The 62,665-nt window shown below is 38.7% G+C and overlaps 1 pseudogene; it reads right to left on the reverse strand.

The window, feature by feature from the left end:
- Positions 1-36,774: 36,774 nt before the first annotated feature.
- Positions 36,775-51,024, reverse strand: LOC126930033 (cyclin-T2-like; annotated as a pseudogene).
- Positions 51,025-62,665: the final 11,641 nt, after the last annotated feature.

The following is a 62,665-nucleotide window of genomic DNA, read 5'->3' on the forward strand; positions in this document are numbered from 1 at the left end:
AAGAAAAAATATGTAGCACATATTCAGTCTGGTACTATTCATGGTTTTAAGCATTCACTGGGAGTCTTGAAACATATCCCCCACAGATATACTTCTGTATATCAGTGAAAATTGGAAAAAAATGAACATATTTGGGGGATGAGAGTGAAACCAAATATGAACCAAAATAAGCACACTAGATGAGATAAATAGTTGAATGCATGCAGCTGAATAAAGAATTAGGAGACTGACAGAAGAGAGTAAAGAAAATGTTGGAAGGCAGTAGGAAAGGATAAAAAGAGAGCAAATATAAAAATAAAAGTTACAATTTGTGTAATATAAAAGTAGAAGTTTCAATATCTGGAAAATAGGATTGCAGAAGGACAGAAATTAAAACAAATATTTTTTAAATCTGAAAGCTCTTTTTCCCAGAATTAAAGAAAACAGAAAGATGTCAGTTAAAGCATGTCCTAAGGGACCAAGTAAGAGAAATAAGAAAAAAAAACCATGCCTTAAGAAATTAAAACTAGAATATCAAAAAGAAAAAAAATAAAGCTTTCAGGGAGGAAAAATGTATTATTTTCTGCATAGCAAATAACCATATATTTCTGCATGAAAAATAACCATAAATTCAGCAGCTAGAAATAACAAATGTCACTTAGGAATCTAGGCACAGCTTAGTCAGGTCCTCTGCTATAGAGTCATTTACAAGGCTGCAATCAAGGTGTTGGTCAGGGCTACTGTCTCATCTGAAGGCTCAACTAGAGAAGGAGCCAATTTCAAGTTCTTTTATTGTTGGAGGGATTCAGTTCTTTGCAGCAGTTGGACTGAGGGCCTATGTTTCTTGCTGGTTGTTGGCCAAAGGCTGCTGCCCTCAGTTCCTTGTCACATGGGCTGCCAAAGATAAACCCAACAGGACATTAGTTAAAACATTGAAAACAGATTTTATTCAGTAATTACTGATAGTAAGAGAAACAGCTGAGTTCCACTTTTATTTGTGCACAGGTGATCGGGTGTTTTAAAGGGAAAATGAGGGACCCATGAGCAGAGGGTCAAGAAAAGTCAGAGAAGTAAAAAATTACAAAAGATTGGTCAACATAAATGCATCTAGGCCAGCTGTGTCTGCTATCTGGCAGTTACTGAAGTTATGACTCTCTTTTCTTAGAAACTGAGAGACAGGGGTCTTATCCTTCCTGATGATTACATTTCAAAGAAATGTCCTTCAGTTTCTTCAGAAAGACACTTCTGAGTTGTGGGAGTTACATATACATTTCAAAGGAAAATGAAAAGGATGCATAATTATAAGCCCTTTTTAGTAAATGTTCTAAGAAAGAACTTATACATGCAACAAACAAGCATATTTCAATAAAATTCAATACTCCTTTATGTCAAAAACTCTCAGCAAATGAGGTATTGAAGGAACATACCTCAAAATAATAAGAGCTACATACGACAAAGCCAGAGACAACATCATACTATTTGGGCAAAAGCTGGAAGCATTCCCTGTGAAAACCAGCATAAAACAAGGATACCCTCTCTCACCACTCCTGTTCAACATAGTATTGAAAGTCCTGGCCAGTGCAGTCATGCAAGAGAAAGAAAGAAAGGCCATCCAAACAGGAAGAGAGGAAGTCAAACTATCTCTGTCAGCCGATGGCACAATGCTATATTTAGAAAACTCCATAGCCTCAGCCCAAAAGCTCCTTCAGCTGATAAACAACTTCAGCAAAGTCTTAGGATACAAAATTAATGTACAGAAATCATTAGCATTTCTATACACCAACAACAGTGATGCGGAGAGCCAAATTAGGAATGCAATCCCATTCACAATTGCCACAAAAAGAAAAAAGTGTCTAGGAATACAGCAAGCCAGAGAGGTGAACGATCTCTACAAGGGGAATTACAAAACACTGCTCAAAGAAATCAGAGATGACACAAACAAATGGAAAAACATTCCATATTCATGGATAGGAAGAATCAATATAGTTAAAATGGCTGTACTGCTCAAAGAAATTTATAGATTCAAGGATATTCCTATTAAACAACAATGATGTTCTTCAAGGAGCTAGAAAAAACTATTTAAAAATTCGTATGAAACCAAAAAAGAGCCTGAATAGCCAAGGCAAGCCTAAGCAAAAAGAACAAAGCTGGGGGTATCATACTAACAGACTTCAAACTATACTACAGGTTACAGTCACCAAAACAGCATGGTGTTGGTATAAAAACAGACACATATATCAATGGGATAGAATAGAGAGTCCTGAAATAAGGCTGTACACCTACAGTTATCTGATCTTCGACAAAGCTGACACAAACAAGCCATGGGGAAAAAACTCCCTTATTAATAAATGGTGCTGGGATAATAGGCTAGCCATATGCAGAAGATTGAAGCTAGGTGCCTTCCTTACGCCATATACAAAAATCAACGCAAGATGGATTAAGGACTTTCATGTAAAACTCAAAACTTTAAAAATCCTGGAAGACAACCTAGGCAATACCATCCGAGACATAGGAATGGGCAAAGACACAAAAAGCAATCACAACAACAGCAAACATTGACAAATGGGATCTAACTAAACTGTAGAACTTCTGCACAGCAAAAGAACTATCAACAGTGTAACTAGACAATCTACAGAATGAGAGATAATATTTCCAAACTATGCAGTTGACAAAGGTCTAATATCCAGCATCTATAGGGATTTTAAACACATTTACAAGAGAAAAACAAGCCCATTAAAAAGTTGGCAGAGGACATGAACAGACACTCTTCAAAAGAAGACATACATGCGACAAACAAGCATATGAAAAAAAGCTCAACATTGCTAAGCAGTAGAGAAATGCAAATCAAACCCACTATGAGATACCATTTTGCACCAGTCAGAATGGCTATAAAAAGTCAAAAAATAACAGATGCTGGTGAAGATGTGGAGAAGAAGAAACACTTACACACTGTGGTGGGAGTGTAAATTAAATCAACCAGTGTGGAGAACAGTGTGGTGATTCCTCAGAGACCCAAAACCAGAGCTACTTCTTGACCCAGCAATCCCATTACTTGGTATGTGCCCAGAGGAATATAAATTATTCTACCATAAAGACACATGCACACAGATATTCACTGCAACACTATTCATAATAGCAAAGACATGGAATCAACCTAAATGCCCATCAATGGTAGACTGGATAAAGAAAATGTGGTACATATGCACCATAGAATACTATGCAGCCATAAAAAAGGGTGAGATCATGTACTTTGCAGCAACATAGATGGGGCTAGAGGCCATTATCCTTAGCAATCTAACACAGGAACAGAAAATCAAATACCAAATGTTCCCATTTTTAAGTGGGAGTTAAATGATGAGAACACACGGCCCCGTAGAGAACAAGAGACATGAGGCCTATTGTAGGGTTGGGGGAGTGAGAAGGAAGAACATCAGGAAAACTAACTAATGGAGACTGGGATTACTACCTGGGCGATGAAATAAACTGTACAACAAATTCCTGTGACACAAGTTTACCTATATAATAAACCTGCACATGTACCCTTTAACTTAAAACTTACATTAAAAAAAACAAAAACACTCCCACACATTTCAAAAGGACAATGAGCCACACTCATCCACATAAGGCATTGCAACTTTTCACGTTAATTCAGTTAAACCCCCCGCCTACTAGTTAATAATTCACAAGCTGCAGCTCTTCAAATTGTCGTCTTGGCTACTCAGTCCTCTGTATCCTCTCCCTTTAATTTTCCCCTCTCTCCTCTTTGCTTATTTGTATTTGCCTCCATGTTCTTCCTTTTTATCTCTTATTTCTTTCACCTTTTCTATCTCTCTTTTGTTTCTTCCTTACACAGGCTAGGTGGTAGGTGTAGGAGCTGGGTGCAGTGCAAGAGCATGGGCATACACTTCCAAAAGCAAATTTGAGGTCTTTTACAATGTAAAGTGTCCTGTCCACGTATTATTTATGTATTTACTAATCATTTAACATGTTAAAAACTGTACTTCCATTTTTTTGGCAGTTGCTGTATTTTTGTTTAATGTATCAGTATTTTATATTGTTTCCCTAACTTCAGTTTCCCATGAACCCTGGGGTTTTTATTGTATGATTCTGCATAATGTGGTGATGTTAGGAATGGATATGTCATGTTATATCAGAACTACCTACAAAGATAATTTTAAAACCTTTGTAAAGCCACTTTGGGTGAGATGAGCAACAGGGGCTGGATTTACTCTCCTACTTGAAGCAATGTCTATAGCAAAAACAACAGCAACAAAACAGACAAAAATGTGCGAAACAGTACCTTTTAAGATACTGGAATGAGGCAATGATAGACAGTGATTTTGAAATATGGGAAAAAATGCATTGCCATTGCCTCATTTTACCATCTTGAGAGATTTTCAGCCTACAGCTCAAGGAAGAGGAACTGAGGCAGAGCCTGTCAGACTAGCTGTGTTGAGGAAATGGAGCTGAGTCCTGGGAAACCAAGGAAGCCAAAGTTGATAGGACAGACTATCAAAGAGAAGAGATAATTGCATGGAAGGAGATATATGTGTGTGTGTGTGTGTGTGTGGTAGTGGTGAGTTGGTGGTGTGAAGAGAGAGGGGGGGGGAAGGAGAGATTTATTATGGAAATTGTTTCATGTGATTATAGTGGTCAAGAAGTTCCACCATCTGCCATTTGGAAGTTGGATAACCAGGAAAGCCAGTGGTGTAATTCAGTCTGGATCTAAGGATTGAAGAGCCAGAGGAGCCAATGGTATAACTCTCAGTTTGACTCCAAGGCCTAAGAACCCGGGAGTGGGAAGGGGAGTGCAGGTGTAAGTCTCAAAGTCGTAGGGCCCAAAAACCAGGAGTGCTGATGTCTGATGGCAGAAGTAGATGAGCCTATCTCAAGAAAAGAAGGAATTCATCCTTCTTCCACATTTTTGTTCTATTCAGACCCTCAACTGATGGGATGATGCCTTGGTGAGGGTAGATCTTTTTATTTAGACTACTGGTTCAAATGCTAATCTACTCCAAAGACACCCTTACAGGCACACATAGTAATAACGTGTTGCCAGTTATCTGGGCATCCCTTAGCCAAGACAAACTGATACATAAAATTAACCAGTACAGTTCATGTGGAATATTCAGTAGAGTACTGACAAGCGTTTGTCTGTAATGAAACTCAATGCTAGGGAATGAACTATCAAAAAGGATAAGAAGGAATAGTACCTAACACACATGGCTGGAAACAGTGCCTTTTCCCACCACGGACAGGAAAAATTCATATTTCATGTGTGTGGAATAGAGTACTGCTACACTCCAGATGTACCTAACAAATCACAAAAACAAGATCTGAAAGTATCAAACTTTTTCCAAATAAAATAACTGTATCTCAAAACAAAACTCAAGAGAATGTATAGCAATACAAAAATATCCAGCACCCAACAAGGTAATATTTACAATGTTAGAGCCTAATCAAAGATTACCAGGCATACAGAGGCAATACAACATCCACAATGAAAATAATCAGTCAAAACAGACCAAGATATTGGAATTAGCAAATAGGGATATTAATACAAATATTACAACTGTATACTCTATGTTCAAAAAGTTAAGTAAACATATAGAGGATATTTTTAAAATTCAAATAAAATTTCCAAAGAGGAAAGCTATCGTGATGAAATAGGAAAATACACTTTACCTCATTTCTATGATGATTTTGACCTCATTTACTTTATTGAATTCAGCCAACTCTTCTTTTATTTTACGGTTTTTTGTTTGTTGGTTGGTTTTTTGTTTTGTTTTTTAGACAGAATTTCACTCTCATCGCCCAGGCTGGAGTGCAGTGGCACGATCTCTGCTCACTGCAACCACTACCTCCTGGTTTCAAGGGATTCTCCTGCCTCAGCCTCCCAAGTAGCTGTAATGACAGGCCTGTGCCACCACACCCAGCTAATTTTTTTATTTTTAGTAGAGATGGAGTTTCACCATGTTGGCCAGGCTGGTCTCGAACTGCTGACCTCATGTGATCCACCTGCCTCGGCCTCCCAAAGTGCTGGGATTACAGGTGTGAGTCACTGCGCCCAGCCATATTTGTTTTTATGTCCACTTCTGCTATGAGCTTTGAATTTCTCAAGTATTTTTACTGTTTTATGAGGTCTTACATTTTTCTTTTGCCTCATGCTTGATTTGGGAAGAAGCTTTTATCACCAAAGTGTTTTGATTCTAATTTTATGATTGTGTTCACAGTACCTATATATGAATATTGACAGGCACTTTCAGTTCATTTTTAAATAAAATACTTTCCTGCACAGCAGTTAAAAAAAGAAAAATACACTTTATTGCGTTAATGGAAGATTATATCTTACAGAAGAAATAATAACTGAGCATTAAGCTTAGTCCCTGATGTGGTTCTCTTTGTATTTATCTTGTTTGGTGTTTATAGGGAATTTTGAACCTATATTTTGTAAACTTAAAAAAAATTGGCCAGGCGTGGTGGCTCACACCTGTAATCCCAGCACTTTGGGAGGCCAAGGCGGGTGGATCATGAGGTCAGGAGATTAAGACCATCCTGGCTAACACGGTGAAACTCCATCTCTACTAAAAATACAAAAAATTAGCTGGGCGTGGTGGTGGGTGCCTGTAGTCCCACCTACTCGGGAGGCTGAGGCAGGAGAATGGCGTGAACCCGGGAGGCAGAGCTTGCAGTGACCCGAGACGGCGCCACTGCACTCCAGCCTGGGCAACAGAGCGAGACTCCGTCTCAAAAAAAGTAAGAAAATAAATTTATATGACTGTTCTAGGATATAATTCCATAGTTTAGTTAAATCTTTACTCTTCTTTGCTAAAAATGCCTCAAAGAGTTTTTACACTCATTTCTTAAGCAATTTCTTTCCAATTTTCAAAAATTATTCACCAGTATTTCTTCAAATACTATACCTTTTTCTTACTCTCTCGCTTCTATCTTGACTCCAATTACCCATATGTTAGCCCTTTTATCAATGCCCCATGTGTCTCTTATGTTTTATTCAATATTTTATATCTCCTTTTATATTCTTGATTCTTTTATATTTCCCAGTTCACTAATCATCCGAAAAATCGTATCTAATGAACTATTTACTAATCTATTAAACTTCTTATTTTAATTATAGTAGTTTTCCATTTTAGAACTTTCATTTGACTCTTTTTTTATATTTCAAATCTCTGATCAAGTTTTACATTTTAAATCTATATTTATGTGTCAATTAATAATAATATAAAATATCTGTTAATGCCAAATCTTTTCTGAGTCTGTTTTTATTGTCTATTTTACTCTTTGTTTTTGTCTTTTTGCTTATGTTGTATAAGATGTCTCACAATTTGTACTGGGTGCTAAACATTCTCCATGAAAACTTTAAGGAATTAAGTCCTCTTCTAAGTACTAATGACCATATCAATCCTGCCGAGGGTTGAGTTGAGACTTTGTTAAGACTACTCCATTTCAATTTATTATTACTTATAGAGAATGGTCCATATTTCTAGAGTGTGATCATTCTGGGATCTCAATTGAAAACCCAGTTTTTACCAAAACCCCTTTACCTTGGCAAATTTTGAACTCCAATCTCTGTCTCATCAGTACAACATAATTGCTGAAACTTCTGCACAGTTTGTTAGCCTCCTAGCTGCTGTTTTCTGCTGGATTTATTGGATTCCTGGCCCTTAATGTGAAGCTCAGAATTTGGCCAGTGATTTGAGGTAAATTTGTAGTTGGCTTCTTTCTCTATGATTTATTCCCCTTTGGGAATTTGCTTAAGTCCCAGCCACTTGGCATCTCTGAATTCTGATCTCTGCTTCCTCTTTACAATATGACTATGCTGTATACTTTGACTATAGTCCTCATGTTAAATTTTTTTTCAAAAAACAGGTGAGGATAAATGTGAATCTTTTCTCTTATGCTTTCCTTCTCTCAAGGACCATGGTTCCTCAACTCCTGACATTATCGATTACTCCTCAATGCCTTAAACCATTGTCTTATATAGACTGTTCACATGCACACACACACACACACACACACGTATATGCTTGTATGTGTATATGTAAAAAGGGTTACTAAAATATAAGCTACTCCATCCTGGTCAGAACTAAAAGTTTTCTCAAGAAAATATATTGATTCTGTAATTTCAATATTTATAAATTTCCTTTCTACGATATCTAGTTCATTTTTGATTCTGTTAATTGTCTAAAGTTTTTGGTACATGTTTGTTTTCCAACTTTAATTTTATTCACTAAATATATTTTTTATAGTTTGACTGATTATTTCAGTATCTAATATCCTTGAGAAGCTTATTAGGCATCATTTCTGATTATAATTTCTGAATGCAAGATCAGGTTTTTTGGAAATTTATGTTAATTTTCTAGTCTTTTTATAAGTTTTTCATTATAGATTTATAAAAATTAAAAGTCTAGCCTTTCATTCCTCCATAGATAATTTGCATTTTCTTTTAAAAATAAGATTTTAAACATTAAAGTATTATTTACATACAATAAACTAGAGAAATCTTAGGTACACAGCTCAGCAAATTTTCACTTATGAACACATCCATGTAGAGTATTTTCTTTTCTTTTTTTTTTTTTTTTTTTTTTTTTTTTTTTGAGATGCAGTTTCACTCTGTTGCCCAGGCTGGATTGCAGTCACATGATCTAGGCTCACTACAACCTCTGCCTCCTGGGTTCAAGTGATTCTTCTGCTTCAGCCTCCCGAGTAGCTGGGATTACAGGCATGCGCCACCACACGCGGCTAATTTTTCTAGTTTTAGTAGAGATGGGGTTTCGCCATGTTGGTCAGGCTGGTCTTGAAGTCCTGACCTCAAGCGATCCGCCCACCTTGGCATCCCAAAGCACTGGGATTACAGGTGTGAGCCAATGTGCCTGGCCCATGTAGAACAGTTTTTGGACTGCAAAAGGCTCCATGTTGTATGTTGCCACTCAACACTCCATCAGTAAGGAAAAGCACTATTCACACTACTATCACATGGGTTAACTTTGCCTCTTCTTATAAGGACACCATTAAGATAGGATTAGGGCCTATAAAAGTAATTGGCTTTTATATAGAAAAAATTTATAGCATATCATGGATTCTTTTGCTCAACATTACATCTGTGATATTTGTCTGTGTTGTTACATTTAGCAGCAGTTTGTTTCTTCTTTGGTATGTAATATTCCATTATATAAGGCCATAAGTTATTTATTCTTCCTAATAATGATGGACATTTGTGTTCTTTCTAGCTTTTGGCTATTTGCATTTTCTTTTGCCAGTCTTTGTAGGAAGATGCCCATATCAGAGTACTTTAAATGATACACTTGATTTTTTTAGGACCACATAGGTAACTTTAAGTTTCCCTTCACTGGTGACAAAGGTAAAACAAGCATTATCTCTTACCAAATCCTTCACACAGATCCCTGAGTTGTTTACACTTACACTGAGGGTTTGCCACTTTGGGATCCAAGCATTGTAGAGGGAAGGAGCCTCCTTTTAGATTCCTACCTTGGATAGGATCTATATTTTATCTGCTTTTCCCTATTCCCTGAATTACTTCTATGGGCTGAATTGGATTCCACCAAAATTCATATGCTGAAGCCCTAACTGATCTTTGTGGAAGATCAGTTGGCTGTAAATATGTGGCATTATTTCTGAGTTCTCTATTCTGTTCTAATCTGACACATTGATCTATGTGTCTATTTTTATACCAGTACCATGCCGTTTGGGTTATTATAGCCTTGGAATATAATTTGAAGTCAAGTAATGTGATACCTCCAGCTTTGTTCCTTTTTGGTTAGAATTGGTTTGGATAATCAGGCTGTTTTTTGGTTCCAAATGAATTTTAGGATTGTTTTTTCAAATTCTTTGAAAAATGACATTGATATTTTGATAGTGCATTGAATCTACAGATTTCTTTGGGCAGTATGGTCATTTTAATTATATTAATTCTTCTGATCCATGAGCATGTTTTTCTATTTATTTGTGTTATCAACAATTTATTTCATTAGTGTTTTGTAGTTTTTCTTATGGCAATCTTTCACTTCCTTGGTTAAATTTGTTCCTAGATATTTCATTTTATTTTTTTGTAGCTATTGTAAATGAGATTGATTTCCTGATTTTATTCTCAGCTAGTTATTGGTGCATGGAAACACCACTGATTTTGTATGCTGATTTTATATCCTGCAACTTTACCCAATTCATTTATCAAATCTGAGAGTTTTTTGGTGGAGCACATGTTTTTGGAAAAATTGCACTGATAGACTTGCTTGATGCCGTGTTGGCACAAACCTGCAATTTGTAAATTTAAAAAAAATGCGGATATCTGCAAAGTGCAATAAAATGAAGCACACTAACATGAGGTATGCCTGTAAATGACTTTCTGGGAAAGGCAAAACTCTGGAGACAGTGTAAAGATCAGTGGTTGCTGGGGCTAGGGAGAAGAAAGGGGAATTTAAGTATAGCACCAATTTCTAAGGCAGTGAAATAATTATTCTGTGAATCTATAATGCTGGATACATGTCATCATACATTTGTCAAAATCTATAGAATGTACAACACCATGAGTGAATCCTAATGTAAGCTATGGACTTTAGTTAATAATAATGTATTATTGGCTCATCAATTGTAAAAAATATACCACAATAATGCAAAATGTTAATAACAGGGAATTAAAAGTGAGTGATAAAGGGTATATGGGAACTTTGTACGTTCAGCTCAATTTTTTTCCATTTATCTAAAGCTGCTGAGAAAGAAAGCCTATTGATCAAAAACATTAATGGAATACCTCTCAAGCTGTATTTAAAGGAAAACTTATGGCTGTAAATTTCTATATTAGAAAAAGGAAAAAAGTATCAAATCAATGACATCAGTTTGCTTGTGTTAATCAGGATTCTCCAGAGAAATAGAATCAATAGAAGAATATATATGTATATGACAAGGTCTCACTCTGTTGCCCAGGCTGGAGTGCAGTGATATGATTATACCTCACTATAACCTTATAACCTCCAACTTCTGGGCTCAAGCAACCCTCCTGCCTAAGCCTTATGAGTAGCTAGGACTACAGATGTGTGTCACCACGCCTGAATAATTTTTTGTTTGTTTGTTTTTTATATAGATAGGGTCTCTCTATGTTGCCCAGGCTAGTCTCAAACTCCTGGCCTTAAGTGATATTCCTTCCTTGGCCTTCCAAAGTGCTAGGATAACAGGAATGAGTCACCATACCAGATCTGTATATATTTATTTATTCACAATGTCGTGCAAAACATTCTTTTTTTTTTTTTTTTTTTTTTTTGAGACAGAGTCTCGCACTGGCACCTGGGCTGGAGTGCAATGGTGCAATGTTGGCTGACTGCAACTTCTGCCTCCCAGGTTCAAGCGATTCTGCTGCCTTGGCCTCCTGAGTAGTTGGGATTACAGGTGCCTGCCACCACGCCTGGCTAATCTTTTGTATTTTTAGTAGAGATGGGATATTTCCATGTTGGCCAGGCTGATCTCAAACTCCTGACCTCAAGTGATCCACCTGCCTTGGCCTCCCAAAGTGCTGGGATTACAGGTGTGAGCCACCGCACCGGTCCTGCAAAGCATTTTTATCATCTCAAGGATATGTTATGTCTATTAGCAGTCAGCTTCCATTTCCCCCTCTCCTAAGCTCCTGAAAACCACTAATCTGCTTTTGCTCTCTACAGATTTACCTAATCTGGGTATTTCATATAAATGAAATCTTAGTATGTTACCATCTGTGTTTGGCTCCTATTACTTAGCATAATATTTTCTAGGCACATATCTGTTGTAGCATGTATCAATACTTCATTTTTATGGTTGAATAATATTCTATTGAATGGATATACCACACGCTCTTCATGCATTCACCTTTTGATGGCCATTTGCATTATTTCCACCTATTGGCCATTGTGAATAGTGCTGCTATAAACATTGATGTACAGTTTTTTGTTTGAACACCTATTTTTAATTCTCTGAAATTACTGGGTCATATGGTAATTTTTTGTTTAACTTTCTGAGAAACTGCTAACTTATTTTAGCAGTGGCTGCATCATTTTACATTCTCAGCAAACCATGTATGGGTGTTCAAGTTCCTCCATATGTTTGTCAACACTTGACATTTTTCTATTTTTAAAAATTGTAGTCATTCTAGTGGGTGAAGAAGTTTTGACTGGCATTTTCCCAGTGACTAATAATATTGAGCATCTTTTATGAGCTTATTGATCATTCGTATATCTTCTCTGGAGAAATGTCCATTCAAATCATTTGCCCATTTTTGAATTGATTTCTTAAAAAATGTTAAGTTGTAGGAGTTCTTTATATATTCTGGATATGAATCCCTTATCAGTCATATAATTTGCAAATATTTCTCCCATCCATTAGGTTGCCTTTTTGTTTTCTGTTCTGTTTTCTTTCAGGTGATGGTTGGTCAGGTATGGCCGCAAGATGGGGGAAAAGAAGAGGTTCAGGAAAACAAAGTTTATTACATCATGGACCCGAAAGAGTAACTGCCTGTCAAGAGGGGTTCACATAGGAAGAGCACCAAGGGAGTGGGCTCAACCATGCAGAAGGGAGTCAAAAAAGAGAGAAGACCCACGCATAAGTGCCTTTATTAAGGGCCACGGTGGAGTAAATAAGCAAAAGGCACAAAAGGATTTCATTGGTGCATTAGAAAGTTGGTAGATCACAGTCAGGGAGGACAAGAAAGGAAACTTGTGACAGAAGCCAACCTTACCACACAGGTACACCTGGTTACTTGGGCATGGTGTTCATAGCCTCTTTGTGGGGATGTTGAGGCAGCAAAATATAAAGTTTTTAAATTTACAATACTTTCAACCCTGTGGTGCCTCAACATCTTTAACAATACTAATTGGGAGGAAGACTGCTTGCCACCTGGATTGTGGAGATGTTAAAGGTGACTAGCTAGCCACTGAAGGCAAACTTTGATACAGATGACAACTAGGAGACGTTCTATTAGCCATATGGCAAGTGGTTGGAACTCAGTTCACAACCAGGCACATCGCCTTGTGCGAGAAAGCCAAGAGAACAGGTCAGATCCCTGTGTATTTAAGGAAATACATTGGTAGATTTTGGTTATATTATAAAAGTTCTTTACTTCTTAGCCTATTCCTCATAGCTTGGCCTGTACCTGTCCAGAGTTATTAATGTATATATGGCAGGAGGTGCCTTGCATGGCACAAACCCCTCTCTCCCCTGGCTAGTGAGTAGTCAAGAGCAGTGTGCTATCCATTATCACTCGGGCTAGAGACAAATGGGCTTGTTGTGTAAAGGATAACGGTTCATGTAGCCTTTGAATATGATCTGAAAGGGCCTATGATCTGAAAGGTTCTGGTTGCCAGCTAAGATTTTATTTTGTATGCAAAGGCTGCTGTTCTGGTGCCAACACTGGCAGCTCCTGTGGCTATGGTAAGCCCTATTAAGATGGGAATAAATATTATCTGTTTTGCCTGATGTTTTGGGGTTGATGGAAATGAGCAGTTAGCTGGTTGATAAAGAACTAGGAGAATCCTCAGTATAACCACTGTACATGGGGGTATGGTTTTATTCGGAAAAATTTGGGGGTTAAGCAAGGAAACTATATAAGGTGCTATGACTATGAGTTTGGGCCACAGTAGAGCCTGAAAGTGCTGTTATTTAGAGCATAATGTACCCATAAAGATATTATAAGGAGGTTGAAGGTCCCAATGTGAAGAACTGGCCAAGTTTAATGGGCTCCTGGGCACAAGTGGTAAGCCTATGGGGGTAACTTGATTATAATGTGCAGCTGTCCCTGGTGAGTATAGCTAGAAATGAAGGTAGCTGGTATATTTAAGCAGATGTGAAATTTAAGAATTTTATTGTAAGCTATGATAGAACTTGGCCTAATGTGGTGTCAGCAGGAAAGTCATTAAGGTGGGCCCATGCCCAATGGGACTTGGTGGTAGGCTCAACAGTTGTGAAGGGCTATGGCCATGGCTGAAACTTTGGCAGCTTGTACATATGTGTTGGAGATCTTGGTCTGTACCAGGTTAGTGTAGTGGTTGTTGTGACATAAGTGTGAAGAAGTCAGGAAGTAGAGGTATTTATGGGTCTGGTATCTGTGGGTGTAGTTTCCTGGGCACCAGCCTCAAGAGTGCTGGGGTACATGGCTGTTTTTGCCATGGTTGGCATTGCAGGCAAACAGAAATCGCAGAAAATCATTAGAAGTGCACATAGGAATAGAAAATCTGGAGGGTACGTGGCTAGGCATGGCACAGAAGACGTATTAGGAGAAACTCTACCCTGAGTGGCATTCAAGATGAAATGCTTTGCATCCCACAGAGGCTTAATGCACTCTAGGGCTGCTTTGCAATAGTAGGACTTTGAACTCATAGTTTCACAGGCAGGTGTCAGCAGGGCAGGATCCAGGGTCAAACAAGTAACAATCCCAACGAAATAGTCTTCCCAGCGTTCATATTCACATTGGGCAATATAAGGTTGCAGTATATTTGGATCAGCCATGGATAGCAGGGGAATCAAGACTGAGCACTGAGTGTGGGAGTTGTTTAAAGGGGATGTCTAAAACAGTCCAAGTCTGGAGCAGAAGCAGTTGTCTGAGGTGAAATCAATTCCACTGGCAAGCACTTGGGTTGGGATGACATTGTCTGAGATTATGTCATATCTATCAATGACCTCTTGGATTGGGTTGATGTCAGGAGCAATCCAGGAAAAGGGTGTCCCTACCATGTAGCAATCCATAGGGGATAAAAGGGAGCGTCTAAGGACTAAGAATTATGGTAACATGTGAAGGTCTTGCCCAAAATAGATTCACAGGTGACTCTGCAGCTGCTGGAGACACAGATTTCTTCTTCTTCTTCTTCTTCTTATTATTATTATTATTATTATTATGCTTTAAGTTCTAGGGTACAAGTGCATAATGTGCACGTTTGTTACATATGTATAAATGTGCCATGTTGGTGTGCTGCACCTGTTAACTCGTCATTTACATTAGGTATATCTCCTAATGCTATCCCTCCCCCCTCCCTCCTCCCCATGACAGGCCCCAGTGTGTGATGTTCCCCTTCCTGTGTCCAAGTGTTCTCATTGTTCAATTCTCACCTATGAGTGAGAACATATGGTGTTTGGTTTTCTGTTCTTGCTGAAATAGCAAGTTTGTTGAGAATGATAGTTTGCTGAGAATGATGGTTTCCAGCTGCATCCATGTCCCTACAAAGGACATGAACTCATCCTTTTTTATGGCTGCATAGTATTTCATGGTGTATATGTGCCACATTCTCTTAATCCAGTTTATCACTGATGCACATTTGGGTTGGTTCCAAGTCTTTGCTGTTGTGAATAGTGCCACAATAAACATATGTGTGCATGGGAGACACAGATTTCTTTCAAGTCTGCTGGGTCATCAGTGACACAACAGGCAAATGCTCAAGCCACTCTGATCTGGGACTGCCCTTCATAGTCTATCTATAAAGGATGTATTTTCTTGGAGCACTGATAGGCTGTGTTCAGAGAGACTCTATGCATGATTCTACATTCTGAGGCACAGCTTCCCGTAGAGATCTCAGGTACCATGGAGCAAAGAATTAACAGCCAGGGTTTAATCCACAGACATGAATTCAGTCAATCTACAGAGGCCATGCTCAAGAGAATGTCCACTAGCATATACTACTGCTCAAAATTGTTTAAACACCAATGTCATTTGAGCTATTCATAATGGAAGGCTGCCAGCTGGGGAGGGATTCAGTCATGAGCCAGGCTCAAAGACAGGCCGCTCTCATGGAGCTCAGGATAACCTCCAGGCAGGTCCAATTTCTCCAATTTGTGGTACACTACTGAAGGGGCTCTGTGGGGCTGTTGCGCATTCTAGGGGTCAGGTTGAAATATTATGGGTTGACCCATATCCCTAGTGCCCAAGTTAAGCACAAGCAAACTAACAAACACAGCCAAGGGAAGTAACAATATTTTATTAATTTGGCAGAGACTGTACCCTGGACATCGGGCAGTTGTAGTAACACCAGTGGGGAATCTTGGAGTCTTAAATACATCTGTAGCTCCTAGCTAAGTACAAACCTCCCAGTAGTGAGAGTTGGGAACTAGTATGGTGGTGGCTGTGGGTCACATTTGGAATCTGTCATTTCCAGAAGTGGCTCGCATTCTCCAGATATAACTTGCTGTCTCCACAAATAGCAACCCACACATTTCCACTACTCAACCCTGTATCTATAATTTCCGATTCCTGCCTCAGCGTGGAATGGGGATTAAGCAGGCACCCTTTATATCCTGAGTACAAAGGCAGGATCTCAGGCTCTGGCATCAGCTTGTCCAGGTACTCTTGTGCTCAAATTAAATGTCTACGGTGTTTCAATGGGCTTTCAGTCATTAAGGGGTCATATTTAGCAATCTGTTCCTTGATTAAGCATCCAAGTCAAAAAGGCTGGAGGAATAATTGAAAAGTCAAATTCATATGGAGAGAAATCATTGCCAGAGTAACAGGTACAATCCTCCTGGACAGCAAAATGAGCCAGATTGCCCTTGCAAGCAAACAGGAGCAGAGCGGAAGGCTATATAAAATTAGTGTAAGGGATATAGAATACTGTGGATAAAGAGTTGAGATAAATTATGGATTGTAGGAGAAAGGAGACCTACTTAAAGATCCATTCACCAAAGAGTAATTTTAGTAGCATGTCTTTCAACAGGCCATTGTTACATTAAGTGAGGCCTGAGGTTGTGGTTGGTATGGCAAATGAAAGTTCCATAAGATGCCCTGTTCTAGTGTCTGGTTCTGGGTAGCATGGTAGGGAAAATGAGTCCCTTGGTCAGAATTTATGATATCTGGAACAACAAAGGAAACTAAAATGGTCCTCGTTAGGCCAGAGGCAGTGAAAGGCCAGCATACCCCATAAAGGAGTCAATCATAGTAAGGGTACACTAGACAGCACCTGCAGTAGGGGGCAAGGGATCAATGTAATCAATACAACACCAGGAAAAGGGATAGAAATTCTGTGGAAAAGATCCCCATTGAGTTTCACACCAATATTTGGTCTTGAAGCATGTGTTTCAGTTGTCAGTCTCTGTCTTGGCCAGAGAGACTTGCAGGGGAATGCCTTGTCTATGGGTCCATTCAACAAACACATGCATTCCCCAATGCCCAGAGGGATTATGTGGCCAAGTTACCAGCAGGTATGGAAGTGAGGAGGGATCCAGGGAGGCAACAGAAGTGGCTAGAGAAAGTGTATTCATCCTAGAAATCAGCCTGCTGCGTTGTTGAAATGTGCCTCTGGAATGTCATGTTAAGTTTGTGCAAAAACGTGTAACAAAAATAGAAATAGGCCAAGTTGACAATACCTTACAAATTTAGGATCCCCAGAAGGGACAGCCTTGTATTAAGAAATCATCTCTCTGCCATTGGCCTTGCCAGATGTAAAGCTGTTAGCAATCAGTAAAGATCTAGAAGAAGATCTATGAAGAAGCTACCTAGTAAGGGCATTCTGTACAGCCAAGTGTACAGCTTCTAAGTTGGGCAGATCTGATGACTCTGAACCTGGTTAGAGAGGTACTCAAAGCTAAGTGATAGGCCATGGTTCTCCAGCAAGCTGCACTGCATACAATGGTGACAATATCATCAGTAAAGTACGTTGACTTTTTCATGTCAGACGGTTGGTCCCAAGGGGCACCTCATTTTCCAGAGGAGGAGGCAGTGGTAATGCCAGTACCAGTGTCCCTAGGTCCATGGGCAAGAGGCTGAGCATGGGGCAAGCTGCAACCTCCTAGAACTTGTAAAAGACCTGTGTCCAGTTTAACCCACTCCTGGAAGTACCATTTCCATTTAAGCAAGGAAACTTCCACAGCTGTGCTGAGCTGTTGCCGAGAGGAATCTATCCATCCAAGACAAGGTTAGGATCTGGGTGTAGAGTTTTACCTGCTGGTGGCCAAAATGAGCCTTGGTCTGTAGCAGTCATCAGTAAACATTTGATATTTGGCATGTATCAGGCAGCAGCTGATGGCAGCCTCTGGATCCAAAATCCCATCAGGAGCCATTTTTGACCATGCTTATTCCATATGCTCCAGAAAGCATTGTCAGGGTTGGCCAATACCTCAAATCTAAAACTGGCTTCTGGGGGAACCAACTGCCTTATATAGCCTGCTGAGTTTCTTCTAATGCTCATTGCTGGGGCTTCCCCCAGTGGAAGGTGGTAGACTTGCAAGTGATTTTGCAGAAAGGCTGAAGTAAAACGGAAAGAGGTGGAATGTGTTGTTGCCAGAACTTGTAGAGACTTAACAGATGTTGAGCCTGGCAAAATGTCTGGGTTGGGCTGAGCTATAAAAGCTAATGTCTAACAGTGTTAGAAATTCGTTGGCCATTGGAAGACCAGACTATGCCCAAGAATTTCACTGAGGTTGGCAGACCTAGGATTTTGTGTAGAGTCATTGCCTGCCCCTGTTCTTGGAGATGCTGCATGCAAATCCTCTTTGACTGCCTCCTCAGAGGGCCCTCATATCAGGACACCATCTATGTAGTGCTATTAGAAGCCTTATGGGGAACTCTGTCAGGGTCCTGAAGTACAAATTGTAAGCAACAGCTGAGCTATTTAGATAGCCTATGGGCTCAATCCTGCCAGAAAAATAGGGACACAGGAAGAGACATGTCCACCTGAGTCATTAGGGCAGGTTTTCTGGCCTCAACCATGGTTGTGGATGCTGAAATAGCTCTGAGACTTGGCTCCAGCCCCTCTCAGCAGTGGTCAGAGAAGAGTCCTGCCAGCAGCACAGGGACCCAAAAGAAGAAACATTTGCCAGGACATGCTTCTGACCCCAGGCCTATAGCAGATCCTGAAATGGTTCTGAGTCTCAGCCTCAGCCCCTCTCAGTAGTGGTCTGTGATCAGTGCTGCCAGCAGCACAGGGACACAGAGGACTACATGCAGCCTGAGTCCTCTGGGCAGGCCTGCTGACATTAGTCCCAGCTACAGACCCTAAAATAGCCCTGAAACTCAGTTCCAGATCCTCTCAGATACAGATTAAGGCAATACTGCCTGCCTAGGGATCCACCCAGTGACCCAGCAGGAGAACTCGTAGGGACCCAGAGAAAGTCACACCCATCCTCACACTTAGTAACAGGTTCACTGTTTGTGGCTCCTGAAGTGGATCCTCATCTCAGCACCAGCCCTATGGACCAAGGCTCTGGAAGCAGCCCACACTATCCAGGGGCCAGACAGGATCTAAACCCACTTCAGCCCCTGTTAACAGGCCCACCAAACACAAGTCATTTGAAATCAGACAATTAGAGGAACAAAAAGAAAAAAAAGAATGAGAAAGAGTGAAGAAATATCAAAGGACCTACAGGACACCATCAAACATGCAGATATTTGAATTATGGAAGTCCCAGAAGGAGAAGAGGAAGTAAAGGGGAAGAAAGCATATTTAATGAAATACTGTATAAATACTTTTGAAATTTGGTGAGGTATATCGACATCCAAATTTATGAATCTCGAAAGACTCCAAGCAAGATCAACCTAAAGAATTCTCTGAAGCATATTATAATTAAATTTTCAAAAGTTAAAGACAATGAGAATTCTGAAAGCAGTAAGAGAAAAGATAATCATTATATAGAAGGGAAATCCATAAGGATAACAAAGATTTCCCACCAGAAACTTTGCAAGCCAGGAAGCAGTGGGATGATGTATTCAAAGTGCTGAAGGGAAAACAAAACTTGCCAACTAATAGTACTAAAACCAGAAAAGATGTCCTTTAGAAATAAAGGAGAGAAAAAGACATTCACAGACAAACAAAAGCAGAGAGAGTTCATTACACTAGGCTTGAAAAAATGCTGAAGGGAGTTATTTGAATTGAAATAAAGGATGCTAAGCAGCAACATAAAAACATATGTAAGTGAAAGACTCAAAAATACAGTCAAATATGCAGTCAAATTCATAATACTTTAATACTGTATTGGTTGTGTATAAATCACTTATATCTATATGCCGATGTTAAAAGACAAAACTCTTAAAAATAACTATAGCTGCAATAATTTTTAAGGGATATATAACATAAAATATATAAGCTGTAACATCAAAAACAGAAAATGTATGAGAGTAAAACTAGAATTTTTTAATGCAATCAAAGTTAGGTTGTTATCAACTTTGTGTTGGAAGAATGAGTATTGTAAAAATGTCCACATTACCCAAAGTGATCTACAAATTCAGTGCAATCTCTATCAAAATTCCAATAATATTTCTGACAGAAATGGAAAAAACATTCTAAAATTCGTATGGAGCAACATAAGACCATAAATAGCCGAAGCATTCCTGAGCAAAAATAACAAAGTTGGATGTATCACACTACCTTATCTCAAAATCTACTAGAAAGCTGTAGTAATCATAGCAGTATGGCACTGACATGAAAGCAGACAGACAGACAAATGGAACAGAATACAGACTAGAAATAAACGCAAGCTTATGTGGCCAACTATTTTCAACAAGAACACCAAGAAGACATCATGGAGAAAAGACAGTCTCTTCCATAAACAGTGTTGGAAAAACTGGTGTTGGGGATATCTACATGCAAAAGACTAAAATTGAATCCCTATCACACCATATGCAAAAATCAACTAAAAAATACACCAAAGATCTGAGTGTAAGACCTAAAACCACAAAACTCCTAGAATAAAACATGAAGGGAAAGTTTCTTGACATTGGTCTTATCAGTGATTTTTGGATAATATACCAAAAGCACAAGCAACAAAAGCAGAAATAAATAAGTGGGACTGCATCAAACTAAAAAGCTCCTGCACAGCAAAGGATACAATCAAGAAAGTGAAAAGCAACCTATGGACTGATAAATGTTTGTAAACCAGTTAATTCTTAAGGGATTAATATCTAAAGTATGTAAGAAACTGACATAATTCAATAGCGAAACAATGAATAACCCAATTTAAAAATGAGCAAAGAGAGGTTCCATCAAGTAATGGTGAGCACTCTGGACTCTGAAAAAATGAGCAAAAAAGACATATAACAACAGATATATAAAAGGATGCTCAATATCAGTAATCAGGGAAATGCTAATCAAAACCACAGTGATATATCACTTCATATTGATCCATTTTGCATTGCTGTAACAGAATATCTGAGACTAGATAATTTATAAAGAAAAGAGGTTTATTTGGCTTATAATTCTGCAGGTTGTGCAAGAAGCATAGCACCAACATCTGCTTGGCTTCTGGTAGGTATCTCAGGAAGCTTTTACTCATTGTTCTTTGCTCATTTTTCAATTGGGCTATTCATTGTTTTGCTATTGTGTTAGGTCAGTTTCTCATATAATTTAGATATTAATCCTTTCAGAGTTAAATGGTTTGCAAACACTTATCAGTCTATAGGTTGTTTTTTCACTTTCTTGATTGTATCTTTTGCTGTGCAGAAGCCTTTTAGTTTGAAGGCAGAAAGCAAGGGGAGCCAGTGTGTCACATGGTGAAAGAGAAAGCAAGACAGAGAGGACAAGGTGTCAGGTTCTTTTTAATAACCAGATCTTGTGTGAACTAATAAAACAAGAGCTCACTCACTACTGTGAGAGAGGACACCAAACCATTCATCAGGGATCTGCCCCCATGATCCAAACACCTTCCATTAGGCCCCACCTCCAACACTGGGTGTCACATTTCTGCATGATATTTTAAGAGAACAAATATTCTAACTATATCACACCTCTCATCTCTTAGGATGGCTTTTGTCAAAAGGACAAGAGATAACAATTGTTAGCAAGGGAGTGGAAAAGAGGGAACTCTTGGACACCATTGGCAGGAATGTAGATTCGTGTAACCACTGTAGAAAACAGTACACAAGTTCCTAAGAAATACTCCATGGAAATGAAACCACCGCCCCTTGTAAATATATATGCATATACATGTTTATAGCAGCATTATTCACAATAGTCAAGATATGTAAACATCCAAAGTGTCCATTGATGGAAGAATAGATAAAGAAATTGCTACATGTATACACACACACACACACATGCATATATATGTATGTATAATGGTATATTATTCAGCCTTTAAAAAGTGGATCCTGCCATTTGTGACAACATGGATGAACCCAGAGGACATTATGTTAAGTGAAATAAGCCAGACATAGAAATAGAAATACTACATGATCTCACTTATATGTGAAATCATATACATATATATATACACACACACACACACACACAGGATACATATAGTAGAATAGTGGTTATGGGAGTGGTAAAGAAGGCAAGGCAGAGGAAATGGAAACATGTAGGTCAAAGTATACACAGTTGCAGTATGTAGGATGAATAAATCTAGAGACCTAATGTACAACATGAGCATAGTCAACAATAGTATATTGGTATTGGTGAGTATTGTATTATATTTCATTGTTAGCTAGTAGATTTTAGATATTTTTACAATGAAAAAAGGTAACTATATGAGATGATGGATATGGTGATTTGATTGATGTATTAAAACATCATGTTGTATACTTTAAATATAGACAATTAAAAATTAATAAGCCATAGGCAACTGGGTAAACACATGTTGGGTTCTTTGAATGGTAAAGGAGGCTGTGACTGATTGTTGATAGGTACTGAATAGAACATGGTGCCCAGATCCACACAGTCAACACATAAGATGATCATTGGAGATCTTCAACTAATTTCATTATGTTAAATATTGAAGCCTTGATGGTGGAAACTTGAGCAGTGAGATTTCGATAATTAATAGTTAAGTGCCATTCATTGGTGAAATCTTTTTAAGACTGGCCAAATAAAATTACTGGAATGAGAAGTTGTGATAACAATCACCTTTTCTTTGAGTAAATCTTGAATACCAGGTCAAAGGCCAGCAGTACCTTGTTTCAAGAGATATTGTGGTATGTTCACTACCTTTACTCACAGGGACAGCTCTACAGGTTTTCACTTTGTGCCTCTAACTGGGTCAGGGACTTAGGCTTATTCCAGTGTCACAGGCAGTAGGAAATGGCATCTTTTCTATGCCCATAATAGGAAAACTCAAAGCAAGAGGAGTCATCACAATGAACAGTTGTTATTTATTTATTTATTGTTGATTGAAATATTTATTCTATTTTTTTATTTTTGGGGGTATATACTAGGTATATATATTTATGGGACACATAACATATTTTGATACACACATGCAATGCGTAATAATCACTTCAAGGTAAATGCAATATCCATCGTCTCAAGCACTTAATCCTTCATGTTACAATCCAATTATACTATTGTAGTTATTTATTTTTTTAGCTTTCTTTTATTTATTTGTTTGTTTATTATTATACTTCAAGTTCTAGGGTACATGTGCACAACGTGCAGGTTTGTTACATATGTATACATGTGCCATGTTGGTGTGTTGTACCCATTAACTCATTATTTACATTACGTATATCTCCTAATGCTGTCTCTCCCCAATCCCTCCACTGCACAACAGGCCCCAGTGTGTGATGTTCCCCTTCCTGTGTCCAAGTGTTCTCATTGTTAACTTCCTACCTATTAGTGAGAACATGTGGTGTTTGGTTTTCTGTTCTTGCGATTGTTTGCTGAGAATGATGGCTTCCAGCTACATCCACGTCCCTACAAAGGACATGAACTCATCCTTTTTTATGGTTGCATAGTATTCCATGGTGTATATGTGCCACATTTTCTTAATCCAGTCTATCATTGATGGACATTTGGGTTGGTTCCAAGTCGTTGCTATTGTGAATAGTGCCGCAATAAACATATGTGTGCATGTGTATTTATAGCAGCATGATTTATAATCCTTTGGGTATATACCCAGTAATGGGATGGCTGGGTCAAATAGTATTTCTAGTTCTAGATCCTTGAGGAATTGCCACACTGTCTTCCACAATGGTTGAACTAGTTTACAGTCCCCCCAACAGTGTAAAAGTGTTCCTATTTCTCCACATCCTCTCCAGCACCTGCTGTTTCCTGACTTTTTAATGATCGCCTTCTAACTGGTATAAGATGGTATCTCACTGTGGTTTTGATTTGCATTTCTCTGATGGCCAGTGATGGTGACTGTTTTTTCATGTGTCTGTTGGCTGCATAAATGTCTTCCTTTGAGAAGTGTCTGTTCATATCCTTTGCCATTTTTTGATGGGGTTGCTTGTTTTTTTTCTCGTAAATTTGCTTAAGTTTTTTGTACATTCTGGATATTAGCCCTTTGTCAGATGAGTAGATTGCAAAACTTTTCTCACATTCCATAGATTGCCTGTTCACTCTGATGGTAGTTTCTTTTGCTGTGCAGAAGCTCTTTAGTTTAATTAGATCCCATTTGTCAATTTTGGCTATCATTGCCATTGCTTTTGGTGTTTTAGACATGAAGTCCTTGCCCATGCCTGTGTTCTGAATGGTATTGCCTAGGTTTTCTTCTAGGGTTTTTATGGTTTTAGGTCTAACATTTAAGTCTCTAATCCATCTTGAATTAATTTTTGTGTAAGGTGTAAGGAAGGGATACAGTTTCAGCTTTCTACATATGGCTAGCCAGCTTTCCCAGCACTATTTATTAAATAGGGAATCCTTTCCCCATTTCTTGTTTTTGTCAGGTTTGTCAAAAGTCAGATGGTTGTAGATGTGTGGTATTATTTCTGAGGGCTCTACAGCTCCAGGCTACAGCTCCCAGCATGAGCGACACAGAAGAAGGGTGATTTCTGTATTTCCAATGGAGGTACCAGGTTCATCTCACTGGGGCATGTCAGACAGTGGGTGCAGCCCACTGAGTGAGAGCCGAAGCAGGGCAAGGCAATGCTTTGCCCAGGAAGTACAAGGGGTAAGGGAATTCCCTTTCCTAGCCAAGCGAAACCATGACACACAGCACCTGGAAAATTGGGTCACTCCTACCCTAATACTGTGCTTTTCCAAGGGTCTCAGCAAACAGCACACCAGGAGATTATATCCTGTGCCTGGCTTGGAGGGTCCCACGACCACAGAGCCTCCCTCATTGCTAGCACAGCAGTCTGAGATCTAACTGCAAGGCGGCAGCAAGGCTGGGGGAGGGACGCCTGCCATTGCTGAGGCTTGAGTAGGTAAATGAAACAGCAGGAAGCTCGAGCTGGGTGGAGCCCACCACAGCTCAAAGAGGCCTGCCTGCCTCTGTACACTCCACCTCTGGGTACAGGGCATAGCCAAACAAAATGCAGCAGAAACCTCTGCAGATTTAAATGCCCCTGTCTGACAGCTTTGAAGAGAGTAGTGGTTCTCCCAGCATGGAGTTTGAGATTTGAGAACAGACAGACTGCCTCCTCAAGTGGGTACCTGACCCCAAGTAGTCTAACTGGGAGGCACCCGCCACTAGGGGCAGAATGACACCTCACATGGTCAGGTACCCCTCTGAGACAAAGCTTCCAGAGGAACAATCAGGCAACAACATTTGCTGTTCAGCAATATTCACTCTTCTGCAGCCTCCGCTGCTGATACTCAGGAAAACAGGATCTTGAGTGGACCTCCAGCAAACTCCAGCAGACCTGCAGCTGAGGGTCCTGACTGTTAGAAGGAAAACTAACAAACAGAAAGGACATCCACACCAAAACCCTATCTGTACATTACCATCATCAAATACCAAAAGTAGGTAAAACCACAAAGATGGGGAAAAAAACAGAGCAGAAAAGCTGAAAATTCTAAAAATCAGAGCACCTCCCCCCCTGCAAAGGAACACAGCTCCTCGCCAGCAATGGAACAAAGCTGGATGGAGAATGACTTTGGCGAGTTGAGAGAAGAAGGCTTCAGACGATCAAACTTCTCCAAGCTAAAGGAGGAAGTTTGAACCCATTGCAAAGAAGCTAAAAACCTTGAAAAAAGATTAGACAAATGGCTAACTAGAATAACCAATGGAGAGAAGTCCTTAAATGACCTGATGGAGCTGAAAACCATGGCACAAGAACTACGTGGTGAATGCACAAGCTTCGGTAACCAATTTGATCAACTGGAAGAAAGAGTATCAGTGATTGAAGATCAAATGAATGAAATGAAGCAAGAAGTTTAGAGAAAAAAGAGTAAAAACAAATGAACAAAGCCTCCAAGAAATATGGAACTATGTGAAAAAAGCAAATCTACATCTGATTGGTGTACCGGAAAGTGACAGGGAGAATGGAACCAAGTTCAAAAACACTCTGCGGGATATTATCCAGGAGAACTTCCCCAACCTAGCTAGGCAGGCCAACATTCAAATTCAGGAAATACAGAGAATGCCACAAAGATACTCCTCAAGAAGAGTGACTCCAAGACACATAATTGTCAGATTCACCAAAGTTGAAATGAAGGAAAAAATGTTACGGGCAGCCAGAGAGAAAGGTCAGGTTAACCATAAAGGGAAGCTTATCAGACTAACAGTGGATTTCTCAGTAGAAACTTGACAAGCCAGAAGAGAGTGGGAACTAATATTCAACATTTTTAAAGGAAAGAATTTTCAACCCAGAATTTCATATCCAGCCAAACTAAGTTTCATAAGTGAAGGAGAAATAAAATCCTTTACAGATAAGCAAATGCTTAGAGATTTTGTCACCACCAGGCCTGCCTTACAAGAGACCCTGAAGCACTAAACATGGAAAGGAACAACCGGTACCAGCCATTGCAAAAACATGCCAAAATGTGAAGACCATCGAGGCTAGGAAGAAACTGCATCAACTAACGAGCAAAATAGCCAGTTAATATCATAATGGCAGGATCAAGTTCACACATAACAATATTAACCTTAAATGTAAGTGGACTAAATGCTCCAATTAAAAGACACAGACTGGCAAACTGGATAAAGAGTCAAGACCCATCAGTTTGCTGTATTCAGGAGACCCATCTCACATGCAGAGACATATATAGGCTCAAAATAAAGGGATGGAGGAAGATCTACCAAGCAAACGGAGAACAAAAAAAAGCAGGGGGTGCAATCCTAGTCTCTGATAAAACAGACCTTAAACCATCAAAGATCAAAAAAGACAAAGAAGGCCATTACAAAATGGTAAAGGGATCAATTCAACCGGAAGAGCTAACTATCCTAAATATATATGCACCCAATACAGGAGCACCCAGATTCATAAAGCAAGTCCTTAGAGACTTACAAAGAGACTTAGACTCCCATACAATAATAATGGGAGACTTCAACACCCCACTGTCAACATTAGACAGATCAACGAGACAGAAAGTTAACAAGGATATCCAGGAATTGAACTCATCTCTGCACCAAGCAGACCTAATAGACATCTACAGAACTCTCCACCCCAAATCAACAGAATATACATTCTACTCAGCACCACATCACACTTATTCCAAAATTCACCACATATTGAAAGTAAAGCACTCCTCAGCAAATGTACAAGAACAGAAATTATAACAAACTGTCTCTCAGACTACAGTGCAATCAAACTAGAACTCAGGACTAAGAAACTCAATCAAAACCACTGAACTACATGGAAACTGAAAAACCTGCTCCTGAATGACTACTGGGTACATAACGAAATGAAGGCAGAAATAAAGATGTTCTTTGAAACCAATGAGAACAAAGATACAACATACCAGAATCTCTGGAACACATTTAAAGCAGTGTGTAGAGGGAAATTTATAGCACTAAATGTCCACAAGAGAAAGCTGGAAAGATCTAAAATTGACACCCTAACATCACAATTAAAAAAACTAGAGAGGCAAGAGGAAATACATTCAAAAGCTAGCAGAAGGCAAGAAATAACTAAGATCAGAGCAGAACTGAAGGAGATAGAGACACAAAAAACCCTCCAAAAAATCAATGAATCCAGGAGTTGGTTTTTTGAAAAGATCAACAAAATTGATAGACTGCTAGCAAGACTAATAAAGAAGAAAAGAGAGAAGAATCAAATAGACACAATAAAAAATGATAAAGGGGATATCACCACTGACCCCACAGAAATACAAACTACCATCAGAGAATACTATAAACACCTCTATGCAAATAAACTAGAAAATCTAGAAGAAATTAATAATTTCCTGGACACTTAAACTCTCCCAAGACTAAACCAGGAAGAAGCTGAATTCCTGAATAGACCAATAGCAGGCTCTGAAATTGAGGCAATAATTAATAGCCTACCAACCAAAAAAAGTCCAGGACCAGACGGATTCACAGCTGAATTCTACCAGAGGTACAAGGAGGAGCTGGTACCATTCCTTTTGAAACTATTCTAATCAATAGAAAAAGAGGGAATCCTCCCTAACTCATTTTATGAGGCCAACATCATCCTGATACCAAAGCCTGGCAGAGACACAACAAAAAAAGAGAATTTTAGACCAATATCCCTGAAGAACATCAATGCAAAAATTCTCAATAAAATACTGGCAAACCGGATCCAGCAGCACATCAAAAAGCTTATCCACCATGATCAAGTGGGCTTCATCCCTGGGATGCAAGGCTGGTTCAACATATGCAAATCAATAAACGTAATCCAGCATATAAACAGAATCAAAGACAAAAACGACATGATTATCTCAATAGATGCAGAAAAGGCCTTTGACAAAATTCAACAGCCCTTCATGCTAAAAACTCTCAATAAATTCGGTATTGATGGAACGTATCTCAAAATCATAAGAGCTATTTATCACAAACCCACAGCCAATATCATACTGAATGGGCAAAAACTGGAAGCATTCCCTTTGAAAACTGGCACAAGACAGGGATGCCCTCTCTCACCACTCCTATTCAACATAGTGTTGGAAGTTGTTCTGGCTAGGGCAATCAGGCAAGAGAAAGAAATAAATGGTATTCAGTTAGGAAAAGAAGAAGTCAAATTGTCCCTGTTTGCAGATGACATGATTGCTTATTTAGAAAACCCCATCGTCTCAGCCCAAAATCTCCTTAAGCTGATAAGAAACTTCGGCAAAGTCTCAGGATACAAAATCAATGTGCAAAAATCACAAGCATTCTTATACACGAGTAACAGACAAACAGAGAGCCAAATCATGAATGAACTCCCATTCACAATTGCTTCAAAGAGAATAAAATACCTAGGAATCCAACTTACAAGGGATGTAAAGGACCTCTTCAAGGAGAACTACAAACCACTGCTCAGTGAAATAAAAGAGGACACAAACAAATGGAAGAACATACCATGCTCATGGATAGGAAGAATCAATATCGTAAAAATGGCCATACTGCCCAAGGTAATTTATAGATTCGATGCCATCCCCATCAAGCTACAATTGAGTTTCTTCACAGAATTGGAAAAAACTGCTTTAAAGTTCATATGCAACCAAAAAAGAGCCCACATTTCCAAGACAATCCTAAGTCAAAAGAACAAAGCTGGAGGCATCACACTACCTGACTTCAAACTATACTACAAGGCTACAGTAACCAAAACAGCATGGTACTGGTACCAAAACAGAGATATAGACCAATGGAACAGAACAGAGTCCTCAGAAATAATACCACACATGTACAGCCATCTGATCTTTGACAAACCTGAGAAAAACAAGAAATAGGGAAAGGATTCCCTATTTAATAAATGGTGCTGGGAAAATTGGCTAGCCATAAATAGAAAGCTGAAACTGGATCCTTTCCTTACTCCTTATACAAAAATTAATTCAAGATGGATTAAAGACTTAAATGTTAGACCTAATACCATAAAAACCCTAGAAGAAAACCTAGGTAATACCATTCAGGACATAGGCATGGGCAAGGACTTCATGTCTAAAACACCAAAAGCAATGGCAACAAAAGCCAAAATTGACAAATGGGATCTGATTAAACTAAAGAGCTTCGGCACAGCAAAGGAAACTACCATTAGAGTGAATAGGCAACCTACAGAATGGGAGAAAATTTTTGCAATCTACTCATCTGACAAAGGGCTAATATCCAGAACCTACAAAGAACTCAAACAAATTTACAAGAAAAAAAAAAACAAACAACCCCATCAAAAAGGGGGCAAAGGAAATGAAGAGACATTTCTCAAAAGAAGACATTCATACAGCCAACAGACACATGAAAAAATGCTCATCATCACTGGCCATCAGAGAAATGCAAATCAAAACCACAATGAGATACCATCTCACACCAGTTAGAATGGCAATCATTAAAAAGTCAGGAAACAACAGGTGCTGGAGAGGATGTGGAGAAATAGGAACACTTTTACACTGTTGGTGGGATTGTAAACTAGTTCAACCATTATGGAAAACAGTATGGCAATTCCTCAAGGATCTAGAACTAGAAGTACCATATGACCCAGCCATCCCATTATTGGGCATATACTCAGAGGATTATAAATCATGCTGCTATAAAGACACATGCACACGTATGTTTATTGTGGCACTATTCACAATAACAAAGACTTGGAATCAACCCAAATGTCCATCAGTGACAGACTGGATTAAGAAAATGTGGCACATATACACCATGGAATACTATGCAGCCATAAAAAAGGATGAGTTTGTGTCCTTTGTAGGGACATGGATGCAGCTGGAAACCATCATTCTCAGCAAACAATCGCAAGAACAGAAAACCAAACACCGCATGTTCTCACTCATAGGTGGGAACTGAACAATGAGATCACTTGGATTCGGGAAGGGGAACATCACACACCGGGGCCTATCATGGGGAGGGGAGAGGGGGGAGTGATTGCACTGGGAGTTATACCTGATGTAAATGACGAGTTGATGGGTGCTGACGAGTTGATGGGTGCAGCACATCAACATGGCACAAGTATACATATGTAACAAACCTGCACGTTACGCACATGTACCCTAGACCTTAAAGTATAAAAAAAAAAAAAAAAAAAAAAAAAAGACTCTGATGGATTCTTCAATATGCCATTTGCTTTTCTTTTTTTTTTTTTCAGACAGAGTCTCACTCTGTCACCCAAGCTGGAGTGCAATGGCATGATCTCGGCTCACTGCAACCTCCGCCTCCTGGGTTGAAGCAATTCTCCTGCCTCAGCCTCCCAAGTAGCTGGGATTACAGGTGTTTGCTATCATGCCTGGCTAAATTTTGTAATTTTTAGTAGAGATGGGGTTTTGCCATGTTGGCCAGACTGGTCTCAAACTCTTGACCTCAGGTGATCTACCCGCCTTGGCCTCCCAAAGTGCTGGGATTACAGGTATGAGCCACCATGGCCAGCCTGCCATTTGCATTTTTTTTTTTTTTTTTTTTTTTTTTTTTTTGATGGGGCCTTGCTCTGTCGCCAGGCTGGAGTGCAGTGGCACGATCTTGGCTCACTGCAACCTCCGACTCCTGATTCAAGTGATTTTCTCCTGCCTTAGTCTCCTGAGTAACTGGGTTTACAGGCACATGCCATTACACCCAGCTAATTTTTGTATTTTTAGTAGAGATGGGGTTTCACCATGTTGGCCAGCATGGTGTCGATCTCCTGACCTCAGGTGATCCCCCCATCTCAGCCTCCCACAGTGCTGGGTTTACAGGCATGAGTCACTGTGTCTGGCAGCCATTTGTATTTTTTAGCTCCAGAATTTCTGCTAAAAAATGTGATCTAAGAAAATTATTTCAATCTCTTTGTTAAATTTATCTAATAAAATTCTGAATTCCTTCTCTGTATTATATTGAATTTCTTTGAGTTTCCTGAAAACAGTTATTTTGAATTCTGTCTGAAGGGTCACATATCTCTATTTCTTCAGGATTGGTCCTTGGTACCTTATTAAGTTAGTTTGGTGAGGTCATGTTTTCCTGGATATCTTTATGTTTGTAAATATTCATCAGTGTCTGGGCATTGAAGACTTAAATATTTATTGTAGTCTTTGCAGTCTGGGCAAGTTCATGCCCATCCTGTTTAAGAAAGTTTTCCAGGTATTCAAAGGGACTTGGGCCCTAAGTCCAGTAATACTCATTAATGAAGACTTGCAGAGGTATTGCCTTAGCGGTCTTGGATAATATCCAGAATAATTATCTATATTACCAGGCAGAGACTCTTGTTCTTTTCCCTTCCTTTCTCCCAAATAAACAGAATCTCTGTTGTGTACTGAGCTGCCTGAAACTAAGGTGGTGGTAATGTAAGCCCTCTGTGGCCACCCATCACTGGGGCTGTACTGGGTCAGACCTTGATATGGTTTAGGTGTGTCCCCAACCAAATCTTAAGTTGTAACTCCCATAATCGCCACATGTCATGGGAGGGATACATTGGGAGTTAATTGGATCCTGGGGGTGGGTTTTCCCACGCTGTTCTCATGATAGTGAATAAGTTTCATGAGATCTGATGGTTTTATAAATGGGAGGTCCCCTGTACATGCTCTCTTGCCTGTCACTATATAAGATGTGACTTTGCTCCTCTTTTGCCTTTCGACATGATTGTGAGGCCATTACTGGGTATATACCCAAAGAATTATAAGTCATTCTACTATAATGACACATGCACACATATGTTTATTGCAGCACTATTTACAATAGCAAAGACTTGGAACCAACCCAAATGCCCATCAATTATTGAATTTAAAAAATATGGCACATATACACCATGAAATACTATGCAGCCATAAAAAAGAATGAGTTCATGTTCTTTGCAGGGACACAGATGAAGCTGGAAGCCATCATTTTAGCAAACTAACACAGGAACAGAAAACCAAATCCTGCATGTTCTCACTCATAAGTGGGAGCTGGACAATGAGAACACACGGACACAGCGAGAAGAACATCACACCCTGGGACCTGTTGGGAGGTGGGGGGCAAGGGGAGGGAGAGCATTAGGACAAATACCTAATGCATGTGGGGCTTAAAACCTAGATAACAAGTTGATAAGTGCAGCAAATCACCATGGCACATGTATATCTTTGTAACAAACGTGCATGTTCTGCACATGTATCCCAGAACTTAAAGTAAAATAAAGAAAAATAATTAAAATAAATGTGGTGTTCCTGTGAGGGGAATTAATGATGTAAGATTCTATTCTGCCATCTTGCCCCACCCTCTTCCAAACTTTGTTTTAAGACAGCTTACATAAACTTTTACCTTTAGTAACTTCTCCCTTGCATAGCTAACCTCCTCACATATGCCTATGATCAATGATAGCATGCATATCCCACATTGTAACCTCCTGCTTATTCCCAAATAAATGTTTTCTTTGGAGAGCCACTCTCTCTGTTGTTACTTTAGGTTAACATAGTGGGGTGTCAGAAGTGAGATCCAAGCAAGCTCACCTTGCAAGATATAGGCAGCCCCCGGAATTGTGTACAGTATCCACCTGAGCTTCTTAGGCTCTCTGCATCTGTTGAGTTGCCGTCTCACCTTAGTGAATCTCCTCTTGGATTCTTGAACTTCCTCCTTTTGATTAAGTTTTTTTTCTTTATTTGGTATCTGATTGAGATAAGGCTGCTTTAGTAAAGGACCTTAAATCCCTCTTGGGACTATAAAGACTTTTATGTCTTTTCTGGTAAATCTTTTCTAGTATAAAGTTGGTTTATCTTTCTGGTAAGTACACTTGGTTTAAGTTTTGGTTACTTATGCATGTTTGTAAATTATTTTGTCCTTTTACTTTTCTTCTCTCTCTCCTCACATGTTTCTGAACATCTTTCAAAAGCAAAGATAAGCATATTAAGCTGATAAGATTTTCTTTTGGCACATGAGTGATTAATAAGAAATGAAATGCGATTCTTCAATTCTAAAGCATACAACACTTTCAGGAACTCCAACTGGTTATATGTTCAAACATTATGGCCCTTCTTAGTGCACATTTGTAAAGCAATGAACAAATTTCACCAAAAATAACTCAGAATTTCCATGTCCATATCATCCAATCATTCAAACTTTTCAAAATTGTTTTTCTTAGCGCTATATTAGAAAATTATGTCTATAAAGTTAAACAGTCCAAATGAGATGTACATTTTTAATTGTCATCCTGAGGCTTCAAAATGCATTTAGAACACAAGCATTACTTCACTGCAAAATACTGTTTCAAAGCTAACTGAGTCTCTTTCTTCTCCAAAGACTTCCTCTTCTCTTCCTACAGCTCCTCCTCTTCTTTATTCTTCTCTGGCAGAACGTTTATTTTTTTCAAAACTTTTCAGGTACTAACACAATTCTCTTCACAGACACCAACTCAGATTTTTATATGTGAAATTTCTAAGATGTTAAAATATGCTATTCTGGCATATTGACTATTTAAGTTAAAGACACTTGAGGGCTGGGTGTAGTGACTCATGCCTGTAATCCTAGTACTTGGGAAGTCAAGGTGGGAGGATCACTTGGACCCAGGAGTTCAAGACCAGCCAGGGCAACATGAAGAGACCATATCTCTATTTAAAAAAAAAAAAAAAGAGAGAGAGAGAGAGACTTGAAAAATAGCAGGTACACAAAGATCACTTTGACCTTCATTCTTTTTTTAAAAAAGCAGAAGATAAACTTCCCATGTGAAGGTCAGCCTCCCTATACTGGAAGAAAAGGCACATGCTTATCTTCAAGAACAACACATATACACCTTATTAGAATAACACAACTTTTAAGCCTCCTCATAATATTTAGTCACATTTTTAGAGTTTACTATTCTTTGTCCAATCCAGCATATTGGTAACTGACTCTAACTGCTTCTTTGGGGCCTTTACTTCCTTATGTGGGCTCCCATGCGACATAAAATTTGTATTGAGTTTTTCTCCTGTTAATGTATCCTATGTTAATTTAATTTTTGGACGTAATTGTGACCCTAAAGGCTGGGACATTTCACTCACTCTAGAGCCTTCAGATGAGACTCGGGAGCCAGTTACAGAGGCTCATACTTGGCTCACTCTTTCTAGACTTTCTCCAAGCTACTCAGAAGACTGAAGCAGGGGGATCACTTGAGGCCAGGAGTTCAAGATCAGCCTGAGCAACATAGTGAAACCCTATCTCTAAAAATACAAAAAAAAAAAAAAAAAAAAAAAAAAAAAAAAAAAAAAAAAAAAGATGTGATCCTGAGAAAAGCAAACAAAAAGTAAGAATTCAGCTTTCTTGAATCTTTATCCATAATGCCTGGTTGAGAGAAAAAAAATGTTTAAGATTTTGTCTTTATTTTTCTAAATTTGGACTAAGAATAAAGAAATACATTTGTATAATTTTTTAAATTTTGACTGTTGTTAATATGATTTCAGGTGCCCATTGGTTATTGATCCACAGCCTCCCAGACATAGTCTTTGTTTTCCTTGTCTCTATTTTTTGTGTGATGTTTTTCTAAAGAAAAATTATAGTATGCCTATTACCATATTGTAGCCCTGTTTATTGTCTTTGAGTTTTTGTTATTTTACAATCTGGACTAAATCCCAAACTCTTCTAGTTTTCTCTAATTTCTCACTACCATAGGTCTCCATGGCCATTCAATTTGTTTAGTTGGTTGCCTGTAAACCTAGATCCATAGCTCAGAACCATTATACAAACTTGAGTTATCATGCTGTGGTTGTATTATTCTTTTAAAACTTTGTACCTGTTGTTGGTCAAATTTCTACAGACATACAACACCTAACAGAATAATGTTGTCAAGCACTTCAAAAGAATACTTCTAACAACTATGGAATTGACAAAATTGAACTTGCCAGTGAACTCCAGGAAAACTTAGCCTGACAGCCACTCCTTATAGACCTCCTTGTTGCTCAAATGTGGCCAGAAGAATCTTGACATTGACTTGGAATTGTTAGCTATCATCTCTCACTTCCAATGTGGGACCAGACCAACCAGGACAGGCTGATTCCAGCACTGAAGGACAATTAAAACCTAACTACAGACTGATTTAGCAGCAACACTTTCAGAGAAAGGTTTTGATCAAAAGGGGAAAATATAAAAGCTGCCTATGGCAAAATTGAGTCACTTATGTCACACCCAAGGCTGCAGAGCTGGCAGATCATGAAGGAGGGACCTCATGCTTGTATGTCTGAGCTAAGAACTATTACCAAGACGCTCTGAAGGCCTTATGCAAATATGCCCATGGTAAGAACTATTATAAGAACTCTTTGAAAACAGAAAAAATTCCAGATAAATTGCTTCTATGAAGACATCTTCCCAACGGCAATTAGTGTTACCAATGAGTAATCACCAGTCCCTGCAATGGGCTTCTGTGACTGATCAACTTTGTTTTAAGACAGCTTGCATGAACTTCCTCTTTTTGCCTGAATAGCTTCTTCTTGTCCTAACATCTTTGAATATGCCTATGATCTGTTCTAGCAATCGTATCCCAGATTATAATTCCCTGCTCATTCCTGAATAAATGTATGTCTTTGAAGAGCCACTCTTTCTGTTGCTTTTAGGTAGACAAAACTTATAAATGAATTCAGTGAAGTTTCAGAATACAAAATTAATGTTAAAATATCACTTGCATTTCTTGCATCAATAACACACTATCTGAAAAAGAAATCAAGAAACAAACCTATTCATGAAAGCATCAAAAAGAATAAAATACCTAGGAATACATTTAACCAAGGAAGTGAAACACCTGCACATTGAAAAAATCCATAAACATCCAGTGTTTATGGATTAGGAGAATTAAAATTGTCAAAATGTCTATACTACCCAAAAAAGTCTACAGATTCAACACAATCTTTATCAAAATTCCAAATGCATTTTTTTGAAAAAAAAGTCTAAAATTTTTATGGAATCATAAGAGACCTAGAGTAGTCAAAATAATCAAGAGAAAGAAAAACATGGTTGGAGAAATCATACTTCTTGATTTCAAATTATATTATAAAGCAATAGTAATCAAAACAGTATGGTTCTGGCACAAAAACGGACATGTAGCCCAATGAAACAGAATAAACAGTGCAGATATAAATTCCAACCTTATAGGTCAACTAATTTTCAACAAGGGCAGCTCTTCTTTATTGGTGCTTTTATCAGTATGTGGTACTAAAATCCATAATTTCAGTCCTGCATATTAAGATCAAGAGTTTCTAGCTTTCATTTTTTTCTTTATTTATCTGAAGATATTTTCTGAGGAATTATTCCAAGTGTAGCAGAAATTGGCCCATGGTGTTTACTGCTGCCTGCTTTATGAGTATATTCTTGCTTAATAGAAGAATGATTAGAAATTTTGTCAGGTCTGTGATGTAATCCTGAATGCAGTAATATAGAAGTCCCTGTTGTAAATTGATGTAGTACTGGCTACTAGACAAAAATGTCTCCTACTCTGTGAATACATCTGTTCTGTCCTTGTTGATTCTTGATGTTGAGGCTGTTCCTTGTGTGATGGCAAATGCATGAGATATTTGACATTGCTATTGCTAACATTGACAAATTATCAGTATATGACTGTCTTTTACAGAAATATTGCCTGAATTTAGCAGTACTGGCCTAGCCTGACCCTGACCCATCCTTTCTCACTGGGCAGGGCCTCCCTGCAGGAACTCCACCAACTCCAGCCAGAGGCTCAGGAACAAAACCCTGATCTCCCAGGGCCTGAGTCCCTAAGGGGAGAGGTGGCCACAGTCTCTGCAGACTAGCAGACTTAGCCTTTCCTGCTGGTAGTTCTGAGGAATCCAGGCAGCCCCGATGAGTGGGTTTCCCCCCAGCAAACATGCCCCCTCCACCAAGGGACAGCCAAAGTGCTTCATTAAATGGGTCCTGTTCCCCCTGCCACCCAGCTGGGTGAGAACCTCCAACAGGGGTTATCAGACACCCTATACAGAAGCAATCCTACTGGCATCAGGTTGGTGCCCCTTGAGGTCAGAGATCCCAGAAGAAAGAGAGGCACCATTTTTGCTGTTATCCATCCTCCTTGAGTGACAACTCCAGGTGTGGGAGTGAACCAGATGAATAGGGCCTGAAGTGAGCCCCCAGCAAATTGCAGCAGCCCTACAGAAAAGGGACCTGACCATTGAAAGAAAAACAAACAGAAAGCAACAACAACAGCATCAGCAAAACAAGAAGTCTCCACAAAAACCCCATCCAATGGTCAGCAGCCTCAAAGATCAAAACTAGACAGACTTACGTAGGTGAGAAAAAATCAATGAAAAAATGCTGAAAACCCAAAGCCACAGTACCTCTTCTTCTCCAATCACCACACCTCTCCAGCAAGGGCACAGGACTGGATGGAGGATGAGATGGATGAATTGACAAAGGTAGGCTTCAGAAGACGGGTAATAAAAAAAACTTTGGTGAGCTAAAGGAGCATGTTCTAATCCAATGCAAAGAAGCTAAGAACCCTGATAAAAGGTTAGAGGAGCTGCTAGCTAGAATAACCAGCTGAGAGGGGGACATAAATGACCTGATAGAGCTGAAAAACACAGCATGAGAACTTCGTGAAGCATACACAAATATCAATAGCCAAATCGACCAAGCAGAAGAAAGTATATCAGAGTTGGAAGACCACTTTGAGTTTGAAACAAAATATACAGACAAGGTTAGAGAAAAAAGAATGACAAACAAACAAACAAACAAAGCCTCCAAGAAATATGCTACTATGTAGAAAGACCACATCTATGATTGATTAGAGTACCTGAAGAAGATGGGGAGAATGGGAACAAGCTGGAAAACACACTTCAGGATATTACCCGGGACAACTTCCCCAACCTAGCAAGATGGCCAACACGTAAATTCGTGAAATACAGAGGACACCACCACTAAGATACTCTATGAGAAGGACAACCCCAAGACATATAATCATCAGATTCTCCAAGGGCGAAATGAAGGAAAAGGTGTTAAGGGCAGCCAGAGAGAAAGGCCAGGTCACCTACGAAGGGAAGCCCATCAGACTAATAGTGGACCTCTCAGCGAAACTCTACAACCCAGAAGAGATTAAGGGTCAATATTCAACATTCTTAAAGAAAGAATTTTCAACACAGAATTTCATATCCTGCCAAACTAAGCTTCATAAGCAAAGGATAAGTAAAATCCCTTTCAGACAAGCAGATGTTGAGCAATTTTGTCACCACTAGACCTGTCTTGCAAGGGCTCTTGAAGGAAGCACTAAATATAGAAAGGAAAATCTGGTACCAGATGCTGCAAAAATACGCCAAAATATAGAGACCAATGACACTATGAAGAAACTGTATCAACTAGTGTGCAAAATAACAGATAGCATCATGATGACAGGATCAAACTCACACATAACAATACGTTAAATGTAAATGTGATAAATACCCCAGTTAAAAGACACAGACCGGCAAATTGGATAAAAAGTCAAGACCCATCAGTGTGCTGTATTCAGGAGATTCATCTCACGTGCAAAGACACACATAGGCTCAAAATAAAGGGATGAAGGAAAATTTAGCAAGCAAATAAAAAGCAAAAAACAAACAAACAAACAAAATCATGGGGTTCAATCCTAGCCCCTGACAAAACAGACTTTAAACCAACAAATTTCAAAAAAGACAAAGAAGGGCATTGCATAATGGCAAAGGGATCAATTCAATGAGAAGAGCTAACTATCCTAAATATACAGGCATCTGATACAGGAGGATCCAGATTCATAAAATAAGTTCCTAGAGACCTACAAAGACACGTAGACTCCCACACAATAGTAGTGAGACACTTTAGCACCCCACTGTCAATGTTAGACAGATCAAAGGACAGAAGATTAACAAGAATATTTAGGATTTGAACTCAGCTCTGGATCAAGTGGACCTAATAGACATCTACAGAACTCTCCATCCCAAATCAACAGAATACACATTCCTATCAGTGCCACATAGCACTTATTCTAAAATCGACCACATAATTGGAAGTGAAACACTCCTCAGCAAGTGCAAAAGAACTAAATCATAACAAAGAGTCTCTCAGACCACAGTGCAATCAAATTAGAACTCAGGATTAAGGAACTCACTCAAAACCACATGATTACATGCAAATTGAAAAACCTGCTCCTAAATGACTCCTGGGTAAATAATGAAATTAAGGCAGAAATCAAGAAGTTCTTTGAAACCAATGAGAACAAAGAGACAATGTACTGGAATCTCTGGGATACAGCTAAAACAGTGTGTAGAGAAAAATTTATAGCACTAAATACCCACATCAGAAAGCCAGAAATATCTCAAATTGACACCCTAACATCACTATTAAAAGAGTTAGAGAAACAAAAGCAAACTAATCCAAAAGCTAGCAAAAGACAAGAAATAACTAAGTGTAGAACAGAATTAAGGAGATAGAGACACAAAAAACTCTCCAAAAAATCACTGAATTCAGAAGCTGGTTTTTTGAAAAAATTAACAGAATAGATAGACTACTAGCTAGACTAATAAAGAAGAAAAGAGAGAAGAATTAAATGACACAATAAAAAATAATAAAGGGGATATCACCACTGACCCTAGAGAAATACAAACTACCATCAGAGAATACTATAAACATCTATATGCAAATAAACTAGAAAATCTAGGAAAAATTGATAAATTCCTGGACACATACAGCCTCCCAAGACTAAACCAGGAAGAAGTCAAATCCCTAAATAGATCAACAAAAAGTTCTGAAATTGAGGCAGCAATTAATAGCCTACCAACCAAAAAATAACCCAGGACCAGATGGATTCACAGCTGAATTCTACCAGAGGTACAAAGAGGTGATGATACCATTCCTTCTGAAACTATTCCAAACAATTGAAAAGGAGGGACTCCTCCCTAACTCATTTTATGAAACTAGAATCATCGTGATATCAAAATCTGCCAGAAACACAACAACAAAAAAAGAAAACTTTAGGCCAATATCCCTGATGAGCATCAATGTGAAAATTGTCAATAAAATACCTGCAGATCAAATCCAGCAGCATATCAAAGAACTTATCTACCATGATCAAGTAGGCTTCATCCCTGTGATGCAAGTCTGGGTCATCACATGCAAATAAATAAACGTAACCCATCACATAAACAGAACCAAAGACAAAACCACACGATTGTCTCAATAGATGCAGAAAAGGCCTTCAATAAAATTCAACATCCCTTTATGCTAAAAACTCTCAATAAACTAGGTATTGATGGAACATGTCTCAAAATAATAACAGCCATTTATGACAAACCCACAGCCAGTAGCATATTGAATGGGCAAAAGCTAGGAGCTTTCCCTTGGAAAACAACTACAAGACAAGGATGCCCTCTATCACCACTCCTATTCAACATATTATTGGAAGTTCTGGCCAGAGCAATCAGGCAAGAGAAATAAATAAAGGGTATTCAAACAGAAAGAGAGGAAGTCAAATTGTCTCTGTTTGCAGATGACATGATTATATATTTAGAAAACCCCATTATGTCAGCCCAAAACTCCTTAAGCTGATAAGAAACTTCAGTAAATTCTCAGGATACAAAATCAGTGTGCGAAAATCACAAGTATTCCTTGACACCAACAGTAGACAAGCAGAAAGACAAATCACGAATGAACTCCCATTCACAATTGCTACAAAGAGAAGTAAATACCTAGAAATACAGCTAACAAGGGATGTGAAGGACCTCTTCAAAGAGAACACAAACCACTGCTCAAGGAAACAAGAGAGGACACAAACAAATGGAAAAACATTCCATCCTCATGGATAGGAAGAATCAATATAATTAAAATGGCCATATTGCCCAAAGTAGTTTATAGATTCAATGGTATTGAATTGAGTGCATCAAACTACCATTGATATTCTTCACAGAATTAGAAAAAAAACTACTTTAAATTTCATATGGAATCAAAGAAGACCCCATATAACCAAGACAATCCTAAGCAAAAAGAACAAAGCTGGAAGTATCACACTACCTGACTTCAAACTATACTACAAGGCTACAATAACCAAAACAGCATGGTACTTGTACCAAAACTGACATATAGACCAATGGAACAAAACAGAGACCTCAGAAGTAATACCACACATCTAAAACCATCTGATCTTTGACAAATCTGACAAAAAAGAAGCAACAGGGAAAGAATCTCTTAGTCAATAAATGGGATAAATGGTGCTGGAAAAACTGGCTAGCCATCTACAGAAACTGGACCCCTTCCTTACACCTTATACAAAAATTAACTCGAGATGGATTAAAGATTTAAATATAAACCCAAAACCATAAAAAACCTAGAAGAAAACCTACGCAACACCATTCAGGACATAGGCATGGGCAAGACTTCATGAATAAAACACCTAAAGCAGTTGCAACAAAAGCAAAAATCAACAAATGGGATCTAATTAAAATAAAGAGCTTCTGCACAGCCAAAGGAAGTATCATACCTGCAGAATGGGAGAAAAATTTTGCCATCTACCCATCTGACAAAGGTCTAATGTCCAGAATTTACAAGGAACTTAAACAAACTTACAAGAAAAAAAACCAAACAATCCTATCAAAAAGTGGGCAAAGGATATGAAAAGACACTTCTCAAAAGAAGACATTTATGTGGCAAAAAAAAAAAAAAAAAAAAAAAACAGAAAAAAAAAAGCTCAATATCACTGATCACTAGAGAAATACAAATCAAAACCACAATGAGATACAATCTCACACCAATCAGAATGGTGATTATTAAAATGTCAAGAAACGGCTGGGTGCGGTGGCTCAAGCCTGTAATCCCAGCACTTTGGGAGGCCGAGACAGGCGGATCACAAGGTCAGGAGATCGAGACCATCCTGGCTAACACGGCGAAACCCCGTCTCTACTAAAAACACAAAAAATTAGCCAGGCGAGGTGGCGGCGCCTGTGGTCCCAGCTACTCGGGAGGCTGAGGCAGGAGAATGGCGGGAACCCGGGAGGCAGAGCTTGCAGTGAGCTGAGATCTGGCCACTGCACTCCAGCCTGGGCGACAGAGCGAGACTCCGTCTCAAAAAAAAAAAAAAAAAAAAAAAGTCAAGAAACAATAGATACTGGTGAAGATGTGGAGGGAATGTAAATTAGTTCAACCATTGTGGAAGACAGTATGGTGATTCCTCAAGGATCTAGAACCAGAAATACCATTTAACCCAACAATCCCATTACTGGGTATATAACCAAAGGAACATAAATCATTCTACCACAAAGATACATGCACACATATGTTTATTGCAGCACTATTTACAATAGAAAAGTCATGGAACCAACCCAAATGTCCATCAATGATAGACTGGATAAAGAAAATGTGGTACATACACACTGTGGAATACTATGCAGTCATAAAGAAGAATGAAATCACGTCCTTTGGAGTGACATAGATGAAACTGGAAGACATCATCCTCAGCAAAATAACACAGGAAGAGAAAATCAAACGCCACATGTTCTCACTCATAAGTGGGAGTTGAACAATGAGAACACATGGACACAGGGAGGGGAATAACACACCCCAGAGTCTGCTGAGGGATTGGGGGTGAGATGAGGGAATTTATAGGATGAATAAATAGACGCAGCAAATCATCATGGCACATGTATGCCTACGTAGAAAACTTGCATATTCTGCACGTGTATCCCGCAACTTAAAGTAAAATAAAATAAATTTACAAATTTTTAGAAAAGAAAATGTGTGATACCAGCTTGGGGGGGGCATGCCCAAGATGGCCGAATAGGAACAGCTCCAGCCTCCAGCTCCCAGCATGAGCAACAAAGAAGACGGGTGATTTCTGCATTTTCAACTGAGGTACTGGGTTCATCTCACTGGGGCGTGTCAGACAGTTGGTGCTGGTCTACGGGCACAGCCCGACCAGTGAGAGCTGAAGCAGGGTGAGGCATCACCTCACCTGGGAAGCACAACAGGGAAGGGAATTCCTTTTCCTAGCCAAAGGAAATTGAGACACACAGCACCTGGAAAATCAGGTAACTCCCACCCTAATACTGCGCATTACCAAGGGTCTTAGCAAATGGCACACCAGGAGATTATACCCCACACCTGGCCTAGAGGGTCCCACGCCCATGGAGCCTCCCTCCTTGCTAGCACAGCAGTTTGAGATCTAACTGCAAGGCAGCAGTGAGGCTGGGGGAGGGATGCCCGTCATTGCTGAGGCTTAAGTAGGTAAACAAAGCCACCTGGAAGCTCGAATTGAGTGGAGCCCACCGCAGCTCAAGAAGGCCTGCCTGCCTCTGTACACTCCACCTCTGGGGACAGGGTGTAGCTAAACAAAAAGCTGCAGAAACCTCTGCAGAGGCAAATGTCCCTGTCTGACAGCTTTGAAGAGAGGAGTGGTTCTCCCAGCACGGAGGTTGAGATCTGAGAATGGACAGACTGCCTGCTCAAGTGGGTCCCTGACCCCCAAGTAGCCAAACTGGGAGACATCCCCCACTAGGTGCAGACCAACACCTCACACCTCACCCTGAGACGAAGCTTCCAGAGCAAGAATGAGACAGCAACACTCACTGTTCAGCATTCTGCAGCCTCCACTGCTGATACCTAGGCAAACAGGGTCTGAAGTGGACCTCAAGCAAACTCCAACAGACCTGCAGCTGAGGGCCCTGACTGTTAGAAGGAAAACTAACAAATAGAAAGGACAACCACACCAAAACCCCATCAGTACATCACCATCATCAAAGACCAAAGGCAGATAAAACCACAGCGATGAGGAAAGAGCAATGCAGAAAAACAGGAAATTCAAAAAATCAGAGTGCATCTCCCCCTCCAAAGGAACGCAGCTCATCGTCAGCAACAGAACAAAGCTGGACAGAGAATGACTTTGACGAGTTGAGAGAAGAAGGCTTCAGTCGATCAAACTTCTCAGAGCTAAAGGAGGAACTATGTAACCAGTGCAAGAAACTAAAAACCTTGAAAAAAGAATGGCTGAATGGATAACTAGAATAATCAATGCAGAGAAGACCTTAAAAGAACTGATAGAGATGAAAACCATGACACAAGAACTACGTGACAAATGCACAAGCTTCAGTGACTGACTCAATCAACTGGAAGAAAGAGTATCAGAGATTGAAGATCAAATGAATGAAATGAAGCAAGAAGAGAAGTGTAGAAAAAAAGGGTAAAAAGAAATGAACAAAGCCTCCAAGAAATATGGGATTATGTGAAAATACCAAACCTACGTCTGATTGGTGTGCCTAAAAGTGATGGGGAAAATGGAACCAAGTTGGAAAACACTCTGCAGGATATCATCCAGGAGAACTTCCCCAACCTAGTAAGGCAGGTCAACATTCAAATTCAGGAAATACAGAGAACGCCACAAAGATACTCCTCGAGAAGAGCAACTCCAACACACATAATTCTCAGATTCACCAAAGTTGAAATGAAGGAAAAAATGTTAAGGGCAGCCAGAGAGAAACGTCGGGTTACCCACAAAGGGAAGCCCATCAGACTAACAGTAGACCTCTCAGCAGAAACTTGACAAGCCAGAAGAGAGTGGGGGCCAATATTCAACATTCTTAAAGAAAAGAATTTTAAACCCAGAATTTCATATCCAGCCAAACTAAGTTTCATAAGTGAAGGAGAAATAAAATCCTTTACAGACAAGCAAATGCTGAGAGATTTTATCACCACCAGGCCTGCCCTACAAGAGACCCTGAAGGAAGCATAAACATGGAAAGGAACAACCGGTACCAGCCATTGCAAAAACATGCCAAAATGTAAAGTCCATCGATGCTAGGAAGAAACTGCATCATCTAACGAGCAAAATAACCAGCTAATATCATAATGACAGGATCAAGTTCACACATAACAATATTAACCTTAAATGTAAATAGACTAAATAGTCCAATTAAAAGACAGACTGGCAAATTGGATAAAGAGTCAAGACCCATCAGTGTGCTGTGTTCAGGAGACCCATCTCACATGCAGAGACACACATAGGCTCAAAATAAAAGGATGGAGGAAGATCTACCAAGCACATGGAAAACAAAAAAAAGCAGGGGTTGCAATCCTAATCTCTGATAAAACAGATTTTAAACCATCAAAGGTCAAAAGAGACAAAGAGGGCCATTACATAATGGTAAAAGGATCAACTCATCAGGAAGAGCTAACTATCCTAAATATATATGCACCCAATACAGGAGCACCCAGATTCATAAAGCAAGTCCTTGGAAACTTACAAAGAGACTTAGACTCCCATACAATAATAATGGGAGACTTCAACACCCCACTGTCAACATTAGACAAATCAATGAGACAGAAAGTTAACAAGGATATCCAGGAATTGAACTCAACTCTGCACCAAGCGGACCTAATATACATCTACAGAACTCTCCACCCCAAATCAACAGAATATACATTCTTCTCAGCACCACATTACACTTATTCCAAAATTCACCACATAGTTGGAAGTAAAGCACTCCTCAGCAAATGTACAAGAACAGAAATTATAACAAACTGTCTCTCAGACTACAGTGCAATCAAACTAGAACTCAGGATTAAGAAACTCAATCAAAACCGCTCAACTACATGGAAACTGAACAACCTGCTCCGGAATGAATACGGGGTACATAACGAAATGAAGGCAGAAATAAAGATGTTCTTTGAAACCAATGAGAACAAAGATACAACATACCAGAATCTCTGGGACACATTTAAAGCAGTGTGTAGAGGGAAATTTATAGCACTAAATGTCCACAAGAGAAAGCTGGAATGATCTAAAATTGACACCCTATCATCACAATGAAAAGAACTAGAGAAGCAAGAGCAAACACATTCAAAAGCTGGCAGAAGGCAAGAAATAACTAAGATCAGAGCAGACCTGAAGGAGATAGAGACACAAAAAATCCTCCAAAAAAAATCAATGAATCCAGGAGTTGGTTTTTTGAAAAGATCAACAAAATTGATAGACTGCTAGCAATATTAATAAAGAAGAAAAGAGAGAAGAATCAAATAGATGCAATAAAAAATGATAAATGGGATATCACCACCGACCCTACAGAAATACAAACTATTATCAGAGAATACTATAAACACCTCTACACAAATAAACTAGAAAACCTAGAAGAAATTAATAATTTCCTGGACACTTACACTCTCCCAAGACTAAACCAGGAAGAAGTTGAATCCCTGAATAGACCAATAGCAGGCTCTGAAATTGAGGCAATAGTTAATAGCTTACCAACCAAAAAATGTCCAGGACCAGACAGATTCACAGTCAAATTCTACCAGAGGTACAAGGAGGAGCTGGTACCATTCCTTCTGAAACTATTCCAATCAATAGAAAAAGAGGGAACCCTCCCTAACTCATTTTATGAGGCCAACATCATCCTGATACCAAAGCCTGGCAGAGACACAACAAAAAAAGAGAATTTTAGAGCAATATCCCTGATGAACATTGATGCAAAAATCCTCAATAAAATACTGGCAAATCGAATCCAGCAGCACATCAAAAAGCTTATCCACCATGATCAAGTGGGCTTCATCCCTGTGATGCGAGGCTGGTTCAACATATGCAAATCAATAAACAGAACAGCACATAAACAGAACCAAAGACAAAAACCACATGATTATCTCAATAGATGCAAAAAAGGCCTTTGACGAAATTCAACAGCCCGTCATGCTAAAAACTCTCAATAAATTCAGTATTGATGGAATGTATCTCAAAGTAATAAGAGCTATTTATGACAAACCCACAGCCAATATCATACTGAATGGGCAAAAACTGGAAGCATTCCCTTTGAAAACTGGCACAAGACAGGGATGCCCTCTCTCACCACTCCTATTCAACATAGTGTTTGAAATTCTGACTAGGGCAATCAGGCAAGAGAAAGAAATAAAGCATAGTCAGTTAGGAAAAGAAGAAGTCAAATTGTCCCTCTTTGCAGATGACATGATTGTGTATTTAGAAAACCCCATTATCTCAGCCCGAAATCTCCTTAAGCTGATAAGAAACTTCAGCAAAGTCTCAGGATACAAAATCAATGTGCGAAAATCACAAGCATTCTTATACACCAGTAACAGACAGACAGAGAGCCAAATCATGAATGAACTCCCATTCACAATTGCTTCAAAGAGAATAAAATATCTAGAAATCTAACTTAGAAGGGATGTAAAGGACCTCTTCAAGGAGAACTACAAACCACTGCTCAGTGAAATAAAAGAGGACACAAACAAATGGAAGAACATACCATGCTCATGGATAGGAAGAATCAATATTGTGAAAAAGGCCATACTGCCCAAGGTAATTTATAGATTCGATGTCATCCCCAGTAAGCTACCAATGATTTTCTTCACAGAATTGGAAAAAACTGCTTTAAATCTTTTAAGATACTTCCTAGATGTGTATATATGATATATACATGTTTGTATGTGTATGTACATATACTCACATACATATATATGTGTATTTTGTTCATATATTTTATTTAAAAGTTCATAAAAAGGCTTTTGTCATTTGATGTACCTAAAAATTAATATTTGTGGCAAATTTTCTTATTAACAAACAACATGAATGGGCACTGCAGGTAGAAATAAGTTTTCTAGAGAAGAAAAAAAAAAAAAAAAAACTGCTTTAAAGTTCGTATGGAACCAAAAAAGTCCCCGCATTTCCAAGACAATCCTAAACCAAAAGAACAAAGCTGGAGGCATCACGCTACCTGACTTCAAACTATACTACAAGGCTACAGTAACCAAAACAGCACGGTACTAATACCAAAACAGAGATATAGACCAATGGAACAGAACAGAGTCCTCAGAAATAATACCACACATCTACAGCCATCTGATCTTTGACAAAGCTGACAAAAATAAGAAATAGGGAAAGGATTCCCTATTTAATAAATGGTGCTGGGAAAATTGGCTAACCATAAGTAGAAAGCTGAAACTGGATCCTTTCCTTACTCCTTATACGAAAATTAATTCAAGATGGATTAGAGACTTAAATGTTAGACCTAAAACCATAAAAACCCTAGAAGAAAACCTAGGCAATACCATTCAGGACACAGGCATGGGCAAGGACTTCATGTCTAAAACACCAAAAGCAACGGCAACAAAAGCCAAAATTGACAAACAGGATCTAATTAAATTAAAGAGCTTCTGCACAGTAAAAGAAACTACCATCAGAGTGAACAGGCAACCTACAGAGAGGGAGAAAATTTTTGCAATCTACTCAACTGACAAAGGGCTAATATCCAGAACCTACAAAGAACTCAATCAAATTTACAAGAAAAAAACAAACAACCCCATCAAAAAGTGGGCAAAGGAAATGAACAGAGACATCTCAAAAGAAGACATTCATACAGGCAACAGACACATGAAAAAATGCTCATCATCACTGGCCATCAGAGAAATGCAAATCAAAACCACAATGAGATATCATCTCACACCAGTTAGAATGACAATCATTAAAAAATCAGGAAACAGGCCGGGTGCGGTGGCTCAAGCCTGTAATCCCAGCACTTTGGGAGGCCGAGATGGGCGGATCACGAGGTCAGGAGATCGAGACCATCCTGGCTAACACGGTGAAACCCCGTCTCTACTAAAAAATACAAAAAACTAGCCGGGCGCGGTGGCAGGCGCCTGTAGTCCCAGCTACTCGGGAGGCTGAGGCAGGGGAATGGCGTGAACCCGGGAGGCGGAGCGTGCAGTGAGCTGAGATCCGGCCACTGCACTCCAGCCTGGGTGGCAGAGCGAGACTCCGTCTCAAAAAAAAATAAAAATAAAAATAAAAAATAAAAAATCAGGAAACAACAAGTGCTGGAGGGGATGTGGAGAAATAGGAACACTTTTACACTGTTGGTGGGACTGTAAACTAGTTCAACCATTGTGGAAAACAGTGTGGTGATTCCTCAAGGATCTAGAACTAGAAATACTATTTGACCCAACCATCCCATTACTGGGTATATACCCAAAGGATTATAAATCATGCTGCTATAAAGACACATGCACACGTATGTTTATTGTGGCACTATTCACAATAGCAAAGACTTGGAACCAACCCAAATGTCCATCAGTGACAGACTGGATTAAGAAAATGTGGCACATATACACCATGAAATACTATGCAACCATTCGAAAGGATGAGTTCACGTCCTTTGTACGGACATGGATGCAACTGGAAACCATCATTCTCAGCAAACTATCGCAAGAACAGAAAACCAAACACCACATGTTCTCACTCATAGGTGGGAATTGAACAATGAGATCACTTGGACACAGGAAGGGGAACATCACACAACGGGGCCTATTGTGGGGAGGGGAGATAGGGGAGGGATAGCATTAGGAAATAAACCTAATGTAAATGACAAGTTAATGGGTGCAGCACACCAACATGGCACATGTATACATATGTAACAAACCTGCACGTTGTGCACATGTACCCTAGAGCTTAAAGTATAATAATAATTTAAAAAAAAAGAAAATATGGTACATAAACACCATGGAATACTATGCAGCTATGAAAAAGAATGAGTTTATGTCCTTTACAGAGACATGGATGAAGCTGGAAGCCCTCATCCTCAGCAAACTAACACAGAAACAAAAACCAACCACCACATGGTCTCACTCATAAGTGGGAGTTGAACAATGAAAACACATGGACACAGTAAGGGAAACAATGCACACCAGGGCCTGTTACGGGGTGGGGAGGGTGAGGGAACGGAACTTAGAGGAGGGGTCAATAGGTGCAGCAAACCAGCATGGCACAAGTATACCTACCTGCATGTTCTACACATGTATTCTGACACTTAATTTAAAAAAAGAAAAAGAAAAGTAAAGAAGTAGTGGCCTAGGGAATGCCAATGTAGATCATTTCTGAAAACGTGGGTTTATAGGCACATCTGTGATACTATCTATTAAAATGGAATTCTGGACCAAAGATAAAGAAGTGGTGTCTCTGATAAATATCATCTATTTTTGGTTTATTAAATGACTGATTGGCCTTTGAGTTTCTAATCCTTTTCAACTTAACAGGTGTTTTCTCTAATATTTTTAGAAACTCATATTTTAGCTCATCTAATAATTCTAAAGTAACTGTAGAATCCACATATTACCGCCAACACTTTCCATCAATGAACACAGAAATCTCTCAATTGAATCATTTGCAAGTCAAATGAATGTATACATGTGCTATCACTGTTGGTTTGTACTGAAGAGAGAAGGTTATGTGATGCAGACTGTTTATAGCCATGAAATAAGATGTCTCTGTCAAATCCTTGCTTGCTTTTACTAACTTGGTACATTTTACCACATCTGATTGTGGATGTTCAATGCTGATCTCAAAATCTGGTGTTTGTAGGGTTATGCTTTCAATTAAAACCAATTCTTGAGTCTGCTGAAAGTAAATACCACATTTGGTATCCAGCACTCTAGGGAGTGAAGACAAGCATGTGCTACTTTAATAACATGTTCAAGTTTTTGAGCCTGTTCCTCCCCTTTCACTGCCAAAAAATTACAGGTTGACAATATTATCCACATTCCTCACAGAAGTATTTCTGTTTCCTCTAAAGAGAGCTCAATTTTCATCTTCCTTTAGTGCAACACTGATACCCAGCACTCTTCCAAAGTTTCTGGTGAAATCCACTAATTCATTCACATTACCTCCTCATCAGTCTGCAGACATTTTACTCCAAGGATTCCTATTGAATTTGGTGAAAGAATAGTATATATAAATAATTGCAGTGTTTACTGTAAGCTGAGAGACATTGAGATGCTGTGCCACATCTTGGATGAGGTTAGCCATCTGCTGGCACTAGGAGAGCTCTTTATCGACCTGCACTCCACATTGGCTACTTGGCCTGTCGTCCAGCTGTTCCCTAGTAAGAGCCAATGAGAAGAAGCTCCACATCTGGCACCATGACACTTCCTCCTCCATGCACTCCCCACAAATTATATCTTTTTCTTTTCATTGGCATACAATAATTGTACACATTCATGGGGTACATAGTGATATTTCAATACATATAATGTATAGTGAGCAAATAAAGGTAATTAGCATATTCATCTTCTTGAACATTTATTATTTCTTGAACATTCAGTTCTTGAACATCTTGAACATTCACTTTTTTTCATTCTAGTTATTTGAAACTATATAGTATATTATTGTTAACTCTATAGTAATTCTACAGGGCTATAGAACTCTAGAATGTATTCCTCCTATCTAACTACAATTGCATATCTTTTAAGAAATTTTCCCTATTCTCCTCTTTCCCTTACCTTTGCCAACTTCTAGTATCTTCTGCTGTACTTTTCACTTCTATGAGATCAGCATTTTTAGCTTCGATTATATGAGTAAGAATATGCAGTATTTTACTTTCCATTCCTGGATTACTTCACTTAATATAATGTCTTCTAGTTCCATCCATGTCATGGCAAATGACAGAATTTTATTCTTTTATGACTGAATAATATTTCATTGTGTGTATATATACCACATTTGCTTTATCCATTAATCTTTTGTTGGAAATCTAGGTTGATTTCATATATTGGTTATTGTGAATAGTGCCACAATAAACATGAGGGTGCAAATGTCTCTTCAATGTTCTGATTTCCCTTCCTTTGGATAAATGCCCAGTAGTGAGATTGCTAGATCATGTGGTAGTTCTATTTGTAGTTGTTTGAGAAACCTCCATACTGTTCTTTATGGAAGCTGTAGTAGTTCACATCCCCACCAATAGTGTATAAGAGTTCTATTTTTTTCTGCATCTTCACCAGCATTTGTTATTTTTTGTCTTTTCGGTAACAGCCATCCTAACTAGGGTGAGCCGATACCTCAGTGTATTTTTGTTTTTCTTTCCCTGAGATGGAGTCTCGCTCTGTCACCCAGGCTGGAATGCAGTTTGGCACGATCTGAGCTCACTGTAGCCTCCGCCTCTTGGGTTCAAGTGATTCTCCTGTCTCAGTTTCCAAGTAGCTGGGACTATAGGCATGCACTACCAGGCCCAGTTAATTTTTTGTATTTTTAGTAGAGATGAGGTTTCACCATGTTGGCCAGGCTGATCATGAACTCCTGACCTCAGTGGATCCACCCTCCTTGACCTCCCAAAGTGCTGGGGTTGCGGGCGGGAGCCCCGGGCGGGAGCCGCGGGCAGGAGCCACCGCACCCAGCCCTCACTGTGGTTTTGAATTGCATTTCTCTGATGCTTAGTGATGTTGAGTATTTTTGTATACAGATTTATTAGCCATCTGTATGTCTTCTTTTGAGAAATGTCTGTTCATATTATTTGCCCCCTTTTCATTGAATTGTTTGTTCTTTTGCTGTTGAGATATTTGAGTTTCTTGTGTATTCTGGATGTTAATCCCCTATTGGGTGAATAGTTTGAAAACATTTTCTCCCATTTTGTAGGCTGTTTTTTCTTCATGTTGATTATTTTCTTCGTTATACAGAGCTTTTTAGTTTTATATAGCCCCATTTGTTTTTGCTTTTGTTGCCTGTGTGTTTGAAGTCTTATTCATAAAATCTTTTCCCAGACCAGTGTCCTGAAGTGTTTCTACTATTGTTTTTTCTAGTGCTTTTATAGTTTGAGGTCTTAGATTTAGTTATTTGTCCCATTTGGAGCTCATTGTTGAATAGGGTGAGAAGTGGGAGTTTAGTTTCATTCTTCTGCACACAGATATCCAGTTTTCCCAGCACCATATATTAAAGAGACTATCCTTTCTCCAATGAGTGTTCTTGGTGCCTTTAATTCAAAATTCAAAAATCAATTGGCTGGAGATACATGGATTACTTTCTGAATTCTCCATTCTGTTCCATTAGCCTATGTATCTGTTTATATGTTGATACTATGCTCTTTTTTGTTGTTCTTGTTACTACAGCTTTGTAGTACATTTTGAAGTCTGGTAGTGTGGCACCTACAGCTTTGTTCTTTTTGCTCAGTATTCCTTTAGCTATTTGAGGTCTTTTGTGATTCCATACAATTTTTTTTTTAATTTTCTAATTATGTGAAGAATGTCATTAGTATTTTGCTATGGATTGCATTGAATCTATAGATTGCTTTGGGTAGCGTGGTCATTTTAACAGGATTAATTACTTTGATCCATGAGCATGGAATAAGTGTTTTGTAGTTTTCCTTGTAGAGGTCTTGTAACTGCTTGGTTACATTTATTTCTAGGCATTTTTCTTTTGTAACTATTACATGTGAGATTTCCTTCTTGATTTCTTTTTCAAGTAGTTTGTTGTTCATGTATTGAAACATTACTGAGTTTTGTATATTTATTGTGTATTCTGCAAGGTTACTGAATTCATTTATTACTTATAAGAGTTTTTTGATAAAGTCTGTAGGTTTTTCTATATATAAAATCATGCTCTCTGAAAACAAAGACATATTGATATCTTCCTTTCCAATTTGGATGCCTTTTATTTCTTTCTTGCCTAATTGCTCTGGCTAGGACTCCCAGGACTATGTTGAATAAAAGTAGTGACAGTTGGCACCTTTGTCTTATTCTAGTGCTTACAGCAAAGCTCTCAGCTTTTCCCCGTTTACTATGATGTTAGCTGTGGGTTTGTCACATGGCCTTTATTGTGTTGAGTTACTTTCCCTCTATACACAATTTTTTGAGAGTTTTTATCATGAAGGGGTGTTGAATTTTATCAAATGCTTTTTTTTATTCTTCTATTTCTGTGACAAATGTCTTTGGTATTTTGAAAGGGATCATATGGGTTGGTCATTCATTTTGTTGATATGATGTATCCTGTTTATTGATTTTCATATGTTGAACCATCTTTGCATCCATGGGATAAATCCCACTTGATCATAGTGCATTATCTTTTTTGATATATTGTGGGATTCAGTTTGTTAGTACTTTCTCAAGGATTTTTGCATCTATGTTCATCGGGGCATTGGCCTGCAGTTTCCTTTTTTTAATTGGGCCCTTGTATCGCACTGAGTTTCCTGAAGATTGCTATTTCAAATTTTTTTCTGGCATTTTATATATTTCCTTATGATTGGGGTCTGTTATTGGAGAATTGTTACGTTACTTTGGAAGTGTCATGTTTCCTTTTTTCACATTTTACCTATTCCTATGTTGATAACTATGCATCTGATGAAACAGTCACCACTTCCAATTTTATGAAATAGGTTTTATAGAGAAACATTTATTTGTTTAGGTGGGTCTTGGGGTGTTGATTCTGTAAGGTGCATTGGCTTTGGTTCTAGGTGGATGTAGTAGTGTGGTCTCTGTGTGGTTTCCTTAGCTGTAACCCATGTTAGTGACATTTACAAGTGTCTCAGCAGCCCATGCTGAAATGAGTGTGGCAATGGTGGTGTGGCTTTGTTAGGGGTGGACTCATTGGTCTGTTTCTCAGGTTAGGGGTGCGTGCATGTACACAGCAGATTGGCCAACTTGATGTCTGGCTCACTGGGGTTGGAACCATGTGGCTATTACTCTAGTCAGGGGCACCATGTGTGATTCCTCATCTGGCCTGGGAACATGTCTGCCAGGGATGGCCCTCAGGGCTGTTTCTCAGGCCCAGAACATGGGCACATAACTGCTTGGTGGCCTAGGGAAATATCTGCTGAAGGTGGCCCATGGGGCAATTTTGCAGCCCTGGGACATGGCCACATGCCTTTTTGGCAGGCCTGGGTGTGTCTGCTGGGGTTGGCCCTCAGGGCTGTTTCTCAGGTCTGGGATGGAGGAGCCCATACTCAAAAAATATTGAGAGGGCTTAACTGCACAGGTGAATAGGCTAGTGTGAGACCTAGCTGTGTCTCCTTCCACAGGGTTGGTCCAGTAAGGGTGTAGCATCAGAGAGGGCTCCCCCAAAGCCCATCAGCAGACGTGGTGAGGGAGTTACCTCTCTTATCCTTAATCCACAGTACACAACTGCAAATGCACAGATACACAAAGGAACCATGTGACTGAGTAAGAGCTTATCTCCTGCTCATTGCTGTCAACTGCCATCTACTAAAATGCAGCCCAAATTACAAAGTCAAAAATCACTTTACTAAATTTACCCCCTATGAAACCAAGAGCAAGAATTCTACAACAAAGAAAGACCCTGTACAGAGCCTTAGTCCTCTGAAAACTTCCAGAAATGAAGTCAACAGATGAAACTCAATTTATACCTCAATTAAAAGAGTATCAGCCCTCCCAGATGAGCAAGAATCAGCACAAGGACTCTGGCAATTTAAAAAGCCAGAGTGTTCCCTTACCTCCAAATAAGCCCACTGGCACCCCAGCAATGGTTCTTAACCAGTTTGAATTGTCTGAAATGACAGACAAGGAATTCTGAATCTGGATGGCAAGGAAGTTCATTGAGATTGAGGAGAAAATTCAAACTCAATCTAAGGAAGCCAAGCAATCCAATAAACCAATTCAAGGCTGAAAGATAAAATTCCCATTTTAAGACTAACCCAAACTGAGCATAAGCTGAAATATTGGCTACAAGATTTTCATAATACAATTGGAAGTATTGACAGCATAATAGACCAAGCTGAGAAAAGAATCTCGGTGCTAAAGTATGAGTTATTTGAACCAGCACAGTCAGACAAAAATAAAGAAAAATAAATAAGAAAATTGAAAAAATTATCTGATAAATATGGGATTATGTAAAGAGACCAAATGACTTAGCATCATTTCTGAGATGGAAGGAGAGAGAATAAGCTACATGGAAAATATATTTGAGGACACAGTTCATAAAAGTTTCCCCGATCTCACTAGAGAAGTCAATATGCAAATCTAAGAAATACAGAGAACCTCAGCCAGATACCAGATGACCATTCCCAAGGCTTATAGTCATTAGATTCACCAAGGTCAATACAAAACAAAAAACTTTAAAAACAACTAGAGAGAATGGGGCAGGTCACCTACAGAAAAAAATCCCATCAGGCTAGCAGCAGATTTCTCAGCAGAAATCTTACAAGCCAGATAAGATTAGAGGTCTATTTTTAGTGTCCTTGAAGTAAAGAAATTCCAACCAAGAATTTCATGTCCTGCCAAACTAAATTTCATAAGTTAAAGAGAAGTAAAATCTTTCTGTAACAAACACATGCTGAGGGAATACATTTCAACCAGACCAGCTGTATAAGAGGCCCTTAAGGGAATACTAAATATGGATTCAAAAGAATGACACCTGCTATCACAGAAGCACACCTAAGCCCATAGCCCACAGGCACTATAAGGTAACTATGCAATCAAGTCTATATAACAATCAGCTAACAACACCATGATAGGATCAAAATCACACATATCAATATTAATCTTGAATGTGAATGGGTTAAATGTCTCACTTAAAAGATACAGACTGGCAATCTGGATTAAAAGACAAGACCCAACCATCTGTTGTTTTCAAAAGATCCATGTCACATGTGGCAATACCCACCAGCACAAAGTAAAAGGATGTAAGGAGTAAGATCTACCATGCAAATAGAAAACAAACAAACAAAAATAGGAGTCACTACTTTTATATCAGATGAAACAGACTTTAATAAAAATTACAGACAATAAAGGGCTTACATAATGACAAAGGATACACTCCAACAAAAAAGTTTAACTATCCTAAATATACACACATCCAATATTGGAGCACCCAGATTCATAAAGCAAGTTCTTTTAGACCTACAAAAATACTTACACAACTACACAACAATAGTGGGAGACTTCAACACCCCACTGTCAGCATTAGATGGATCACATCAAAACAAAAATCTAAAAAAGAAACTCTGAGGTTGGGCACAGTGGTTCACACCTGTAATCTCAGCCCTTCAGAAGGCTGAGGTGGGTGGATCATTGGAGCCCAGGAGTTTGAGACCAACCTGGACAACATAACAAACCCTGTCTCTACAAAAAATACAAAAATTAGCAGGGCATGGTGGCATGCACCTGTAATCCCAGCTGTTCAGGAGGCTGAGGCAGGAGGATCAATTGAGCCTGGGAGGTCAAGGCTTCAGTGAACTGTGATCAGGCCACTGTACTCCCGCCTGGGCAGAAGAGTGATACCCTAGCTCAAAAATAAATATATAAATAAATTAAATAAATAAATAAGAAACTTTGGACTTAAACTCAACACTTGCCCAATTGGATCTAATAGACATATACAGAACACTCCACCCAAAAAACACAGAATATACAGTCTTCTCATCTGCACATTGAATATGTCTTAAGATTGACCACATGCTTGGTCATAAAGCAAGCCTCAATAAATTCAAAAAAATTGAAATCATACAAAGCACACTCTCAGACCACAGTGCAATAAAAATAGAAATCAATACCAAGAATATTTCTCAAAACTACACAAATACATGGAAATTAAACAACTTACTAATGAATAACTCCTGGGGAAACATTAAAATTAAGAAAGAAATAAAAAATTATTTTAAATCAATGAAAATAAGGACACAACAATACAAAAATCTGCAGAATGCAGCCAAAGCTGTGGTAACAGGAAAGTTTATAGACCTAAATGCCTTCATCAAGAAGTTAGAAAGGTCTCAAATTAGCAATCTAACTTTGCACCTAAAGGAAATATTAAAAAAAAAAAAAAAAAAAAAAGAACAAACCAATCCCAAAGCTAGCAGAAAAAAAGAAATAACTAAAATTAGAGAATAATGTAATGAAATTAAGATGCAAAAATCCATACAAAAGATCAATGAAACCAACTGTTGGGTCTTGAAAAAATAAATAATATCGATAAACCCCTAACTAGACCAACAAAGAAAAAGAAAATCCAAATAAGCACAATCAGAAGTGACAAATGTGATATTATAATTTATCCCACAAAAATACAAAAGATACTCAGAGAAACAATGAACCACTCTATGCAGACTAATTAGAAAATCTAGAGAAAATAAATAAATTCCTTGAGGCATACAATCTCCCAAGATTGAATCTGGAAGAGATTGAAACCCTGATTAGACCAAAGTCAACTTTTGAAATTGAATCAGTAACAAAGAACATGACAACAACAACAAAAAGCCCCATACTGGATGGATCCACAACCAAATCAAAGAAGAACTGATAACTGTTATACTAAAACTATTTCAAAAGATTGAGGAGGAGGTCCTCCTCCCTAATTTGTTCTATGAAGCCAGCATCATTCTGATACCAAAATCTGGCAAAGATGCAATGAAAAAATAAAACTCTAGGCCAACATCCTTCAGGAACATAGACACAAAAATCCTCATTAAAATACTAGCCAGTCAAATTCAGTAGCACATTAAAAAGTTAACCCAGCACAATAAAATGGCTTTATTCCTGGGATGCAAGCTAGTTTAATATATACAAATCAATAAATGTCATTTACCACATAAACAGAATCAAAAACAAAAGCTACATGATCGTCTTGATAGAAGCAGAGAAAGCTCTTGATAATATCCAACATCTCTTTATGATAAAAACCCTCAATAAACTAGACATTGACAGAACATACATCAAAACACTAAGAGCAGTCTATAACAAACCCACAGCCAACATTATCCTGAATGAGCAAAAGCTCAAATCATTCTCCTAGAGAACTGGAACAAGACAATGATGTCCAATCTCACCACTCCTATTTAACATATTACTGAAAGTCCTAGTCAGAGCAATCAGACAAAAGAAAGAAAGAAAAAGCATCCAATTAGGAAAAGAAAAAGTCGAACTATCTCTCTTCACTGATATTATTATATACCTAGAAAATCCTAAAGACTCTACCAAAAAGCTTCTAGAATTGATAAACAACTTTAGTAAGGCTTCAGGGTACAAAATCAATGTACAAAAATTAGTAGCATTCCTATATACCAACAACACCCAGACTGACAGCCAAATCAAGAACAAAATTTCACTTGCAATAGCCACACAAAAAAGAAATACCTAGAAATACAGCTAACAAAGCAGGTGAAAGATCTCTAAAAGGAGAACTATAAAACACTCATGAAAGAAATCAGAGATAATGCAAATAAATGGAATAACATTTCATGCTCATAGATTGGAAGAATCAATATCATTAAAATGGCCATACTGCCCAAAGCAATTTACAGGTTCAATTATATTCTTATTAAACTACCAATATGATTCTTAACAAAATTAGAAAGAACTATTCTAAAATTTATATGGATCCACAAGAGCCTAAATAGATAAAGCAATCCTAAGCAAAAAGAGCAAAGCCAGAGATATAACATTACCTGATTTTAACTATACTAAAGCCACAGTTACCAAAACTGCTTGGTACTAGTACAAAAACAGACATAATGGAACAAAATAGAAAATGATAAATAATGCTGCACACCTACAGCTATCTGACCTTCAACAAGGCCAACAAAAACAAGCAAAGAGGAAGGGACTCCAAGTCAATAAATAGTGCTTGGATAACTGGCTAGCAGAAGATTGAAAATGGATCCATATCTTTTCCTTTTCACCAGATACAAAAACTAATTAAAAGTAGATTAAGAATTTAAATGTAAGACCTCAAACCATAAAAATCCTAGAAGAAAATCTAGGAAATACTCTTTACAACATCAGCATTGGGAAAGAATTTCTGGCTAAGTCCCCAAAAGCTATTACAACAAAATAAAACAAAAAAGACAAGTGGGACCTAATTAAACTAAAGAGTCTTTCCACGTAGAAAGAAACTATAAACAGAGTAAAAAGACAATCTGCAGAATGAGAGAAAATACTTGCAAGCTACGCATCCAACTAAGATTTAATATGTAGAATCTGTAAGGAACTTAACAACTGAGAAAAACAAATTAACCCCATTAGAAAGTGGGCAAAGGACAATAACAGACACCTCAAAAGTGCCCAAGAAACATGAAACAATGCTCAGCATCACTAGCCACCAGAAAAAAAATGCAAATCAAAACCACAAGAGATACCATCTCACACCAGTAGAATAACTATTATTAAAAAGACAAAAAATAACAGGTCTTGTTAAGGTTGCAGGGAAAAGGGAACACTTATACACTGCTCTTAGGAATGTATATTAGTTCAACCATTGTGGAAAGCAGTGTGGTGATTTTTCACAGAACATAAAACAGAATTGCCATTCAATGCAGCAATCACATTATTGGGCATATACCCAAAGGTATACATAAATTGTTCTACCATAAAGATACATGCCCCTATATGTTAATTGCTGCAACATTCACATGGCATTGACCCAGATGCTCATCAATGGTAGACTGGATAAAGAAAATGTGGTAAAAGACATAGGGTGGGACGAGATGGTGAAATAGAAGCTTCCACTGACCATCACCCTGTAGGAACACCAAGTTAAACAACCATCTACACAAAAAAAGCACCCTTCATAAGAACAAAAAATCAGATGAGTACTCACAGTACTTCATTTTAACTTCACGTCATTAAAGGCACTGAAGATTGTAAACAAGGTAGTCTTGAATTGTCCATTCCACCCCTCCCCCGCTGCTCCTGCAGAGGTCACATGTCATGGGGAAAGCTGTGCATGGGGGAGATAGAGAGTGCAGTAATCGAGACTTTGCATTCAACTTAGTGCTGCCCTGTCACAGGGCAAAGCAAAACCATGCTGACCTAAGCTGATACCTACCCATGGAGAAAGAACTTAAACCAGCTCTAGCCAGGGGGAAATCACCCATCCCAGGAGTCAGAACTTAAATTCTGGCAGGCCTCACCACCATGGGCTGAAGTGCTCTGGGGCTGTAAATAAACTTAAAGGGCAGTCTATGGCACAAAAATTGCAATTCCTGGGCAAGTCCTACTGCAGAGAAAAACTCAAAGCCAGTGGACCTCTGGGGCATACGATTTACTGAGACACCAGAGAGAATAGCTAAAGGAGTGCTTTCACTACTCATCCCCACAACCCAGGCAGCACAGCTCATGGCTCCAAAGAGAAGGGTCCAATTCAACAAGAAAAGCTAACTATCCTAAATATATATGCACCCAATACAGGAGCACTCAGATTCATAGAGCAAATTCTTAGATACCTACAAAGAGACTTAGACTCCTACACAATAATAGTGGGGGATTTTAACACCCCACTGTCAATATTAGACAGGTAATTGAGACAGAAACTTAACAAAGATATGAAGGCCCGAACTCAGCTCTTGATCAAGTGAACCTGATAGATATCTACAGAACTCTTCACCCAAAAACGACAAAATATACATTCCTCTCATCACCACATTGGCACTTACTCTAAAACTGATCACATAATCAGAAGTAAAACACTCCTCAGCAAATGCAAAAGAACTGAAATCATAACAAATAGTCCCTCAGACCACAGCACAATCAAATTAGAACTCAAAATTAAGAAATTCACTCAAAACCACACAACTACATGGAAATTGAGCAATCTGCTCCTGAATGACTATTGGGTAAACAATGAAATTAAGGTAGAAATCAAGTTCTTTGATACTAATGAGAACAAAGAAACAACATATCAGAATCACTGGGACACAGCTAAAGCAGTGTTAAGGAGAAAATTTATAGCACTAAATGCCCATCACAAAGCTAAAAAGATCTCAAGTTAACAACTTAACATCACAACTAAAAGAACTAGAGAACAAAGAGCAAACAAACCCAAAGCCAGCAGAAGTCAAGAAATAATCAAGATTAGAGTTAAACTGAACGAGATGGAGACACAAAAAGCCCTTCAAAAAAATCAACAAATCGAGGAGCTGTTTAATAATTTTAAAAATTAATAAAATAGACTGCTAGCTAGACTAATAAAGAAGACAAGAGAGAATCATCAAATAAACACAATCAGAAATGATAAAGGGGATAGAACCACTGACCCCACAGAAATACAAACAACCATCAGAGAATGAAATAAACACCTCTATGCACATAAACTAGAAAATCTAGGAGAAATGGATGAATTCCTGAACACATAAACTCTCCCAAGACTGAACCAGGAAGAAATTTAATCCCTGTATAGACCAATAATGAGTTCTGAAGTTGAGGCAGTAATAAATAACCTGCCAACCAAAAAACCCCAAGACCAGACAGATTCACAGCAGAATTCTACCAGAGGTACAAAGAAGAGCTGGTAGTATTTCTTCTGAAACTATTCCAAAAAATTGAAAAGGAGTGACTCCTCCCTAACTCATTCTGTGAGGTGAGCATCATCCTGATGCCAAAACCTGGCAAAGATACAACAACAACAGAA

The sequence above is a fragment of the Macaca thibetana genome, chromosome 1 (assembly GCF_024542745.1).
Source record: "Macaca thibetana thibetana isolate TM-01 chromosome 1, ASM2454274v1, whole genome shotgun sequence".
In the NCBI taxonomy this organism is placed as follows: domain Eukaryota; kingdom Metazoa; phylum Chordata; class Mammalia; order Primates; family Cercopithecidae; genus Macaca; species Macaca thibetana.